We start from the raw sequence: 72,089 nt of genomic DNA, 5'->3' as shown, positions 1-72,089 counted from the left end.
GAAGTTACCTACTGAGTAGGCATGGGATTCTTTTGTATGTTATATACATGCAGTTCATTATTTTGTGGTTATCTTTATTTTGTATTTGTGTTTGTTAAAACAAGTGACTGTTTCTGGCTTCTAAACACATTGAATGCGCTTAACTGCCAATGGGATATTTGGTGTACAAGATATCCTCCCAGAAATGAAATATAAATAAAAATATGAATATATATGTATATTTGTTTTCATTCTTTATTGTCCGACTTTTGTGTTTCCACATATAGAGGCGTCTCCATAACATTACATCCCACCCTTCATTTCATCATGTACATCCTTCATACATGACCGTAATATATTCCATCATCTTATATGTTAATTGTATGGAGATTATTAGCAGATACGTACAACGACTTCACATCACAGAGCGCCAGCCTTTGACTTGAGAAAAAATCTACACAGCTTGATCTTATAGAAACTCTCCGTTTCAATCGCTGTTCTCCAATTGAACCCTGTATTAGTGATAACACTAACGCATGACTCCCATGCCTATAAACACTGAAGATGAGGAATTCTTATCGAGATCCAACGTGCTCTTGAAGATATTAAGCTTATCTAAATTCCCATTTCATTTTAGATTTTGTGATACACACTGGTCCTCACTGTTGAGCACACAGACTTCCAGCAATTTGATCTTCAGGCAGAATTACAAAAAAACATTTCTTTCCCCTTCTGTGTGCTGTTAGAGGAATGATTTTTCTTTCCTTTTTTTTTCTTTTGGAGAGCGATATTTTGAAACTGACTGTGCTTAGACATGCACAGGGCTTATTTTCACAGAGTGCAGGTGAAATCCATCACATGATAATTACCTTCCTTTCCGCAAAATGTGGTTGGCGAGATGCTGTCACCTCATACTGAATGAGCTGTAACACACAATTGGGCAATAACCGTGTAGGTTAGACCGAATTGTTGCACGGGTGCAGCTGAACAGACTGGCCCTGAAGGTTTAACCGCTGTTTCTTTTGGTTTTTCAAGCAGAATATAATAACAGCCTCGTTGCACCGTCATTATTCATCTGCCACTGTTCTTGAGGCGAAGGGATTCTTGCTACATGTTTGAGTATGAAAATAAAACAGCTTGGTTTTTTTAGCCTGTGTAGACATGAAGCCTCCTAAGTTTTTTTTCTCTGAGCTTTGGAGTAATTTTGTGTTGTGAAATGCACTAACCAAAATACTCACAAATGCAAACACAGCTAAAATAGAAAGCAGGAAAACAAGTAGAAGAGAGTGATGGAGGGAAAAGGGAAAATAATTAAGATAATTGGTCTCCTGATCCCAAATTGACTTTCTAAATTGGGTCTGTTGAGTTGTGTGTGTTTGTATCGGTTTGTGTGTGCGCGCATGTATGCAGGCATTTGTGTGTGATACACACAGTGGCTGTGTATAGTCTCTGAATAATGTAGCTGTTTCCTGCTGTGTGTCTGCATGCTGCTGCCGTGATGTGTAAGTGTGTAATTGTGTGAAATTTGCTGTGTTAGCAGCCGTTGTTCTGCCCTGCGTTTCCTTGGTTAAAGCTCAGTATCCCCATGAAACACATCCACCTGGACACCACCCTCGCATCTGCTGACACAGTTCACGTGTGTGTGTAAGTCTGCTTGATTATGTGTAAACACTCCCAAATGATACAGCAAAAGGCAGCAAAAAATAGCAACAGAACGCAACAATGGTCCATTTTCTTGTATGAAATCTGCAACACTGCTACAATTGAATAAATAAATGAAATACACACAGATAAGAGGATAGACGACATCGAGTCACGCAAACACAAATCAGCACTGTTGTTGATCTCTATGCTGACTTAAATCATCTTGATTTTTAAACAAAGATGTTCGCTGCTCCAGCTTTTTGGGGCAAATCTCAAGCCTCCTTGTGTGGCTTAAAATCCTGAAATCTGTCATTTCCTGTCATTGTTTACAGCATTATTTTGGTCTCTGGCTCCAAATCAAGAGCCATTCAGCAGCTTTTGCATCACAACTTTCTCATACAACCATGCTTTTAGGAAACTCTTTAACTCAATGTGAAAACCACAGACTGTGCTTCTCCCAGCCCTTTCTCATGTGGAGAGACAGTATTTCAACCAGTCTTGTCACAGTCCATAACTGAAATGCTGGAGAGACAGACAGCCGATATCCCTCAGAGTATGAGGAGATTGTGTAGCCCATATTATCCTCTTGCTCTGATTTAAGGCTCTTCCTCGCAAATCAAAGCTCACGTGCTGGGCCCGATCTGTTTAGGGAGGTGTGAGAGGAGCGCAAGAGTGCAGTTGCGTCGTGGCTTCACTCTGTTGTAACCCACAACGGAGCCACCTCACGCCCCCAACGGGCTTTCACTTCAAGAGCCCTGCCTTTGTTCAAAAATGTATTTGTTCTCCTATTCTTTTTGGGAACTGCGTAAAACAAAAAAGGACGAATGGCGAAAAGAACGTCTCTTTCTCCCTCCCTAACCACCCTCCAACCCAATCCCACTGCCACCTCTCTCCCTCTCTCTCCCGCTCTGTCTCTACCTCTCTCGCCCCTCTCTGGCAGTGCATATTTTGCTGCAGATGCTAATGATCTCCCCCCCTCTGTATTCTGATGCAAGGTCTGTCTACACTTTTCCCTTTCATCCACATACAAATGTGCTCTTATTGCCTCTTCGCCCTCGGGCCTTTTAAGATGCCTTTTTGAAATATGCTGTTTGATAAGCACATCATTGGCCAAGTCCCCGCAGTGATTAGAGCTCTCTTTAATGTGAGCAAGTTAGAGAGTGAATGAGGGGCTCCGGGGCCAGCAGCTATCCGTTCTCCTCTGCCCTCAACCCTTGACATCTCCCGGGCCAGTCTGGAGGGACCGATAGGATGACCTAGAGTCCAGTTTAGTACGTAGGCACCGCTCGCCTTCCACGATCCTTCATCTCCACATGGAGATTAAACATGGAAGGAAAGACACTGGAGAATCGCTTTCATACAGACACGGTACTGTATGCTGGAAGGCTAGATTCCTGTACTTTATCACAGAGATATGACAGGAGGACTGCTCTCTAATGTCTTTTAAATATGCTCCATTGATCTCATGTTCAGAACCTCGCTGGGATATGGCTTTTTCTGATCTCGCCAATAGGGAACGCTGATACAGTCGTCAGGTGCTTTCTCCTGTTCTGCCTCTTACACTCGACACCTGTTGAGCCTTTTGGGAAAAGTAGGTTATATTTAAACTGCTTGATTTCCAGCCTCCTCACAGTCGCATTTCAGGTAGATTGCAACATTTACAGACGCAGCGTTCGAGAAACGTGCTTGGCATATCGCAGTTTGAAACAAACATCAGTCAGAAAGTGTAAGTATGACAAACCTGGGCAAAATGTGGCAGTCCATTTATATTTAATCTCACTCTCATGCTGTACATGAAACACACACAGACCAGTCTGAACCAACAGACGCTCTGCTTTGCACATCAAGGCAAAGAAGCGCATAATAGATAATCAAAATGTCACAAATTTGCTCTGCATTTCTGGGTTAAGATGTGTGAATGTTTTGCATGTTTGTTGGCTCCGTATGTGTTCAAAACCCATGAGATGTAAGAGCAGCACAACTCACAAGCATCTTTGAAATTATTTGTGGCACACAAAAGAGATTTTTGACGTATCACTTCCACAATAATCTACAGGTGTCCTGGCAACTTTAGCTCTACTTAATAAGCCATGCTTGTTTGAAGTACATGGCTTTGAACAGACAACAAAACAGTGCATGCTTAAGTACCTCCAAATGTGACACCTCTTCAACTCGGCATCAAGTACACTACAGCTTCACAAAAGGCACCTGGGTGGCTCTGAAATGCAAACAGGCCCTCATAAGTCTTTATGTGTTAAGGCTAGTGAGTGGGCTCGAGTTGTTTTCTTTTCTGTCTGTGAGTCTGACTATCATATGCAGTCCCTGAGCGGGGTCTCTGAGGCTGGGTAAATAAATGCAGTCATGCCTCTCAGAGACCTGTCTGTTTTTATCAGAGGGATACATGTTCAGCAGCAGATGGCTTCCTGCTGCAAATGAGAGGCTTCTGACGGCACCGTGCAAGACGTCAATTCCTAAATAACGACAGTTCAAACAAAATAAATAATGTGGTTATTTATATTGGAGACTTGTGTAAATCATCATGCCTTAATTTGGGAACATCTGTAGAGCTGTAGTAGATTAATAGAGCACTATGCTGTGCTAATTTTGCAACAAAATTATCATCAATACCTCACCCTGCTGTTTTCCCTCACAATTCTGCCTGTTTCCATGACCCATTTTATTCCACATGAAGCAGTAGGGATGCATTTCAGGGTCACTGGATTTGCTTGAGCTGTGGTTCAAGAGTTCAGAACAACCACAAAGTTGTCACAACAGCCCAAATTAGAGGTGAGAGCTGCAGCACTGTGAGTATGTGTGAGTATATTTGAGTTTTTGTGACTGAATATGTGCTGGTGACAATTTTGTGCTTTTTGTGTAGCGTTATTTCATTTGTTTTCTTATCTTTTCTTTCGTTTTCAAACATTATTTCTGTGTTTGGCTTGTTCTGCATTTGCTTGTCTTGTCTTTTCTTGTCTTGTGGAAGCTACTGGGGATCCCAGTAGGGAACGAACAGAGCCCCACCACATACGGCTGGTGCCCTTTTTATTTTTTACGCCCCTGCCCCTCAAACATACTCAGTCCGCCACTGGTTTTGGCATTTGTAAGTGTCAAAATACTGAAATTTTAGACGAGGGACCACGGCATTTTAACATTTGTAAGCGTGACACCACTTGATATTCTTAAGGAGTAGTCTTAATAATTTTCAACCTTCTTTTGTGACGACAAAACCAGGTGTTTTTAAGGAGACCTCGGGACATTGCCAGCCATTACAAAACATGTATTTTGAGCCAAACCATGATATTTTCCTAACCATAACCAAGTGGTGTTTGTGCTTAAAGCTAACCAGAGCTTAAGCACAGGGTTGTTACAAGAGAGAAAAAGAAAATGACACCACCAAAAACGATAAGTTGCAACATAAATGAATGTAAAGTTTTAACTTATCTGTGGTTGGGTTGAGAAAGAAAGAACACAACTCCCACCAAATTTACCTCATAGAGTTTGGATTTTAATTACACGTCCCTGGTTATCAAGTAATTCTCATATTTTCATGAGGAGCACTGCTAAAACAATTACAAAATGAGATTAGAATAATCAAGTTAATACAAAACCAACTAAGCACCTCCTGTGATCAGATCAGAGCATCCTGTGTCTCACTCTCATACATCAAAAGCTCAGAGAGAGAGAGATGGAGACCTCATAGAGAATCTCTGTCTCTCTCCCCACCCTCCAGATGTGCCCTGCAGTGACTTCACCACCTGTCATTCAAAAGGCGGAGGCCAGGTGTCTGATCCGACACCGCAGCCACCTGTTCTGAGATGCACCACACATACACACACACACACACGATCCTGTAAGTGCACTGCTTTTCCACAGTACATCAGCTCTGACCATAACTTAATCTCGGCCAGTGTATTTTGTCCATGCACTGCCAAAAATAATCCCTAACCCACTTATTAGGTAATACCTGTGGAGTGAGTCGATAACAAATACTGTAATCTGCCACAGATATGAAGCTTTAGTCACTGAAAGAAGAAAAAACAATATCACTGGTTCAGGGCCAAGGATAATAGAATCAGGACTAACAGCGGTGGCAGGAGACATCCTTTGTCTTGGTGCTTTATAGTTTTGACTTACACTGACAATGCTACTGTGTGCTGCTGCTGCTCTGCTTTCATAATACAGCACCAGGTATTACAAAAGCAGCGCTTGTCATCTGGCTGCTGCTAAGCCTCATTTAAAGGCTGAAACACAATCACATAAAAAATTGGTCATGCCGTGTGGAAATGTTGTTGAATTGGGTAAGCAGGTGTCTGTATACTGTACATACATGTAGATATACATTTCTCTATATATACTCAGCCATAAGGTGTTATCAGTCTCTGGGGTGACAGCATGATCACTAGGGAGTGTTAGAAATGAGAATTGGGTAGGAGGAGGGATACAGTGAATGTGTATCATCATCTGGCCAGGTTTCCTTTCCCACCCCCTCACTACAGCTGTCCTCCACGTCTGATGAAAGCCTTGTGCTGCTATATTTGTCCCACAGTGATGAGGTGGAACTAATGGCCACTTTCACACCAGCTGATGTCATCAGTGTGCTGCGCCTGGGGAGCAGGAGGGTGGGAGAGGCCGGGATACCTGCTGGGAGCTTCTGTTGTCCACTAGTGCAAATGCACAATGTATAAATGTTTTACATTAACTCATTAACTTGCTTGTTTTCATACCTGATGTTCTCAGGGGAAGCTCTTAGGTCAGCCAAGGGTCTGCTAGTGTTTAAAGAAATAGTCCAACATTTTGGGGAAATAAGCTTTGAGATGGATGAGATTGGCATGTCACTGCCACCCTTTATGTGTGCAACAGCTTAGCTTAGCATGAAGACTGAAAAACAGGGGGAAACAGCTAGAGCTCTGCTCAAAGGTAACCTCAAAGGTAAAGTGACCTGCACCACTCCAGAAACATAACTACACATTGCAGCAACACGGACAGCAACTACTGTGATTGCATTTCCAGCTTCTCCTCTGGTGCTGAGCTATGGTGCTAATACAGGGGATTTTGACCTATAGTTTCCCCAATAAACACACGACCCTCTTTGACTGTTGCAGTTCTTCCTGACCAGCCAGCTGCTGCTCTTCTTGTTATACTTCTCCAGAGCCACTCTTCAATGTCAGATGTCCACGAGCAGCCTGGTGGCAAACGCCACCTTGCTTAAATGTGAGTGCCCAAAATGTTGCACTAGTCCTTTAATGTTATCTAATTTTCCACTTATTTATATAGACATAAATCCATCTTCTTTTCCTCTCTCTGCCGCTGTCTGTCTCTCCTTGTCTGCCTCCCTAACAGCTAGTTAACAATAGGCAGTGTGTGCTGTGGCAAGCTGAGCCACAGCCACATCTCTGTCACATCCACACCGTTAGGTCCTCATTTAGGTCCTGTGACTGCATGCAGTGGCATGTCAGCATCTGTCAGCTCTGTCAAGTGTGTATGTAGGCTTTTACACCTCTTAATGTGAAACAGTTGACAGGTTATTACTGCAAAAGTGAAGTCATGAGCCTTGACCACAGCTATAACCCAACTTTAACCTGGGAAAATTTGGGCTCAGCACTGAAATGCTTTGACAAGGTGAGACAAGCAAAGTTTTCTATATAGTAGACTCAAACATCCAGCCTAGTGTTGGCTGTGCATTACTGTATCCTGGCTATCCTGTTACCATTAGGATACAGCTGTGATCAGATCATGAACTCGTGTACGCTTTCAACGCTTCAATCGTTTGTCTATAAATACCTCAGATGCCCCCTCGGTGAAATTACCCCTTCAGCGGTCCTTTCTCCTCCTGCCCTCCATCATTTTCATCATCTAATGTACGTGAAGCCGGCAGTAATGGTGCTAGATTACAAAGAGTGCACGTAGCTCGTGTGCGTGTGGTTTTTTTACAGCTCGGAAATATCCCTGCAGTTAAGTATAATTCACACACGGAGGGCCACACATTTGACCCATGCACATATGCACACACACACACACACACACACACACACACACACACACACACACACACACACACACACACACACACTTCAGCGTGCTCTATCTACACCTCAGGGTGTGAGTGCATGTGCTTGTATGTGTGTGCGTACATTTAGCTCTGTACACTGCGGCTTAATAGAGTCCTCCATTGTGAGTAATGACCCCAGCCTTATTCTGTTATTCTATCCAGACCAGCGGGCTAAAAGTTGCTGTGAGGATGAGAATGAGGGTGTCTCTCTTTCTCTAAAGCAGGAAAATGAGGAGAAATTGCAGTTAAATTAGTGGTTGTTTACTCACTGCATCCCACATTCACCTCATCCATCTCCCTCTGTTGATGTGTGCACTTTGACATCCCACCACTTGACTTTTACCATTAACATTCATTATTGCCTTTATTTGTCGCTGCTTTTTTCTTGCCAAACATGTTCATTAAGGCTTAATACACACTTTTTCACACATCCACACATGCTAAACAGTGTTCTGCCTCTACCGCTCTGCTCATGACTTCAGGCTTGAACACGTCCACACACATACGCATTGTCCTTGGCAACCACAAACACCATCATCACCACTCCAGCCATGCAAGTGATGCTATGAAGCAGCAGGGGCTCTGTGCACAGGAGTGGAAGAAAGAGATTACATTTACCCTATTTATGGTGACAAAGTTGCTTTTTTGTGTTTGTGTTTTCTCTTTTTCAGGTATTATACTTTTTACATTTGAACAGAGTAAGCGAGTAAAAGCACACAGTCACATGAAATGGTCCTGATAAACTGTGACAACGGAACAAAAGAAAAGAAATCAGCGACTGCAGCAGAAAAGAAGCTGCTGGTGTGTCAGCGGCTGTGGGAGAGCAGAGCTCCAGAGATGAAACACTCTGCACTCAGCTGACCATCGTCTACAGGTGGACCTTCACCAGTGTGTTGGGGCGTAAGAGCAATTTGGTTGCTCATGGGTCAGACTTTACCATTTCTGAAGGGAACAACGAAATGCACAATGCATCAAAATCAAGGCTGGCATCATTATGGGATATGGTTTCATGGTTAAAAGAAAAATGTAACATCTACCTTAATTAATCGCTGATTTAAAGATATAATATGAAACATTTCTGTATTCAATAGTCTCAGAATGACTAGACCTTTGTTATATATTTTGTTGAGATGTATACTTACATTATCGCAAATGTTTTCAACAATGTTAAAACCCTTAAGCTTGCTTGGTTGTCTCTATAACTTCCAGGAGAGAGAGTGAGGCTAACATGACTAAACATAACATAATAAAATCTTTATAACATTACCTCGTATGTGAACATTTCTACCCGAGTCATGCAAATAGATTTTCATCAGCATTACTGGTCATTTGACAATGAAGACAACGACTCCCATGATCCCACCCTCCTTGCATCTTTTTTGTTTTTATAGCGACACCGCTGGCAGCTGAAATGACAGACTACTGTGTGTTAAATGCACCACTCAGTGACACAGTGGATGTGACACCTGAAATGTTGCGTGCCAACAGGTGAATGCTGGGTCTGGATTAAATGTTCATGAGCTTTGAGAATGAACGAACACAGCAGATGAACCTAGAGAAGACTGTGAAGGACTTTGCAGTGCACAAGACTTGCAGAGTGCTGTTCAGACGGGTGAGTTCAATCGAGGGCGTAGCATCCAATCTTGGACCCTGTACGTGGGGATTTTCTAGGGACATTTCTCTGTATACCTACAGATATACTCAGTCCTCTTTTCCCCCCAGTCCCACACCCCTGAGTACAACAAACTCACTGAGGGATATAACTCTCTCCAGAGGAGAACGTCAACAACCGCTCTGTTGCCTAGCAATACAGCGTTTCGAATGTGTGTGTGTGTGTGTGTGTGTGCAAACTGTGCAGCTCTTTTTGCTGTTATATGCACGCGTGTGGCCGCAGCCACTGTGGAGTTCATATTGTTTATACATCCCTGTGTTGTCTGCCGTAGCTGTTATTTCTATAAGAAGTGGCAGGTTATTTAATTTCTGTAGTGTAGTAATGCTTGTTGCACCCATTGTGCCATAGCCCATTTCATTTATTGTTGGTTATTTTTTGGTTTGTTTGTCTGAGTTTTATCCTCTTCTCTAAATAATGTGTTTGCTCTTCGAACCGATAATTGGTTGTACGCAGGCTTCAAAGTGCCCGTCTGTAGAGACAGCTCAGTGGCGTAATGTTAATGCACTTCATGCAGCCTAGAGGTGACTGTTGGTTTAATAGTTATATCACATAACGTCATCATTTAATATCCAAGTATTTCTTACCTTTAACTGAGTAAAATCTCTCGAAAGTAAAGAGTACAATTTTCTACAACACTTTCCACTGGCTGTGCATTATGAGGTAATCATCCAGAGAGACATGACAGTAGGAAAAACATGAGTGTGTGTGCCTCAGGTTGCAAACGTCAGTGTGTGAGGATGTGTGTGTGTGTATTTTTTATTTGTGATTGTTTGTGTCTAGGACTGTATTTCACACCCTGCTGCCTGTCTACAGTCCATCCTCTCTCTCTCTCTTTCTCTCTCCTAATTCCTTTTTCTCAGTCTACTGCCTGAGTGTGTGTGTGTGTGTGTGTGTGTGTGAGAGAGAGAGAGAGAGAGAGAGAGAGCAGGTGCAGGACTTAACTTGACACTTTACAGATTTATGTCTGATTGGAGCACTTGCTGTTTACCAGGAAACATCTGTCTGTCTATCTGTCTGTCTGTTTGCCTGTCTGTCTGGGAGCAGTTTAAGTTTATTGCCAACACAAATGCACAGATGGCCGATCAATAAGCAATGAAGCATGAGCCCACAACACGGTTTCAGGCGTGGACGGAAAAGCGCCTGGGTTTTGAGTTTTTGGTACCCTTTTTCACAGCTTCATAGAAGGTGGGTGAGCAAACAGGTCAGCAGCATCACAAAAGACAGACGATGAGAGAAAAGCTCGAACACAACAAGCAGACGTGACGCTCGACTTAACTGGAAATTAAATGGAAACAGAATGTGCTTTGAATGTCAGAGCTCAAAATATATTACCGTAGCAATCACTTGAGAGGGAAAGAATTTAAATAAAATTGCATTACATCAAGTTTTCTTTATTGGATACATAATAGAAAAGTATAACTACAAGAAAAAAACAAATTCACCAATCAAAAGTCAAAAATGAGCTCACAGCTTGTGGCATCAAGTCAGGCTGCCATAATGCCGTTGTTACATGAGAGACAAATAAAAAAACTTGGCAGTGTGTTGTTAGGACAACACTAGTGTCTAATGGAACCAAAGTGATTCTTGCAGGTACGTTTAGATGCCGTTTAATGTACTGCAGCTGAGCAGCTAATTAGCTATCTAGCTTACGAACTGACATTAGCAGCGCACTTCTCTCGAATGAACGTTTGCTCACTCATTTGTAAGCCGGCGTGCAGGACAAGACGTGTGTTTGTAAGTTAGATAAGAAAGAGACTTTTGTGACCATCTGCTCTGTCTATGATAGAACATTGATGTGACTGCTTGATGTAAGGTTTGATTGGCTGTACTGGAATAAGGTCTCCATCTACGTAGAAGGATAGTGGAACTGTTACTCTTGGTGTTAATGCAAAATTAGGGGACGCTATTGTGAAACCATAAAGTATTGAATCTAAATTTCTCCGTCTCTGAAGAGAGCACAGAGCTCATTATTTACAAAGCAGATATATCGGCTAGCAAACAAAAACTGTAATTTAATTTGAGGTTTTGGTTGGCTAAAGCAACACAGTGTAACTGAGTGCTGAGTAGGACTAATTTTGATTTAATCCCATTCAGGTGCCTGCGATCGATATGAGACGATGTCATTTCACAGAATCAGTATGGAGCAAGCTGCTGCCTCATTCTTTTCTGCTTTTGGCATAAAAGATAAACAAAAACACAACAAACAAATAAAAAGTTAAGTGCAGTGAAGTTAAATTTAAACTGACTCCATTAACACATAAAGCATCGCTTCACGAGAACAACTTTTGACAAAACTATCTCAGCTCTTTTTGCTAACGTTGGTCACCATTATTAGCTTAAGCCTTTAGCATTTGATGTTGCGTAAGTTAGCCTAGCAGCTAGCGGACGTATTATACTGTATATTTTGACTTTTTCTGGCTCACCGCTGGTTTAAGTCACTGCATCTCCCGATCACCAGCCTGCATGCACATTTTGTAGCCTAACATTGTTGAAACAGATCAGCTGATATCACTGTAATGACAGCAAAAAGTTAGCTGACTGCTGAGAGAGATGTCCTGTTTGTCTGTTGACTCATCTTTTCTCCAAAATCCAAAAAATTTCCACGCTGCTGATTTACTCCTGAGAGTGGAGTAAATATCCTCATTGTCTCTTTCTGCTATTTGCCATTAACTACGTGGTGTTAGAGCTGTTTAGAGATGTTAAGAAGGAGGTGCGCTTACGTGGAAAAGGTGATGGAGGGTGGATTTCAAAATAAAGGTGTAACCTAAAGATGATGATTGGATTGATATCTTCACTTTGCATCGATAATATTAGATCGTTAAACATTTGATTTATCGATTGTTATGCTCCTATTAGCAATTTGAGTTTAATGTGTAAGCATGCTAACATTTACCAAGTAGCACTAAACACAAAGTAGGCTACAGCTGAAACTCATGGGAACGATGAAAGTTTTGCAGGTAGCCTACTGTATTTGGTCGTAAACCAAAGTACGGACAAATAAACATTTTGACCTCTGGAACCATAAACATCTGTATCAAAATTTAAAGCAATCCGTCCAATGGTGTTGAGCTATTATCTGTCATGCTGCTACTGTCGTTCAAAAGTCTTAATTGACTGAGGCAGTCTGAAACCTGAATAACATGAAAGTCGTCGTAAAAGCAAACAGGTTGCCACAACTGTCACAGTAATGCATATTTATAGTTATGAGCAGATGCAACCCACGCACACATTCATCATGGTGTCTCCACCCCCATATATGATCTATATAGTAAATGCATCTCTATGCTAATAGAGCAACATGTGCCATATTACATTACAGACTGCACAGTGGTAGACCGTATGTCATTATGCAGAGAATGAACGCTGGCCTGTGAAGTGTCTGCCACAGCAACGAGCCACTAGCTGCAGGCTGTACAGAGAGCGGAGCACAGACAGAGGTGGAGGGAGGGAGCGCTGGAGCTGAAACCAGAGAGCGGGCCTGGCCCAGCCCGGCTGGCGGCCCACCACCACCTCTGCAGCCTCCCTCCAGCCTTCATGTGATCCCCTCTCCAGAAGCCAGCCAGTAGAGGAAATGTCAGTCTTCTAGCCAGCCAGGAAACCTCCATGCCCAAACAAGGAGCTTCCTGCCCTGACACAGCTCTTCCTGTGGGCTATGTAAGGACTTTCCTGCCCTCTCTCCCTCTCTTCCCCTTGTTCTCTCTCTCTCTCGCTCTGTGTGTGTCTCTCTCTCCCACTCTTTTGGCAGACTGCCCTTCGGCAAGCTGCTTCAGTGCAATCCTTTTTTTCCTTGCCCTCTTGCTAGGTGTGTGAGTGTGTGTGTGCATGTATGTGTGTTTCTATCATTTCTGCTGTTACCGCAACTTGCAAACCCTATCTACAGTATGTTGTAGGTGATGCCAAAGTTTGTGTGTCCTGTGTGTCTGTAGAGAAAATCTCAGGAGGGCCTGTTGTGTTGATGGAGCAATTAACCTCACCCTGCTCCCTCCGAACGTCTGCTGGCCTGTTTTACAGACTAGTAAATGCTTTTAACACCACAGCTCAGGGTGGAACATGTATGCAAACTGTCTATAACATAACCATAATATTAGTCTTAGACACTTGTTTTGGGTAAGCTGCCGCCCACTTGTGGATCTGTCTGGCAAGACTTGTTTTGAGAAACACCTCTGAAGTCCATGAGAGGGTTACGCTGTGCTTTGGTTAAGAGATATGTTCATGACTCATACATTTAAGACAATGTGCTAGATAAGGATATGAAGAAACATCTGTCACCTTGAGGGAGGAACCTCTTCTAGTGTTTTTTTATAGATAGAAAAGTTTTTCAAACTGCTCTCTACAGTTGGAGGCCTGTGATTGGCCAAGTTTTCATATTTTTAACACCAGCCAGGTCCATCATCTTCTCTTAATAAGAGCCGATGTCACTCCTGCGTTGGCATCAATAGTTCTTGCTCATTGGCCGAGAGAAATTGTCAGAGGACATTGACTTTTTAGCCATGCCAGCCAGTCCAGAGATGGCAACTTTCAGTTCTTTTACTCAACTGGATCACCACCACTGAAATATCTCAACAGCTACTTGATGGATGAAGATAACATTTTGAACAATGATTCATGGTCCCCAGAGAAGTCCAACTTTATCTCCACACCATCATGACACTTTGACATTTGTGGTTCAGCCCAGTCACCAGGATATGATGTTGGCAGTTAACCACACATCCGTCCAAGGTTGACATTTGTAGCAAATGTGGTATATCACATTCACATTATTTGCTTATTAGCTTACTTTCGCTTCAGGAGGTGGACGGGATGGTGGTCAACAAGGTTGCCGAGTGGGCAACCACAATTCTACTCTGTGGGAGATTTCCTGCTGTTTTTGTGGCAACCAAAGCCGGCTAAGGTGGACCATCCCCAGCCATTTTAGCGTTGATAACAAAACACTTAATAACGAAACATTTCAGCTGTTTTGGTGGCAAAAAAGTCTTATTTTAAGCCTAACCAAGTGTTTTTTGTGCCTTAACCTAAGCAGACCATACGCACAGTGTTGTGATGAGAGAGAAATAGAATAGAAGTAGTTCCTCTGGCACCTAAACTTCAATTTCTCCATTACAGGTTTATGACCAAGTCTCTGTAAAACATCTCTGACATTCTCATCAGTGTCCGCTGTAGTTTGCGCTGAGTGCTAATAACAGCCTGCTAAACTAAAAGCACTACTCTGCCCAAGGTCCTGTTGACATGACAACTAAGAACATAAAAGTTTTTCCTTTGCATTTTAAAAAAGTTCCACATTCATGCGATGATGTTATGAAAACAATCCTCGAGCACATGGATAGGCACTAGGCCTGCACGATATGAGGAAAATCTGCGATGTGCGATAACACTGTTCAATATTGCGATGACGATATAACTTGCGATAAATAAACAAATATTGAAGTTTGCATATTATTAACTATACAGTTAATAATAGTGTTTCCGCATTAATAGGTACACTGCTAACATAGACCCCAAACATTGAATAGCCAATGTCCACTGAATAAAGAATGAAATAAATTATTTCGAACATGCTTTTATTGAACAAACTGCACATGAATACCCAACCAATTAAGCAGAACATTAATTTAAATAAGACATTATAACTATATGAAATTAAAGTTTAATTTCCCCTGCTCCCTTTAAACTATTTTCTTGTAAACTCAACCAAAACATCTCTTACCATGCAGAGTTGAAATAAATAAAAAATCCAGGGGGAAACAACTTAAATAATTAAATAAATATAAATTAAACATGGCACTTTAAATTAACTGTAATGTCTCTCATCACAATCATCAAGGCCCTTGACTCTGCCTAACAAGGTGCAGAGATCTATAGTATGAGGGACAAAACTGAAATAGAGAAGGGCCAGCTCACTAAATCAAGAGAAAATAAAATCAGGAAAAAATATCTACCCGTTAGGGCAAGTTACAACCTTAGTTATTCCCTTAACACAAGTTCTTGGCCAAGAAAACCAGCATGTTAACTTTGTTAGGTTGTTACCACATTCCCAGATGTGCTGATGTGCTCACACAGTACCTGTCATTGTAACACGCTGTAACAGTCAGTTATTTAATGTAGCGCCACTAGGTGGCGCCTCCTTTTGTTTAGTGGGTAATGTAACCTGTACGATGAAGAAGAGCAGGTGTACTTCCGCTCCTCATGAGAAAGGATACCGCTAACAGAGCGAAGACTTCCCTTTTTATTTTGTCTTTATTTGTTGGTAGTGTTGGTAGAAGAACCTCGGCCTGTGTTCATTTGCATGTATGCCTGTAACATTAGTGCCGTAGAGACCTGGCATGGTGCGGTCAGTGTTATGAATAAAAACCCCCACATGTTGCCTGCCGTCTCTTGAGTAACCGGAGCAACCGCACTAAAGTGGACCATCACCTTCCCCTTCACCAGCTCACGTTACAACGTCGTCTCTCCTGAATCCAAAATAAGTTCATATAGCAGAAGTGCTGTTTCTTTTCACCACAAGGCCTTCGGCGACCATTTTCATCGCTTTTTTCTCCTCCCTCAGCCATCATAACCTGGCAATCACCACCAAACTGATGCCGATTAATTTTGTCAGGGTAGCTAACGGCTAGCTGGGGCTTCATCTGATTGGCCTTTGTAAACAGGGCTCCGTCTGATAGGCTAAATGTTAGCATGCTCACGGCGCATGTAAACAAAATGATTTTTCTTATTCATCGCGTGTCAGGCAGTCTTTTGCGATGTGTTCATCGCACATGTTCATATCGCGATGACGATGAAAATTCGATTTATCGTGCAGCCCTAATAGGCACAAACAACTGAAAACAAAAGGCAAAACCGCAATAAAAGTTTAGTTTTATTCAAACACCATGATCGTGTTGGCAGCCTCACAGAGCTCCGAGCACGGCTGTAGACTTGTTTACCTGATAACATGACAGATTTCGCTCCGTGTCCATTGTAAATATCTCATTTATCTCGTAGTAGATAAAGAGACAGGTGGAGCACTTACCTTAAGTACTGTATTGAAATTGTTTTATTGCTACAAAGAAGGAACACAACATTTGCATAGTGTCACAGAAGGAACAACCAGGTACTCTTAATCCTCTACCAGCTCCTCTGCTGCTTATATTCCTAATCATATGCATGTAAATGATGGTTCACACACACACAGAGACACGCAGTTGTGTGTGCGTTTGATAGCGTGGACTATCACACGGAGACAAATCCCCGTCTGCAGCCACAGCAGTATGTGGCACAGTATTTATCTTACAGCTGCAGTTAGCCCCGAGTGCTACATTTCATCTGTACCACTTTCAATTGTATTCAGACGTGGGAGTGGGAGCACAGGGTTGCCTCGCTGTATCTGGATCTCTCACAAAGCACAGCGGCGTGCTACTGTTACATTATCTGATTTATGGCAAAGGGGGGCGAGTGAGAGGCTTTGCAGCTCGGAGCAGGTTGGCAGCGTATATCAGCTGGGTCTTTTGTAGCGAACAGTGGGCTTTTTTCCTTCTGAAATACATCACTGCAAAGAGTATTGAATCAGTGATTGAAAAGGAATAGATAGACTGATGGATGGACTAGATAGATAGATAGATAGATAGATAGATAGATAGATAGATAGATTTTAATTTAAGAAAGTTAGTCATTTTATTTGCCAGTGATTGTATCAACAGTATTACATAAGATGTCAATCCTGCCAAGGTCTTTTGTATCTTTTCCAAAATTCGCTTTTTAGTCACATTTTTAATGCTCAAATCAGAAACTAAATATGAATTTGATTCCTGCCCTTTCCTCTGCAGTAAATAAATGTTGCAGATGACTTATCTGTAGACATGTGGGCAGAATGACCATCTATAATACAGATGAGAGCTATAAATTCCAGGTAAGTCCAAGTGCAGGAAATAGAAAGTCTGTGATGACAGAGGGGAATCATTATATTCAGCGATGACATGATTGTGAAGGCAATTCATCCACTTCTCTTCCCACTGCTTTCATTGCAGTGTGTGCTTGCATTATACCTCGAGTAGCATCTCAATAATCAGGCTGTTTACAGTTAAGTGCTCATGTACTTACTGTGGGTCTGCTTTCACGGCTGAGATGTTGATCACAGCTATAATGCAACTTCTCCTTGCGTTCCCTCCTTGCCAAGTGATGCCCCGTAAAGGCGTGCTAACACTCGGAACAGTGCCTCGCCTGGATAGTTTGTGGGAACACGCCCGACATGACAAAAGGAAACGAGGCAAACTTAGTATGTTTCAGTCTAAGGCGAGGAATGAAACCTATAAAGAGGGACTTTACGCGGCCTTTGAAGAGACACGACGAGACTCTCGCCACAAAGCGACACAAAGCTCCACTGACCTCGAAACATTTATGAGCAGCGGGGCTGGATGTAAACAGGCCGTGGACGTCTCCTCATGAAACCACAGCAATGGCACTGTGTGAGAATAAACAGATTAATTGAATTCCGAAGGGGGAGAATTTCTTTTGATGCGTTCAAATTGATTTCAACAAAGTGGTAAGTAGTCATTTTACAAAATGCAGCTGTTTGTAGCATCAAAGCTGTGAAGATTTTATCCTGAAGGTGTTGTGGTTTGACGGGACGTTACTTGACATGCTGTTACAACACCTCTGAAGGCATCATCAGACTCTTTCTTTCTTATTCTCACTCACACACACACGCACGCACGCTGTCGACGTGTACTCACCCACCCTGATGCACACATACAGTAACATGAGTTCCCTCATATGGCTGCCTGTCTTGCAGCAATTACATGATGTGCGGTAATTGCCAGTCTCTGAAGCGGGCTCTTCAGACACACTTCAAAGGGAGCGGAGCGCGTCCACGGACGCAATTAACAAGATCAACGGAGCCCAGATGAGCTGGCGGGCCCCGCGCTCCTCTCCCCATTGTTCTCATTTTCACTCTCATTAACGAGTGCGCGGTGGGTGGGTGGGAGGGGCGGGGGTGGGATGGGTTGGACACCTGCGGAAAAGCGGGGCGCACCACGCAGGGAGAGAGTGACACGGAGGAGCTCGCACGGGCGCAGCGCAGGGACGCTGGTGTTAATGATGGTTGTCTAAGCTACTGGAGAGAGGGGCACAAACAGCCAGCTGTGGGTGTCGAGGCATGTGAGGAAGTGCAGCCGACTCCTCGGAGACGGAGGTGTGTGTCCCTTTGTGTGTGTGTGTGTGTGTGTGTGTGTGTGTGTGTGTGTGTGTGTGTGTGTGTGTGACTGATGCACCTGGGAGAGGATATCACCACGGCAACTGGATTGAGGCTGTCAGGGCACAGGAGAAACTGCACGCACAGACACACGCGCGCGCGCACACACACACGCACGCACGCACGCACACACACGGACACACACTCCAGAGAAGTCTCAGCTTCATCTGGTCCATGAACATCTCTGGTGACACCTAGAGGACAGCGGGCGGAAACAGACAGACAGACGGACAGATGGAGCGACACCTCTGGATGCTGCTGATTTACCGTCCAACACTAATGTCATTTCTAAACCTGAAACCAGTGAGGAATTTCATATTTTCCCACATTTCCCTGGTGGAATTTGTCACCGCTCCAGTTTGGGATAACTGGAGTTGATCCCGAGTGTTGGCGACAGTTAAAGTATGTGATGATACATCGCCGTTCATCAAGCGCTCCACTAACTCTCCATCCTTCACTCAGCTGTCTTTATGGCCAACCAGCCACTCTCCACCAGCCCCCTTAAGATCTGAATATTACATCTCTGTGGCACCAATTCAATTTCTGCAAGCAATAAACCAAATGAGTATATATACGGTACACTACAATGCATCCACCACCACCAAAGGGGAAAACGTTTAACTTCAGTTGTTGTATTCTTTCAAAGTTGGATTTCCTGCTGTCTAGACCACTTTAGTCTTGGGTTTTATTCGAATGCAGCCTGGTAGGCTTGTAAAAGCCTATTGGTTAGAGCTTTTAAGAGAGCCTTTCATTTGTTTCTCCTGAATGTTTAATGCTACGAGGCCCAGTGGTGCATATGAAGACTTAGAAATGTGGGCCGATGAATACTCAAGTGTGGCACATGAAGCAGCAGCCAGTCAACTTTTATCATGTAGAGGTGCATTAAAATACATTACCGGCCTTCTGCTTCGGAGTACCTCTGAGATAAATGGAGCAGAGAGATGAGGGGAAAGTAATCACACTGACCTGACGCTTTTCAGCAATTTCCATCCTTGCCCACTGCGGGGGGGGGGGAGAACTCATCCAACTCTCAAACATTCAGTGTGCAAGAATCTTGAACGTGTGAGTAGGAATGTGTGACATTTTTCACACAATAGCAGAACCGGACCAAGAATTGTATTCACAATGTAGAGTGCAGACAGATGACATTAAAACATCTAACCCTGGCTGGGCTCTATCTCTCCAGCCTAACCCTGCCCAGACCGCACGCTTCCCCTGCCAAACCACAAGAGGACGGAGAGGGTGGGGGAACACAGACCATCGGCCTGCTGCAACAACACCAGCTTTAAGAAGACTTTAGTTTACACCAGAAAAAGGCTGGTTTTCTTGTACATGCTATTGTTATTGTCATTTGGCTTTTATAAGCTGGAGTGAAAAATTGCTTGTGTGAAAACAAGGTATTAAAACTGTTGGATGTGTTTCTTGTCTTGGCAGTTGGCCTGTTGATGGTAATAGACTGAGCTAGCTATAGTTGGCCGCCTGGCTGTAATTTGTACAGCAAGACAAGTGCCTTGGAACAAATTGTACCGTGCGGCAGAGAGTATAGAAATTGCAGCGTTATTCTGGCTGCTTAAAGCAGCTCCGCTCCATGTGTAAGAAAGAAAATCTTGGCTGATGTATGAACACGTTCCTGCTCATGTGCACTCACACACACACAGGTGCACGTTCACACACACACACACACACACACATCATTAAACCACTCTTGGCTGGTACAGATATGCGACATACAGCACAGTTTGGTAAATGTCTGTCTCTGCAGCTTAGCGAGAAAGAGAACACTGTGTGAATGTGTGTTTACATCTCGACTCCAATGCTGTGAACTTCGTTTCACAGCGGCCAGATGGAGATTTAGCATGTGAACATGCGCGCCACAGAGATGAAAATACACATAGCGAAAAGGACTAAAAACAGAGAGTCTCTAATCAGGTCTGACTGAGTGCGGCTTTTGCATTGGGGTGGGGGTGGCAGTGGGGAGTGTTGTTCAATTACAAGGCTTTGGAGACTCTACAGTCATTCAGCAGCTGAACCAACATGTCCACTCAAGACATAAAAACTCAATTTCTCCAACCAACAGATTACAAGCTGAATCAATAACTTCTCTAATCAATCACAAACAGACATATTAGAAAAATGCAGTACAGTGTAGCTATGACACACACACCAGGAGTCTGTACATCTGTGGAGAAAAACAAAAGAAGAAGACGAAAAAGTGTTTTTGTTCAAACACTTAAATTATGTAATAGACTGTCAGCAGTCACAGTAGTTTAAAAGTGCAGACAGATGTAGAAAAACAAAACTTTTGACCCACATCCCATCTGAAAGTGTTTCTGCATGGGTGTTATTGCGTGTGCACGCCCGTGCATGTGTGTGTTTGTATGTGGATGGGAGTGGCAATGACTGGTAAGGGGAGCAGCAGACAGACAGACAGACAGAGAGCGCGCCTCGGCTTTAACAGAGTCTGTGTAATTATGGTCAACCACACTCCCCACCGCCACCTTTATTTATAGGGTTGCAAACACACTGGGGCTTCAGAGTGCTTTTCCCTGCGCATTCCAGCGCACTGGGACTTTTTGGTGGGGGGTGTAAACAAATTATATTTTAAGTAGAGAGTAAGGGGGTTGGGATTGTGTGTATGTTTATTTGGGATTTCTAAGATTCCACAGTTTGTTAAGGAAAAACTTCACCAGATGTTAACACCGAAAGGTCGGTCCGGTGGTTATCACAGGAGCACCTCCTTGTTCCTTTGGGGATAAGTTTGATCGAGACGGAGAGTAAGTCATGCTAACTGATCTGGACAGAAGTCATCAAAGAAACATGCTGCTGAGGTTTGGTCAGAATCAATGGGGAGGGACGGCCTCTGGCCACAGACCTCTATGGAAAGCCGGCCTGTAGCCTTTAGGCCTGATTCTTGGTAGCCCGAGCCAGCCGTCACCTTGAGGATGCAGCAGAGCGGAAGTGAACAGACACACGCGTTAACATGAAGAGAAAAGAGGAAACGCATGGATGTGAACTGGTAGCTGACTAGTTTTTTCTTTTCTTTCATGGGCTGACTGAGAGCATTTCCAGCTCTCCCACATTCTCTCTCTCTCTCACTCCGTCTTTCAGTTTGTGCCAGTCGAGCACATCTGCTGCACAACTGAAGGAAATGTAAAATGTCCAGGATATCCTGTTGTAATGAAACTCCAGGTTGAATGAAAGAGAACGGGGTGGGTGTAGCAGGGGTAGCTCATGTGTAATGCCTGTTGGTGGACACATGACACAGAGTGGTGACGAGGCCCAGGGCCGCTTAGGAACATATGAGCAGGTCCTGCACACTGCATCTGTGTGTGTGTGTGTGTGTGTGTGTGTGTGTGTGTGTGTGTGTGTGTGTGTGTGTGATGTGGTGGGGAGGGCAGGGGGCTCATATTGAGTGCAGGTGCGATGTGAGACTGAGGTGGGGGGCGGGGTTATAAGATGTGAACAGGGAAAATTAGGGGCTTTGATGAAAACCGAGGACATCTGTGATTATGGTGTATGTGAGTGCTCAAGCATGCCTGACATATGCTTGGCTGCAGCAACCTCAGGTGTTCCATCCAACTACCTTTCTATCTATCTATCTATCTATGATCGACTTGTCTCAGAGCACTTCTTCATAATCAGGCAAACCAGGAATTTTTAATCCCAAAGGCAGCTCATATTCAGAGTGGAGTGAAAGAGATGGAGATGGGGTGTCATGAATAAATCACTTAGTATCAGTTCACTCTCCTCAGTGAGGCTCAAACCTCCATGCTCAAGCTGGTGGCATCTCACCTCGGCCAATGAGCTGGATAATTGATGGAACTTGAAATGATTTCATGTAATATCAGACTCCTACGCATGCACGCACGCACATCGCCCCATCCCAGCCCTCTGAGGACTGGCGCTTTCATTCTTGCAATGGTATAATTTTCTCTATAATGCCCTGACAGAGCAGCTGACCCAGCTTCTCTGGATTTAAACCTTGTGTGTCTTGCGCGTCCCTGGGATGTAATGCCTCTGCACAATGCTTACACGGCTTTGTGGCAGATGCGTAAAAAGCGTACACGCTGCGGTCTCTATTGAGCCCTGATGGCTGACAAATAGGGAATCATACAAGCTACAGATAAACAGGATAGAGAGAGAGAGAGAGAGAGAGAGAGAGAGGCAGAAAGGGGAGCGTCTCACAATAACAAGCGGTGTGTCGCGAGCCTTTTCTCAGCGGTTGTGTTTACCCTCGCTCAGTCCTCCTCAGGGGTAATTTGGGGAGAGGAAGAGAGACAGAAAGTTAGACAGAGCACAGAGAGACCAAAACTAGCAAATAACTGTCAGGAGGCAGCCTGTCTCCTTCAATGTTAGGTGTTTGTGCTGACAAACACACAAAGGCAAGAGCACAGCGGCGCACTGATACATCAGTGCACGCACGCACCATACTTTTTACTTTCTCTCTGTCTCCTTCCAGACATGCAAACTCTCAGAACTGGATTCGAGCTTTGACGGTACAGTACATGAGCATGAGGATTTGGCTTTGCTGTAGTCGTTTGGCAAAGAGCGGTTAACGATGCACCTTCAAACTTAAGCATCAGTGACAATATCTCACTCCCATTCATCACCCGCTGCTGGCTCGCACAACTGAGAGCAGATTCACACCCTCTCCTAGCCTGTTCTTAACCAGCAGGAGGATGAGAAAATACTCAGACCAGGGTCAGCGGTTGGGTCAAGCCTCTGCCGGCAACTTGGTCCTATCTGTGTGTGAGGGAGTCAAGGTGACACAGAGGGAGGGTTTGGGGTTTATGCCTCGTTTCCAGAGAGACACATGGAGCCCAGGGTCAATATTGACCGTCAACCATCCGTGAGCTTGGCTGGACACCGCTTGACTCTTCAGACTTCAGTTCATTCTACTCGGACAGGAGAGGGAGGGAAAGTCAGGGGGGGTGGGAGACTCCAGCATGAAATAAAAACCAGGCTTAACAGCTCGTGCACGCACCTGCGCGAACACTCATACGTGCGCATGCGCCAGCGCCGATCTGCCATCTGGAGAAGACAGGCAGGTATGAGGAGGCTTTACAGTGAACTGTGTGGGAGTTGCAGCGGTTTGGGCAGAGTGACAGAAAAGGTGACAGAGAGAGGGAGAGAAAGTGAGAGGAAAAAAGAGAGAGTGTTGGAGGAGGAGGGGGAGGGGGAGGAGGAGGGGGAGGGGCGCAGAGAAATGGGATTATAACAGCATCACTGAGGCCTCTTATATTTGTTTTAACTGGACACGGTCAAACCATCTCGGCTGCCCGTTTGTCTTTTGGAGCGCCATTCAAGCCTGACCTGGAAAGCCCCTCACCCACCTTTCCTGCACACACACACACACACACACACAATCCCCGTCCGTCCTGAACACTTTCACCACAGTGTTGTAGCCAGAGCTATGGCCCATAATGCTCTCACCAGCAGAAAGTCAGAAGGAGCAGTTGTGGGCCAACAACAATACTGCATGAAAACACTTGAGACACCACCACAAACCAACGCCACTCAGGGGGAACTATGCTATGGCTATACTGGGAAATAACAGTCCAGATTAAGGCTTCAGTTTAAACATGAACATTGTCCGAGCAGACTCAGGGATTCAAAATAAAAAACTGACATGCTGACTGGACACCCGCTGCTCCGATCTGTAGCCTTTTCATAAAAGTTGTTCAAGTCTCGCCCAGCGAGGGAGGGCAGCTTAGACTAAACAAGTGGTCTGCCTGCAGCCCCACGGGACGCTGCCCACAATACACAGATGAGGCGCGTAAAGAAGAAACAGATGCTACCAGATTTTGCCCTTCAAGGGCCAGAATAGCCGGTGACAAGCCTTTCTCCACCGCATGATCAACTCCTGTCAATGCTCTCATGTCTTGTTCATGTCTTCAGTGGAGAAAAACAGAGGAAGATGGAAAGATGAGAGCAGGCAGAGGAGTGGGGAGAGTAAGTGGATGATGGAGGAAGAGGAGTTGCGATCATCTTGGAGAGACTGCTCCTTTGTTCTGTTGCATTAATCTGCTTTTTTTCCCCCGTTCCCCTGCTCGTTCTTTTGATCCGCTGTTGGATCATCCCCTTGATGATTCACTAACAGCAAAAGAAATTAAATACATCGGATTGACGACCCACTCCCCCCTTCCCTCCGTCGCCCTCCCCTCCCTCTCCCCGCTCTTCGCCGCCACTGCCTCCCTCCTCATCTCCTTCCTCCCCTCTTCTCCCCGAGGCCTCCATTTCTTCAATAGATAAGCAGCGGATCTGTTCTTTATCGCTCCACTCTCCATCTCTATCCTTTTCCCCTTCTTCCCCTTCTTCCTTTTTTTCTCTCTCTCTCTCTCTGCGCTGGGTTTAATCCCAGCCTCGCGGTGGATGCATGTCAGAGATGTAATTCCATTGTTTAACATGCTCTTCTGAGCCCCCACCCCACACCAAACTCAGTCACTCCCGGGGCCACATGCATATTCATCAGCTATCAAAAACAAAAGGCAGATCACACTGTTTGTCATGTACCACAACCAGCACTATTCAATTCTCTCCCTTCTCTGCTGCTTCTGGCGGATTAGTGCATGTTAAACATATCTCAGACACACAAATCCTAAGTACTAACATATAGACATTCAGTCAGAGAAAGACAGTCTGTAGTTTTCTTGCAGGCGAAAAGCTCCTTATACTTTCTGTTGTTGTTTGGATACCGGGAAGTCTGGGGAGAGTGTGGAGCACAGCGATAGTTGGAGGCAGTAAACGACACGATTTAAGAGCAATGCAAGAAAAAGGGGTCAGTTATGCAAAGGGACATGCGTGGCTCTGTGAGACTGTGGGCCATTCAACAGTGGCTGAGAGTCGGTCCCCAGGTCCTGCTACAGTCTTCTGGGAGATGTCCAGGATGCACCGGCACACTGCTCCAGGTTCCAGGCTCCAGGGCCAGACAGATGTAAACACGGCCTGACCGCACACAGAGGCGCAGTGCCAGCATGCCTTCACCTCACACAAACAGCCAAGGAGGCCACACTGAGGGCCAGGGGACAGACAGCGCTGGAGTTGGCTGGAGGAAAGAGGGAGGAGAGGGTGAGGGGAATGGAGCAGGGAAGGAATGAGTGCACTAGGCAATGATTTTATGCTTGTTAGAGCAGTTCACATTTCTGGAAAAAAAAAACTGTGGCATCAAGGCTTACTTGCCTTAACATTGTATATATTCTATTCTTATTATTTGCAGTTCCTAATTGCGGTTCATGCCACCAGCGGTGTGTGCATTCGGGTGGATCTGCTTAGATATTTTCTCCAACGCCCTGTCGTGACAGATGCGCTGGGCTCCTCAGCGCCTGTTTGATTTATGCGTCAGGACAAATATGGGTCAAAATGAAACATCCAACACGGTGGCTTCTTCTTGCTTGTTCTTCTTTCTTCTTTTTCATTCCCTTTGCACTTTCTTCTTTTCAAAGCTCAGCTCAGCGGGACTGTGTCTCTGCTGCACCACAGCCAGGTTGTGTGTGTGTGTGTGTGTGTGTGTGCGTGTGTGTACGTTTGTGTGATGAGACGTGACAAGCGCCTTCATCCTCCCCTCAGACGCCGCATTCCACAACGCTCCGCCACTCGCTCCGTGTGGCGCGCGTTTCATCTTTCCTCTCCCCGTTCCTTCCTCATTCTTCTTCTTCTCTTCTTCTTTCTCCGTGCTCTTCTTCTTCTCGCTCTCACAGGTGTAAGAAAGGCGCACGGAGGAATGAAAGGGACAAGATTCTAATTAGAGGAGGAGGCTGAGACAAAAGCAGGGGGGGATAACGAAGGGAAGCAACGATAACACATGTAAAACACAAAGCCTTAATCTTAGAGAGCGTTTGGAGGGATCTCTCATTTCTCTCCCTCCACAGTGAAGCGGGGCAGGGGGGGTGAGTGTGTGTACGGGAACACGAGGGGATAGGATGTGATTATGAGCACAGAGCTGACAGACAGAGAGATTGGCGTGTGTGTGTCTGAGGATATGTGTGTGTATCCCCACAGGGCCTTCGGCTCCCTCTGTTCATAGGGACCAACTTAAAAAACACAGCCATGTAACAACACGCAGGCAGATGTACTTTTAGCATTGTTTACTTATTTGGGAAAAAGTGCAACAAAGCACCAATTTATTTAAGTTACTACATCTTAATTCAACACCTGTGAAGAAGTTTCATGCGCAAGTTTTCGTTGCTCTGCTTTTATCTACAGTAAGCTTTTTAAGAAAGAGAAGCAGAGACCAAATAAGTCCCCAATTTTGGATATGATTTTGTTTTGGCCAAAAGAAACAGCTGGCTGCATCTCAAACTCTCTCCATCCTTCCCTCCAGTTTTTTTTTTTTGCATGTGGATTCTGTCTGTTTACTTATTTGTGTCTCCTCCGAGCGTCTCTGACATGCTGCTGCACCTCCAGAGTCCTCGGGTGATGTGATAGGGCTCGGGGACTTTGGTTTCCTTGCCACTGCTGTGAAACTCCATTCAGATGATGAAACTGCGGTGCAGCTGTGTCGCGGCTCACGGTGGGACGCTGGAGTCTTTGTGGCTTTCTGCGAGGCTGAGGCGAATTCTCACTGATGAAAGAGCCTGCAAATGTGCCTCTTTAGCCCGGGCCCATACATCTTCTCACTGAGAAGCCATTGTGACTGTCATCTGCCTGTGCATGTGTGTGTCTTTGTGCTTGCATCTTTGTGTGGACAAATTTTGACTTTAAACCAGCACTGTGAGGACATTTTGGTCAGTGTTTAAGGGTTAAGACTTGGTTTTAGAGTTAAGGTTAGAATTAGGTTTAGGTTAGGATTGGATGAGGTTCCTCACAGGTAATGCAAGACAAACGTGTGTGTGGGTATGACCTAGGCCACTGTTGGGCAGAGGTGGCAAAAGTACACACATTCTTTACTCAAGTAGAAGTACAGATACTTGCAAGTAAAAGTAATAAAGTACAGGCTCTGAAATGTACTCAAAGTATAAAAGTAAAAAGTCTTCCTCTGAAGGACATTTCTACCAGCCATTTCTGTGCAAAGCTAACTGAATGTTGGGTAATTCAAAGACTATTACTCTTAAAGGTAGAATCAGTAGGATTGGTCCAAGCTGTTTGTAAACGCAAAACAAAGATAGCTGATTGTCAAGTCTCATTTCCAGGATGTCAAATACTGACATTTTGTGTTGGTAAAGCGTCCAGAGCACAGTAACAAAATGAGAAAATAAGAAAAGCAGAGGGGCTGCAGTGTCTCTGCAGATACAACACACTAACACGCCTTTCCTCTCCATCGAGTATCCCTCTCTGTCTGTTTCCGTCTTGTTACGTCTTTTACGTTGTTTTGTTTGAAAATAAAAATTACCGATAATTCCCCTCAAATGCATTAAAACTAAAGTAAAGAGCCTGTTTTGAAACTGTATGGAGTAGAACGTACAGAAATTTGTGTTCTAATGCAGGGAAGAAAAGTAAAGTTGTCAGAAAATCAATACTCAAGTAAAGTACAGATTCCTGAAAAATCTACTTAAGTACAGCAACAAAGTATTTGTACTTTTTAACTTCCCTCCTCTGCTTTTATGGATGCATTTCAGACTCAACACCAGTTAACTGAGGGCAGCTGGACGCTTTTGTCCCCAATCGGAAAACAGCTGATTTTTGGGTCTGTGGTCAAGATTAGGTTACAGTCAGGGTAAGTGTTTGGTAAATAGTGGTTAGGGTTGGGGTAAGTCTCCATGAATAGAATACAAGTCTATGGCATTTCCTTAGTCCAAGTGACTAAAGTAAATGTGTATGTCTGTTTTTGGCTTAAAAGGTCCAATTTGTAAGACAGTTCATTGTTGAGTATCATTGCCAGCCTCGTTAAATACAGACCCTTTGGGCTGGTGGCAGTACAAGTACACTAACCACTGAAATATTACTCAATTTCTGCCAATAAAAGTAAAAACTACTGGTATCAAAATAATACTTAAGTAGAAGTACAAAGTATTCTTCTCAAACGCCACTCAGAGAGTTAGTTACTTTTTAACTGCTGATGTTTGATGCATTATCAACGGCAGCGTTAACTCAAAGGCGTTTCTGTTCCCAGCTCCTGCTGTGTTCTGCTCAGTGGTCAACTCTCCAAACCTGAGCCTGCTGCAGAGTTTTGTTTTTTATCCGTATGTCAGGGGTTTTCATCAGCCCGTTTGTGATCAGATAACCTTACTGGCTACAAAATTGTAGATGAAAGGTTTAGATGTTAATTCAAATTGTACTCAGTACTCAATTAGGATTTTAAAAGTAACTGAGTAGATTACATGGTGTAATGCATACTGAAGTACAAGTCAAATTACAGACTTGAAAAAATACAAGTACCCAAAATATTGACTTAATTATAGTAATTTGAGTAGATGAAATTAGTTATTTCCACCCCTGGTATTTGACGAGCTGGGTATGGGACTCATCAACTATCTTACAAACTGGACCTTTAAACAGTCGACACTATTATGGTCTTCTATACCTGCCTCTTGTCAGAGTAGCTATGTGTGTCTATATGTTTAGGTTAGGACCTCACAGTGAAGAAACAGGTGAGACAGTGTGTCAAATTATGTCTCAGTGTATGTGGCACAAATGACAGACAGGTGTCAAAAGCATCGTTATTTATTTTTATTTCTTTTATTTTTTTTGCACAAATCTTGCCATGAAGTTTGGCTCCTGTGAGTCACAGGGAGACTGAAAATAACAGCAAAGATAACCTGGCAAAGCACATTTCCACAGAGTCTTCCCTGAGGTGATGCAAGACTTTAGACAAATGTCTTGTTTGTTCACCACTGAATGGCCATCTTTCAAGGGGTGGCATGCCAGCACAAACACACTCACACACACACACAGATTTGCACACGGGAGCAGATCATTTTTCTCCCTCATGAAGTAGGTAGCGAGGAATATTACAAACCAAAATCATAACGCATTGCCGTAGGCCAGAGGTCGGCCGAGGAGAGGAGACGAGAGACAGATGTAATTGAATTACTGAGTAGAGACAAGGAGATAGATAGATGGATGGATGGATAGATAGATAGATAGATAGATAGATAGATAGATAGATAGATAGATAGATAGATAGATAGATAGATAGATAGATAGATAGATAGATAGATAGATGTGTGTATGTGTGTGCATGTGAGAGAGAGTGACAGCAAAGAGCCTTATCCTCCATTAATAACAGCCACTAATCCCCTGATGTGATTACCTCTTCCTCCCCCCCTCCCTCCATCTCCATCCTTCCACACTCGTTCTCCCATTCAACAGCGCCAGCCACTTGTCTTCCATGGCAGAGCTCAGCTGGTCCAATCCCCCTGAACAGATCCAAGACTTCCACTGTGTTCAGCTGCCAGGACGATGGAGGTCTTCCAATTCGACGCCTCTCCTTACTAGAACTCGCCTCTGGGCAGGTGTATAAAAAAGCACAAGTCAGTGGTGTTAGCGTCGAGAAGGAAGCACATTTAAACAGATTAAGACCCATGCTTCTGTTCAAAGCTCTGACACTTAATGCTGCCTGAATGAGAGGTGACGTGTGATATGAATCGTACAAGATATGGTTTTGGATGTTCAAACGTTTATGGAAATATCTGCGAGCATTAAGGATTATGGGTGTGCAAAGGGAGGCAACAAGCATGTCAGTATAGCTATTTCTGTCCTCAATGACTGGCTGCCAAATACATTTTTTTCAGCATTTGATAAACTCGCTACATCAATATAAAGTCTTGTGTGTTTCTATGGAAACTTAGACCTCCGAGAAGGTTGAAATTTGCCACTTAGCTCAAGATATGCTCAGTAATAACATACTATGATAATCTGCACAAGGTATTTTGTTTACATACGCATCATTGAGACAAAGTCTGCACAACTGTATGCATCCACACGTACGTTTTAACACAAAGGCTTTTAGTTTAAGGGATAAAAGCATTCAGCTACAGTTATTAAATCATTTTTTAATCTGTGTTATCACAAGTAAAAATACCCGTCAGTTGGATTTTGTCTAAAAACTTTAAAACATAGTTTGTTCACAGATTTTCAAAGTTGCCTCATGCTGTGATTTATTATTAGCTTATGAATAATTTGTCCAGTTATAGGATTGAGGAGCAGTAAGAAATTAAATGAAAATGAATCTTAATGCCTTTTTAGATGCAAAATAAGCAGGTTGAGTGATGACTGAAACCTCCTGACAAATGCTCTTACACTATACTCACATGCACAATCATGCAGACACGCACCGATATGCACAAACACACACGCGGGCTGATGCAGGTCCCCCGGGGAAGCGACAGTGCGGTGCAGCGTTTTACTTGCTTTATTTGGTCTACTCGGTGATGTCTCCATGGAAACTGTTATGTCTGACCTTCAAACATGTGCGCTGCCTTCCATCTGGCTCAGGTTGGCTAATCAGATCACATCAACACACACACAAATGAACCGTCACATCTCATCACGAATGAGTAGAATTTTTGGGATCGTTTTTAGATCATCATCATTCTCAACAAGTTTGATATCAGCACAGGAGTATCAGATTTTGTTCTCCCCCAGCTCACACAAAAGTCCTGGATCTGATTTTAGGATTGCTACTCTGCGTTGTTTTCAGGCATGCTATAGCTCTGACGAGATGAAAAGGTCCGGTGTCAGGGGGTTTTGATAAAGACTTCAATTAGTGCTTCTTTCATCAGCCACCAAACTGCTTCAATGTCCCCCCCGTCTTTGTTCCACCTCAACTCCCTGCTCCTTTCATTCTGGTCTGTTCAATACTCGCATCTGCTCTGCTGTTCCCAAATTCATAAGGCGCTCCAGAAGGGCCAACATCTGGCAGCTCCTTAGGCCCAGGGCCGTGCATCCGTTGTGGGGCAACAAGGCCTGGAGACCAGCCCCTCCTGCGGAGCTCAGCCTTTGGTGTGTGTGGTACCGTTCACAGTCTCCATTTCCTGAGTGCTGGTGCCTTGATGTGGCCAGAACCAAAGTGCATGATTTATTACAGTACTAACTCTGTCCCCACTGCTAATACTGCCATTATTATGACCATACACTCCCCCCTCCTTCCTTAAATCTCCCACCTGCAGTCTCAAACTGAAGCCTTTACCAGATACAGCTGACACAGCTCTGCAAGGCTTACATGAGGCGCGTTGTGTTGTTGCCTTAATGGATGTTTGGTCTCAGTAGAAGATGTTTAAAAAGGGCGGGGGAGCCCTGATGTGAGTGAGGTGACAAAACTGTTGGGGCGATGACACATCGTTGATCAACTGCAGGTCAGCCAGATCAGCTGTTTCCATTTGTGTCCCAACTCCTTGTCTTGTTGTATTGACTTCTGGTTTGGTTGCCTTGTGTGGTTTACCGGTGGCAAGCTTGGTCCAAGGGGAACCAAACGAGTGGGGGTGGAGGTGGCTGGGGGGTAAATTGTTTTTTGGCTGTGTGGCAAATCAAAGCGACCTCATCAAAGTCGTCCAACCAGTGCTTCCCACAACCTTCCTTGCCGCTTTTCTTCTGTTTATGTACGCGGTGTAATCAGCAGTTCTTGAACTGAGAGGAAGACGAATGAAGGGAGAAGAGGACGGAGAGGTGTAGAGATGGAGGAAAGCACCGCGACAGGAAGGCTCCGGTGTTTGTGTAAGCAAAGCAGAGTGAGGAGGCAGAGGAAAGAGGGAGAATGGCGACGGAAGTGAGGGGTCCAGAGATGAGAGGAAGTCCAGAGAGGAGGGATGTGGTGGGGATGTGTTTACAGGCCGCAGACGCACAGCGCACTGTGGCTTTGTGTGTCAGCAGCTCAAAGTTTGCGAGTTACCACTGCAAACCAATAATCAAGCAATATTTACACCACTGTGGACAATTAGTCCGCTTCTCAGGAAGTGTAATATTCTAGCATGTGAATACAGGAACAACAAAAACAACACTTCCTTCATCAGTGGCTTAGAAGTAGGCGTTCTTTAGAAAACAGTATAAACAAGCAGAAAAGGAAGTGGAAGCCATTTTTAAACACCCATTCATACACATACAAACATCGATCCGTATTGTGGTCCCCCGACGAGACACGAGCCTGGGTATCCCCTTCCTGTGATCGCCCATTAGTAGGAGACTCCCAGCTGCCTCAAAGCTCCTCAGAGGTATCAGATCTCCTCCTCTCCCCCATCTCCTTAATTAGCACAATTAAGAGATTTACAGGACAGATGGATGGAAATCCAGCTGGCTGCAGTGCCTGCCCCAGAGGACGGCTTCGTGGATGATGAAGTGAGATCTTAGGAAGTAGTACATGAACTCACTGATGGGACTCTGGTGCCCTCTTGTGGTTGTGAGAGTTGTGGAAATTAAATGTCATTTTTTTCCCTCAATTTTTAAAATCATAGACACTTGTTGAGTGCAGACTAAACTTTTCAGTGATGAATCAAACTTTTTCCATTAAAATGATTTTAGTCAGAGGAGCCATTTTCAGAAATGTTGCCATAATTTAAACATGAGCACGGGATATTTTAAATAAAACTTGAATTTGCAATAATTTCACAAAAACATTTTTTATTTTTTATTTACCAGCTTATTTGTTTTGGCATATTATCAAACAGTCACATCTGGTACAGCATGTGGCTGATAACCAATTAGTAAATCCCTTGTGTTCATTTTCTTTTTGGTGGTTTAACCAAAATGTTTTACAATAAAATAAGAGGACATGTCGATAAACAAACACTGTTAAACTTTATTACCATAAAGAAAAACAGCAAAGATTTGGTACCATTTCATTACAGAGAAATAAACAAAAGTTATTGTTTTATTGATGCTGTTATATTGTTAATGTAATGAAACAGACTAAATAAAAGATATACATGAGAAAACACCAAAAAAGACAAATGAACAATATTGAAAAAGAAAATATTGAAAAGGCTTTTAAAAAAACACAACAGCTGTCAGACGTTTCTCTCAGATGATTTGTTCCTTTGGTTAGTTTGAATCAGCTCAAGATGCAGGTTGTTTCCTTCCTCGACGACATAATAAAACAGAAATATACAATCTTCCTTGGCACATTTAATAAAATGTAAAACTACTGCGTAATTGACTTTTTAGGCTATGGAGTAACTGAGAGTTTCACAGCTCTTGTAGTGGCTCAGAGCCTCTGTAATGTAGCGCTCCACCAGACAGCCATCTGCAGACAAGAAAAAGTCAGTCCAGCACAGGTGAAGTGTTTGTGTGGCTTACTTCTCTACAAATGTGGTAAATACCAGAACCACTCACATGCTCAGGCTGCCCTTTTTCTGCTTTATTCCTATGAACAGAAAGTGTGAGGATCAAAATACAAATATGCCCCGACAGTAATAATAATAATAATAATAATAATAATAGGATCATGAATCAGACTTGTTACTCACGTCGAACTTGCCATGTTGTTACTACGGCAACAATCAGCACCACCAGCACCACTGGCACCACGATGGCAGCCAGGTGACCACTTTGACTCTCCTCGACGCTCGCCTAGCAGAGAGAGTTCAACAACAGTTCAAGAGACAAAGCTCTATTTTTCTTGCGAACATTAACAGGAAGAACATTAAAACAAGCTGACAGACACGCAGCCTCTGAGTCACCAGGTTATCGAGTCATTTCTTTGGCTAACAAGTTAACTGACAACAGTGTACTTTCACGTCCTGTGGATACAGAGAAACATTAGCATTCACTTGGAGTCGTGTTACAGGCCAGCTCATGAATGTAAGTCCAATTCACTTCCCTTTTAGGGTTGTTATGGCCTCTGCTGACGCCTAAGAGAAACAGCTTCACTTATTTTAGCTTGCTCGATGCTAATCTTGGCCCATGTTCAGCAGCTAGCTAGCTGCTAATGTTGCTTTGTTTTTTGCTGACCTTTTTCACAGAAGTCATTTGACATGAAGCAGTATGTTAACACAGGTGTTACTGATGACATGAATGGAGCTTTTGTTCTGTTTAAGTACAGTGCCTTAATTCATGTTATTAGTAACACCTGAGTTAACTTAGCCTGCGGTTTTAATGTCAAAATGGCTGCTGTGAAAACAGGTCTGGTGTATATAATAATGAGCTACAAGCAGCTCTGTAGATTGAACTTGTCAGTATAAGCAAACATACCCATAGCCATGTGGTTCATTGTTAATATTCATATTGTTTGTCAGTTAGTCATGGACTAAGTAGGCCTGCTTTAGTACAAACTTGAGGTTGTCTGCTAGCTTTGCAAAACCCAGCCTACAAGAGCTCACAAAATATGTTTTGTTTACCCATACAGCTGAAATGACAAGTTGAGAGAAAATTGATATTTTGATTATTCTTTTAACTACAGTATTTGTTTAACAAAACTAGCATTGTGAAGACGTAACTTTGGGCTCTGAGCCGCTATTGAGAGATATTTCTCATTAGGCCTACTATTTAAATTTTCACATAACAAACCAAACAATCAATCGGTTAATCAAAAACATATACAGCAGATTAATCCATAATGAAAATAATCATTTACAGTCCTAAATTAAAAAAAAAAAAAAGACTATAACAGTAAAAATCCTGCTTTTACATCAATGTCTGAGTAATAATCATAATATATAAAAGAATAACTGGGCCATTTTTCTGCATTGAGTACTTTTTCTACTATTTATATTTTTACTAACAGTATTTTTACAGTGTGGTAGTTTGTACTTACAGCAGCATGATTGTCAGTGGATATGGTGGTAACAAGATCACGCGTCTGATGACCTGACGGGCAACAACAAAAGGAAGTAGCTAAGACGAAGTTTTTAAAGTGTTGCTAAACATGCAAAAACAATAAATGGAAGAAAGAACCAAGCTGAGTAGACACAGAGTGTGATTTCAGCGGTCTGAGGAGCTGTGATTCTGAAAAAAAAATGTGTAAAAAAACAGAAGGGGGTGAGGGGCCGCCATGTGGGGTGTGAATAAGCCCCTCTACTTTTTCTCTTAGAGAAAAAGAGAAGGGACAAATTTAGCAATTGTTAATGAACCACAGCATCAATAAGAGTCGCGTGATGAAAACACCAGTCCTATTGTGCCTGGTGTACCATAGAAACATACAAGAGACGGTGAGAATAGAGACACAACACCTGTTTCTCCAGTGGTGATGGTGAGGATGTTGCTGGCTTTACTGGTGCCCAAACTGTTCTTGGCGAACATACGGACGTTGTATGTTGAGGAATTCATCTCTATTATTGTGGCCTCTGTCTGGTTGGGGCTAAAGTCTACAACTGTCTTTGTGTAATCCCACAAGGCTGCGTAAAAACAAAAAGAAAAAAAGAAAAAGATTATTAAGGAATATTAGGAATAGGAATGTTAAAGAATATTACCAAAGCTTTCATGGTTGAATTTAAGTGAAGTGACAATGATTTAATTACTCTACTGAGATCTTTTCTTACCATTAACTGCTTTATACTCCAGGTAATATCCAGTAATGGGGCTGTCACCTTCAAACCCAGGAGTCCATAAAAGAGTAAATGCATTACCTTTGACCTCCTTTAACTCAACCACTGGGGGATCCGGGGGCACTAGGAGACACACAGTAGAGACATTTAACAAAGAGAAGCAGAGGATATATGTGTATATATATATATGGTGAGGTAGTGTGATGTCACAAAGTCACAGAATTAAAGGCTGGCCTACTGATGAGGCGTTTCAGGAGCAGTGTTTTCTGTGGGAGAGAGGAGCTGCCATTTGGACTTAGGGCTTTTTTACTTTTGAGACCTCTTACATGCTCAAGAACATTAATAAAACACTGAAGGAAAGAAAAAACTCAAAAAAGCATAATAGGTCTTATGTGAGACACAGTAACAGCAATTGGAACAAGTCCTAATCATTCCTTAATGACCACATGGCAAATTTTTGTCATTTGCATGTTTCATGATTTTCATGTTCGGACAAAAATTATTATCATTAGAAATTCTCTCCGGATGGATAATTTTCACCGATTCATGCATGAGAGGCTAAAAACTCCAGATGAAACACATGAAGTACCTGACGTGAAAATTGCAGTGATGTCTTCCCAGTCTGTGGCAGCAGTAACAGACTCATCCGTCGTAGTTATGTGCACTTGGGATAGATTAAAAAAAAAACATTTTCCAGTCATAATCCACATAGTTCTTAAGATGTTTTAAATCTCACCATTCAAATAACACACACCTGAAGTGAAACTTGTAGAGTCTTCTCCCCACACTGTGGCAGCAGTGGAAGCAGACATGCTAGTTGACGGTGTTGTAGTTTTGTAAACTAGAAAAAAAATTAAATACATTTTACCAATCTCTGTAAATTACTCGATATTGAACTGGAATCATAATTAACAATAACAGTGAACTTCCAAACATACCTTCATTTAGAGTGGAGCAGAGAGGTGCAGTTGAGGCAGGTCCTATCCCTGCGTTTGTTTTGGCCTGTATGATCACGCCGTATCTGGTGGAAGGCTTCAGGTTGCTCAGGATGACGCTCTCCACTTCCTGTGTGGCAGACACACTTAGGTGCTGCCACCTTTTAAAGTGTCTGCCTGCGGGGTCATACTCTCTGTAGCTAATGCTGTAGCTGCGAAGAACCCCATTTCTCTGATCAGGCCTCGGAGGCTGGTCAAGAGGAAACAAAGTGTTAGCACTCTTATTCTTTAGATATATCACTTAAAGCTGGAGTATGGACCTTTTGTCTCCCCCTTGTGGCACTTAGGTTTGCCTGCTATAAGCGCTACATAGTTGCTGTAGCAACTCCTCTCTTCACTTCTACAATTCGGTTGAAAAATGCAGCCACAGGTGTTTCAGTGCAGGCTGTCTCCACAGACACAACATATGAAAAACCTGGTATACTGCAAAATACAGAGAGATTTATTTGGAGGGTAAAGGCCTAATCAGGAATTTGTGAACTCATTTGGCAATGACATGAATATAAAAGACAGTCATTTGTATGTAAAAGTTCCATATTTCAGCTTTAATATAAACTATTTCCAGCCACTCAAAGTCTAAATTAAAAGGATGACATGTCGGGCCACTGATCTGAGAAGAATTTTGCTTTTTATTTGACGTTTTATCACAAAAAAAGTTTGAAATGTACGACCAAAATATTCATGCATTCTGTTGTCGTGTTACGTATCAATGGTATTATAGTGAGTGTAAATTACTCCCCATTTTGTTCCCCCTGGAGGCGCCTGAATGACCCTTGACCCCAGCCTTTTTTTAAAAAAAATATCAGAAATATGCAAATTCTCATTATACAATTGTGGCTTTACCTTCCACGTGGCTTTGATGCTGTGAGGAGAGAGGCCCACCAGCTCCATATCCAGGGGAGGACCGTCTGGTGCTGAAGGGAAAAGAAACTCTGAAGGGGCCATCCATCAAAAAATCATTTCTTGAACACAAAAACACTGAGTGACTGTACCTGCTTCTTTAGTTGTAACTGTCAGAACGTTACTGGCCTCGCTTATGCCCACACTGTTGGTAGCAAACATGCGAAGGTTGTAGGTCTTGGCCGGTCGCAGGTCCACCAGAGTCGTCTGAGTCAGTTCAGGATTTGCGAATTCAGTACTTGCTGCAGTATCCCAGGAAGCTGTGCAACAGCAATGTATGATTACGATATAATTAGCCACAGAATGTTAAAATTCGATTAAAATTACTGGGATAGATTTCCGGCGATTACCCTGTTTGTTTTTGATATCGACCCTGTAGGATGTGATGGGCCTGCCGCCATCAAACGCAGGAGTCCAGCGAACAGTGAAGGCTCTCTCCTTCACTTCTCTTGTCTCCACTTTCATGGGATTAGGACGCACTAAAAAGAGAGAAAAACTAAAGACAATGCTACACTGGTGGAAGAAGTACTGACATATTGTAATTAAGTAAAAGTAGTAATACTAGGGTGTAGAAATACTCTGTTACAAGTATAAGACCTGCATTCAAATTCTTTACAAAAGCATTCATCAAAGTACACATTAAAATACACTTAAAGCACCAAAAGCAGAAGTATTCATTATGCAGAATAGGACATTTTAAAAGAATGTGTATTATGTTTTTGGCTTATTATATCAATATTGATTAGTTATTGAAATGTTGCAGCTGTTAAAGCATGGGTTAATTTTTCCACATCTTTTCCAACTTTACACTTGTTTGAGTGATCTAAAAACCTGGCTGGATCTGAACTTTCTCTGTTTAAATGAAAATAAAACTGAAATTGTTGTCTTTGGTCATTCTGACCGGCTGGATGGCTGTGCTGGCACTTTTGGCCCTCTGTGGTCATACGTTCAAACATTTACTAAAAATGTGGGTGTGATTATTGATAATGCTTTGAAGCTCGACAAACAAATTAGTTCTGTTGTCAAAAACAGCTTTTTCCAGCTCAGACTATTAGCCAAGGTTAAGCTGTATTTGCCCCACAAAGATTTTGTCATACATGCGTTTGTAAGAACTCGGCTTGATTACTGCAGCTCTCTGTATGTGGGTCTGAATCAATCATCTCTTCATAGATTACAGCTAGTGCAAAATTCTGCTGCTCAGCTTTTAACCAAGACCAGAAAACATGAGCACATCACTCCAGTTTTAGCCTCACTCCACTGGCTTCCTGTCCGCTTCAGGAATGATTTTAAGATTATATTGTTTGTTTTTAAGGTTCTTCTACATATTTACTCTCTGGTTAAAACTTAAAAGTAGAGGTGACCGAGCACTTTCAGTGGCATGTGACATCTTGCCTCCACATACTGTTGTTTTGTGTGCCCTGTTTGTTTGATGTTTTATTTGTATTGTTGATTCTTGAGCCTGGTTGTTTTTAAATGTGCTATAGAAATAAACTTGAACGTACACACTTTATCTTCTATCTTAGCTTGTTTCATATCCGTGCTTGGCCTGTTTCATATCCTGTATGAATGGGATTTCAGAGTATTTATAGAGCTTAATGCTAGCCAGTGTCCCCTGAATAAACGATGGTTGATGTTAATGAATAGTATCACATCATAAGTAACTTAAGTTATCAAATACATGTTGTGGAGTAAAAAGTACAATATCTTTGAAATGTAAAAAGTAGAAGTATAGATTAGCAGAAAATGGAAATATTCAAGTAAAGTACAAGTACCTCAATATTGTACTTAAGTTTTTTGTTACTTTCCACCAATGTAATGCTATAGTGCTGAAACAATTAGTTGATTAATCAACTGACAGATAAAAACACAATTACCAACAATGTTTCTATCGATTAATCATGTAAGTCATTCATGAGCTAAATGAATCAAACGTGCCTCAATTTTTCCTGTAACTAAACACATATTTCACAATATTAATTTACTTTTTTCCTTCCCAGCAGAGATTATAATTCATCCCTGTGGGTCTCACCTGCCATCACCGTCAGAGTCTGCTGGTGCTTGTGATCATTGAACCAGCCTGGTATTTCCACCCTGCAGCCGTACATCCCCGAGTCGCGTTCCTCAACCTGCCTGATGGTCAGCGACACATCACCTGTACTGAGATCACCCATGAACAGGTAACGCTCTGACAGTCTGCTGGTCACTGACGTCCCGTCTGACTTGATCACCTCGTTGTCGCAGCCACTGTTGGGGATGGGTCCTCGACCCCAGCATGCAGAAAGCTTGCCGTAGTACTTAGCATTATAGTTGCATGGCAGAGTGACATCTGTTCCCACTGTGGCTATGATGCCTCCCGCAGACACACCACCTGAAAAAGTAGAAAGTCCTGCTGGCAAAAAGGAATATTAGGTAAAGATGAATGAAATAAAATTGTTTAATCATCACTGAATTAAAATTACATACCAAGGAGTAGACAAAGGAAGAGACTGAAACACAAAGGGAGGTGTCTTCTTACTAAACAGATCATTTTACTTTCTCGTCTTAGACTCAGTCGAAGGATTTAGTACACCTGCTAAACGGCACTAAACCCAACCACAGTGTGGCTTCAGCTTTGAAATCTTTCCAGATCACATGATGCTGACCTTGATATGCTCACACAAACAACTTCTGCTGGCAGAAGAGGAATGTAGAAAAGAGCTGTTTCCTTTTCTGTGGTTTTGGTTCCCCAAATCTTGAAATGGTACTCAGTTTCATTTTGATGATTAGACAGAGACAGACTTAAGGTTATCAACACACTGCCTTCACCCCTGTTGCTTGTTCTTAATACATGTAGTGCAATTTTAAAAAGTCACACCGTAATCTTCTCCCATGGATGAGCAGCTTTGCATCCACATAAATTTAACTGAGCAGACATTTGAAAATATTTTGTTCCAGTAGAAAATAACCAAAATAACTCAAAAGACTCTAAACACTCTGACTATAAATTCAAAACAGTCAGCATGTAAACAAGACAGAATTGTTTTGGATACATAATCCTTTTCATTTCCAGAAACATGAACTCATTAAGTCCTGAGATAGAATACTGACCAAAATAGACAGTCTGGTTCACTAAAGGGCCATGGACTTTTGTATGTGTCTTAGACTGCTGAGTAAACATGTGGGTCTGCTGGATGTTTGGTAACTCAGAACAGAACTTCCTCTTTGATCACTCCCATAAACCCATAGTTAGGACGACAGATGGTACAAGATTTAAAAAATGGAAATAAATAGTTTTGTGATTCCCTCCTTAAAGTTTCATAAACTTTCCTCAGTAGAAAAATTCTATTGTTTTAGTAACATTCAGACCAGAGCAGGGGAGCCCAAACCTTTTTCCTTTGAGAGTCAGACCTAAAACTTTAGGTTTTTCATGGGACTAGAATCCCAAGTCCGTTTAAGTGGCCGTCTTCCTGTGCAAAGTGTCACTCTGGAAACTGATTTCTAATTAGGGATCCTACATATTTAAAGATCATTTTGCCTCAAAAAATAAAACAGTATAAACATAACTATATATTCTTTCAGTAGAAACATCTGGCGGGCCAAATTGAACCTTACAGCGGACCAACTTTGGCCCATGGGTGGTTGTGGACTAGAGAGTCTAATAGAGATTTTACCAAGGTGCTCTGGAGCACAGCAATAAAAGGGGAAATAATATAAAATAAAAGGGAAAGTTACATACAACAGCAATTATTTAAAAAGCACACAGTCGAGCCGTAGTTAACAGGATATTCTCACATCAGCCATTAAATTTGGAATTCCTGTAAACAGCATCACAGCCACATTAAGGGCATTTCCCTCTCTTATTCAGAAAAGACGCCTCACCCCTGATTTCTTGGATTTTGCTTACACTGCTACACTAATTCAAAAGGAAAGAAATATATACAGCCAAAACAGGAACAGAATCAATAGACTTAGTGAATTTGTGTTTCTTAAGAATCCCATGAAAACCAGAACAGAAACAGAGAAGGAGCAACTTTTTCTCACTGAAATGTGAGAACATGTTGTAAAATATAGTGTAACAGCTTTCACCGTGAATTCTTGGCAGAACAAAGCCCAAAATGGAAAATTATGTCAGTGTTTAAATTAAGTAAAGTGATATTAAACAAAAATGTGTTGATAATGTGATTTAAATTGAGCACAGCAATTCATCCTTTTGACAGAAAAACACAGACAGACTGTGGACATTCATGACAGTGTACATTGTACTCTCATTGAGGAAATTGTCTCCTCTGATATTTTGATTATGATGTTTCATGTCCAGAAGGTGGCATTGTGTCCACAGGTATAAACCATCCACAAGATTTTTCATGCTGTGACATTAAATTCACCAATTAAAAAAAAAGAAAAACAAGAAAAGGGAATTAATTAATCTCCAGGATATTTTTGCATCTTCTGAGCCACGTGTGACACACATTTCACTATAGTCTGAGAATAGCATGTCCCAATAAGCTGCTCCTTCAGAGGACTCAGTGCATGTTGTTCCATACTGATGAACGGATAAGAGTTCAAAAGATTTCCTTTTTAAGGCTGAACAAATAAATAAAATCAACAAACGTCAGGAAAGGCACTGCTTCACACAGAAGTTCCTCAGACAAAGCTGCAGACTCTGTTGTTCCTGTAATGCTGACTGTCACTCAAGCTTTTGGGCACTGTTGTAAATGTTCTCAGCATGTTGAGATAAATTCTTCAACAGAAATCTAGTCCCTGGTTTAAAAAAATAAAGAGATTAAGTGATAATCTGAGTGTAAAGATCCAGACAAAACCATAATGTGAGACTATTCTTATGTTCATTGAATGTAATGTTCATTGCCAACTGTTTATTTATCTCTCCAATATCTACATATAATGTAGTTAAAGATATATGTGACATTAAAACATCTAAAAATAGCTAAACCTATTAGAGAGACCTATTATTATTCTTTTTTGTTTCTTTCCTTTCCTTCAGTGTTTTTGTGCATGTGAAATTTGTGAAAGTCTGCACCAACAGAAGCTCCTCTCTCCCACAGAAAACACTGCTCCTGAAATGCCTCGTCAGTAGTCCTGCCTTAAATTCTGTGACTTTGTGACATCACACTATGTCACAGAGTCACACATTTGCATAATGAATGCCTAGCAGCTGGTTTGACACATGAGAATTGATTTAACACAGCTGCTCTGTTGTTGTTAGCTGTGCTGGGTCAGGTGTGTGTGAGCTGACCAATCAGAGCAGATTGGGTATTCAGGAGGGCGGGCCTTAAAGAGACAGGAGCTAAAACAGAGCGTTTCAGACAGAGGGGGAATACAGTGCTGCAGCACTGGACAGTACGAGAAAACTGAGTAACCCAAAATAAAATTATGAACCTGAAAATGAGCAGAATATGTCTCCCTTAAGTTCTTACATTATCCCGAATGTTTCCAACAGTGTTCAAACCCAGAGAAATCTGCCATTTCACTCCAGTTAACGGTGCACTTGATTTGGTCACCTATCGCTATGACTTCTGGGGAAACAACAGACGATATGTCAGAGTGAGGAAGGAAGTCGGCGAACGTGACTAAATGTAACATGAATAAAACTTTAATACATGAACATTGCTGTCATTTTGGCCATGTCAGGTAGATTTTCATCAGCATTGGTAGTTGTTTAACAATAAATTGATTTGATTGAGAGACCCCTAGCTGCAGAAACTACACCCTGTGTGTTTAAGTGCAGTGTGTTGTTAATGTTGGGGAAAGATTTTAGTTACGGTAAATAAATTAATGTTGGTCTGTCGTTTAGGATATGTAACTAAAACACTTGGTTCAGTTAATGGGAAGGTTGTTGTTGTGGTAAAACTGGTTGAAAAATACGTTAAGCGCTACAGTCTGATGAAATTAAATGCTGCCCATCCAACCATCCACTCCAACTAAATGAAGCCCACTGCACTTCCTGTACTGGTACTTAATATTGGCATTGGATTTCTCTGCAAAATCATCACATATGATCTGTATTCCAAGGATGGGTAAAATGAATCTGAATGGTACACGAGTCACACACTATAATCCATTCCACACTTACAGAAAATAAATTATGAGGATTATGATTATGGTGAGGAAGAAAATTGCTGCCATCCCACAAATGTTCCCCACTCCCTGGAAGGCTTTGAATTCTTCCTGCAGCGAAAATGACCTTTATCGTGAGGGACTGGATTAAATGTTATTGGAACATAATCTTATACACAATATAAATATGCAGTATATTCAAAGTAATATAGTATGTTGAAAACTGTTATATTGCTTTGTCCACTATCTTACCTCCAGCCTTAATCCACTCCCACATAAGTGCAAAATGACATTAATTTGGATTGTTATTATAGCAATAAGCCCCAAGAGGCTGTGGTTTACAGTGATTTTAAAACAGCTAAGGGGTGATGTTAGGCACGACACAAAGACTAGTTTTTCTTATGTAGTGACTGAGATAGGAGGACAATTCTGACGTTTTAACCATTCTTAAATTCTTCCTTTGGTAAAGAGCTTCAAATCAGTGGACATTTTGCAGTAAAATGCTGAAAATCTTTTTTTACTTCTGCCAAAGAGGTTATTGTATTGTATATGGTTGCTTGCTTGCTTGCTTTTTTCATATTTTCATTAATTTCTCAGGGAATAATGTATGGATCTTGATGAAAAAAAATGGGCACATTTAGGTGGCTGGTATCTATGAGTGAGTACAGAAGGGGACTGTTGGGCCTTGGCGGAGGTATGCAGTCTACTGAGTGTCTTCAAAATTACTAGTAAGAAATATTAAAAAAACTTCAATCCTAACTCTTGTTGTCAGCATGTGAGCACGAACACAAAACAGTTTTGGCTTCATAATCTTCTTCCTTTTCCAAAACGTATACTCATTAGGTCCTGAAATATAACACTTATGAAAACAGACAGTCCGGTTCACTGAAGGGCCATGGACTTTTGTATGTTTCTTAGACTGATGAGTAAACATTGCGCTGGATGTTTGGTAACCCAGAGCAGAACTTCCTCTTTGATCACGCCTACAAACATGTGGCTGGTACAACTAACTGCTGCAATATTTCAAAATACAAATAAGTTGCTATCTTGATTCCCCCCTTAAAGTTTGATCGACTTTCCTCAACAGAAAAATGTAATTGATGTATTAATATTCATAGAAGTATATATCTATCTATAGATATAGAGGTAGACATTGTTACATGAGCTCAGACAGGTTTATTTAAGTATTAACTTGGGTTCACAGGTGTGCAATGGTATAGTCACAAGAAATAGACACCTGTAAAGGTGAGAGTTGCATACAGCAGCAACAATTTAAAGGTCCAGTATGTAGGATTTAGTGTCACCTAGCAGTGAGGTTTCAGATTGCAAACAACTGAATACATTCACCCTCCACCACAATGGCCACTAAAAACATGAAATACAGAGCCAGTATTTGGTTTCACTGTTATGGACTAAACCTGAAGGTGCAACATGGCAGACTCAGAGGAAGAGGACTCTCTCCCTCTGGAGGCTCATTCTAAGGTAATGAAATCAAAAGTATTCTTAATTTCAGATGATTGTAAATGTATGAAAACTTAATTATGATGTTAATATTCAACTTACACCAATAGATACACCTTTAATCATACACACTGGACCTTTAAAAAAACATGCAAGGTTCACAGATTTCAGCTGATTTTCCCTCATCAGTCATGAAATACAAAGGTGCTGCAAACCAGAGGGTCACCGCCTGTCATGATGTTGGCATCCAGTTTTATTGTGTCCTGTGTTATTTCGTAAGGTTAATCCTCATGTGCCATGGTGTGTTACTTCCCGTCACTGTCTTGTTTTCCCTCCCTTGTGATTGTCTGGATCAGTTTCACCTGTCCCTGATTAGCCTCCTATGTATTTAGTCCAAGTCTTTCTGTTGTCAGCTTGTCTGTGTTTGCTCCTCGTGTTTCATCTGCTTTCTTGCCATTATTCCCCTTGCTTTATTCAGTTTGCGCTTGGTTTTGTTTTTGAGTGGTTTGTTTTCATAGTTTTTGCCGCCTGCCTGTTTTTTGATCAGTTTTTCATTAAAGCTTGCTTTTGTTCCACCATTTGCCTGCCAGGAGTCGGCAATTGCTACACCTTAACAGCCTCACTCAGAGCATTTATCTCACTGATTCAGAAGTTATTTTGTCACCTCTGATTTCCCTGATAACAAGAGGGAGCAGAAAGAGAAACACCAAATTTCTTTCATCTCACCGAGAGAATTGTAATAGTGTTTCACTGCTAAATTCAGCCATTAATCAATTTAATCATAAACTGGAAATATGGCATGAAAGTTAGGATTGAATGTGGAGTGTGGATTTAGTATTTCATAAACGAAACACTGAGTTTGTCTATAATGTGTTTTATTGAAGCATTGAAGTTTTAGTGAGCAGAATTTTTCCATATACACTTCAGATGTTACTTTCTTCAAAACAAATGGTGGGAATACACATTTCTCCCACAGTGTCCTCCCTCTCGCTCTCCCATCTCCCCTCCCAAACAATGTGTGTGCAGCGTTTTCAGAGTGGAATCTTCTTTAGTTTTTTTAATAATGTATCCAGAAGGTGGCATCGTGTCCACAAGTATAAACCATCCACAAGCTTTTAAGGTCTTAGAGATCAATTTGGCTACTAAAGCAGACAGACAGAAAATAAAAGCAAATTAATTAACCTGCAGGGTATTTTTGCATCTACTCAGCCACATGTGACTCACACTTGCCTGTCAATGCAATCTATAAATAGAGGGACACTGTAAGCTGCTTTACTGGGGAAATGGTTTATATTTCTGCTCTCTTATTGATTCTTATTTATTAAAAGATAATCGTTTAAAACGTGGATAGATTCAGAGCATGACAAGCAGACACATTTAGCTATCAGAAATCAGCAGACTCCTTTGTTCTCATGTTGACCATCAGTCAAACACTGGGACACTTTCATAGATGTTCTCAGCAGCTGAGGTGTTGAGCTGTTGAAGCTTCCTCCCCGGCAGAAATCCTCTCCCTGGTTTGAGGAAATGCAAACATTTAATGATATTCTCAGTCTATAAGAGGAAGAAGCACTCGGTGACTTCAGATGTTCAATAGACACCCACTTTAAATGTGTAAAATTAATCTGAATGGCACATGAGTCACAAAGCATAAGCCCTTCCACACTTACGGAAAATAAAGACGAGGATTACGATTATGGTGAGGAGGAAAATAGCTGCCGCCCTGCCAATGTTTCCGACTCTCAGGAAGGCTTCGAATTTTTCCTGCAATGAAAATAAACCTTATCGTGAGGGACTAGGTCAATTATAATTGGCACATTGTTTGAAATATGTGCCATAAATACATGGTATATTGAAAACTGTAATTTAGTTCTGTACTCTCCATTTCTCACTTCCAGCCTAAACTTACACCTACACATGTGCAGTATCACATACAGTTGAATTCATATATGTTGTTGATTATAGAAAAGCTGCACACTTATAATTTCAGAAGCATGTTTCTAATTAGGATTCAACTTTTGTCTCCTGAAGAAGACCAGATGTGCCCAAACATTGGTTATAAATAAATTAAACAGACTGCATCAAAACTGTGGGCTCTTTTTTAAGTCTAATTGAAACAACACCCTAGACGAGCTGTGCATTTTCCTTCAGTTTTATATAATTTCTCATTTAAAAACATTACCTCAAACATAAAGACACTGTAGGTTTTCACTTCATTCACTCGTGGGGCCTCCTGTGCAGTAAAAAGTATAAGTATTTGTATACATTTTCTCATGTGAATATTTGTTTTAACCAATAAATTAATTTCCTAATTTAAGAAATAAATACTACCATACCTCAGTTGTTTCATCCAATGGGTTTCCAATTAAGTCAAATATTGGGTCACCAACTTCTTCATTTTGAGGTGCAGATGTCGTCAGTATTTCTGTAACCAGTTGAAATGGTGAGTTACACCCGCGTAAAAAATAAAGTTTATTTAAAATGTTGTGCAATGATTTACAGTATGTTTTGTCCCTAAAACAAAACATTGAAAAAAAAAAGATTCTTAAAGACATTTAGAGATTTGCAGAAAAAGAGAAAGGGATCATCACCACATTTTAACATCATTTATTCAATCATTCACACATGTGAGTGCTCACCTTGTGTTCCAAGTGTCCAGTCCTCGGTGACGGGATGTTCTGTAGGAGCTGGAATAAAAGAAATAACTTAAAGTTAACTTAAATACTGATGCTTTTGGATTGTAGGTCGGGTCGGTTGCCATCCCAAAGCATCAGTATGTGACAAGATGGGAGTGAGACTCAAAAATCAACCTTCTTACAAAGTGGACCTTTAACGCTGGATAACAGAGTTCACCGTGGATGATTTTCATGAGCATTACCTTCCTCGATGACCAGGTGCACGTTGGCCTTATGGTCATTGAACCACCCTGGGATCTCCACCCTGCAGCCGTACACCCCAGCATCAGTCCACTGAGCATTCACGATGGTCAGGGACACGTCTCCGTCTGCCAACCTGCCCAGCAGCTTGTACCTGGGGGACTGCCTGTAACTCACAGCCCCTTCCTCGAAGGAGAGGATGGTCTTGGAGCATTTGGATATGGGCACCTTCCCTCGTCCCCAACAGAAACGCAGGAACAGGACGCTGTGAGTTTGGGTGTCATGGCTACAGGACAAAGTCACATTGTCTCCATAGAAGCCAGTGACCTTAAGGGTGCTGGAAGACACTGTGAAAGACATCAAAGACTTTAATCGAACTAGATTTCGATGTAATTCTGAAATGTCAAGCCCACAAATGCACCCACCCTCCTGCACACACACCGTCACTTTTACACCCACAAGCACTTTACAAATACAAGCAAACACAAAAGCAGAGAATATCGACTCACCCTGGGTCAGGATTGAGAGGAAAAAATAACAAAGACCACGCATGTGTGTAGGATATTGTATAACCATGTCCTGAAGTGAGGAAAAGATGTTCTCCCCCCACACACACTTCGAGACGGATGGTATCATGCACTGAAGGTTTAACTTCCCTTTTTTGAAAATCAGGAAGGAAATCAATACTAGTCTTGTCTACATTTGGACTTGGATTCTTGTGATAAACAATGAGCTCACTGAGAAATAGGTCCATGTAATCTGCTGTTATTAACCACATCTGAGTTAAACACCAGCTTGTCACCTGTAATGGGATAACAAAATGCCAAATGCAACACGCAATCCCACATTTACTCAGTGTAGGAAGTTAAAAGGAACCGGACATAACATGACACACACTTTTATTTTTTTTTAAACATCATGGTTAAATTAGTGTCATAAATTGACACAAGCAGTTTTCAAGAAGCCTACTTTTTGGGTCTGTTTACAGCTTGTGTGATGTCTAAAAATTAAGAAAATCAATTATGTCACTCTAGACTTTTAAATAATTCTGCACTGTTCACAGGGCTGAAGCATTTTAAATTAGTCCCTTATTTTCCACAGGGATCATAAAAGTTTCAACTTATCTTCATTAGTAGCATCACTCAACTGTGATGAGTTGTTTTCATGGCATTTCTCAAAAAGACAAAAAGTCCTCAGCCTGCCTCTTTATTACAGTTACAGGCTGCATCAGTTTTATCAACAGCTGTCTGATTACTAGAGTTATTCCTCTAGTTTCCATCACAAAATGGCTTAACCGTTACTTCATCATCTGACTTCCAGCCACAAGCTCTTTTATCCGCTGTTTAACTTTCTCTACCCATTTGCTATCCTTTATGAGTGAAAACAATACCCATTCACCAAATCCTGTTAGGCTTACAAGACTCCTCAGAGTGACTAATATACTTGGGAACAATCTTTAGAAGTTAGAAAACAAATAACCTCCTGGAAACGTTCCCTGAAGGTTACACAAAAATATCCTTCAGATAACTTTCAGAGAACGTTCCCTAAGGGTTCTAGAAACACTACAATCACTACAAAACCCACAAAGAAAGGTACATGAATGTGTCTTTTTAGCTAACTTATTGGCCGGTCAAACATTAGCTACAAAGCTAACGTTAAATTTCGCATGACTTGACTTGCATTGCTTTACTTATAGCAGGGACTCAACTTGACTTGTGCTATTTGTTACAACAGTAACTTGAGAATTGCTCGAGACTTGAAGGTTAAAACCAGAGTTCTGCATCTGTTGTTCCTGACTTGCTTTTGACAGACTTGCTCTCACTTCTGCCGCTCAGTTTCTTTAATTGAAGAATTTGAATGAACAGTCTGTGGTCAGGTGCTGCTTCCTCCTCAGTTCTCTTGAAAGTTTTCATTTCTGTCTTATTCTACTTACGTAATCCTTGATTTGTTCAGTTGGAATTAATCATTTGGCCACAATTTTTCTATGTCATGTGACTTCAACGTGTTCCTGTGCGTATATGCATATGCAAATGCATGTGCGTGTGTTCAAAGGTCATTGCTATTTGACTATTACTAATGGAAAGGAAGGGTCAGTTTGTGTATATGAGGACAGCAGCCAAAGAGAAACATTTTGTCTTTGCCGGCTTTTATCTGCCCTTCGCTCACCTCTGACAGGCCCATCTCCACCTCCACTTGTCAACACTGTCAGCCACCACTGAGCTGCTGTAGTGCTCCATAGATCACTGTCCTCCCACACTGATGTCCTGGGTTTCATCATTTCTCTTAGCTGTGAATCTGTTCTGAGATGTCCCACACCAACAACAAACATCATGAAAGTGAAACCCTGAAATGAAAGTGGTGAGAGAATATTACTTGTCAAGAGTTGAATTCTGTTTGTTTTATAGGTTTTCTTATTTTAAATCGAACTGTAGATATGAAAGAAAGCTGTTTACTGAAATCATAAAAACAATTATGTTTGAGCAGGCTTAAGTTGCATGCAGGTGAGCAACAGTCAGAAGGCGTTTCAAGTCAATCGAAATGTGTTTGAAATGCAATCTCAAAACACATTGGCTGTTGTCTGGCAAGGTTTTAACCTTTTTCATCTTAATTTATTGTTTTGAGATAAGTCGAACTCATTTCTCGTGTCAAGTTGCCAATCGGACTTTAAACAATGACTGGCACACGGAAGAGGAAGTCTTGGCCCGGATATCTGTTATCCGGATATCGGCTAGCTACCCCTGAAGTCCCCAGAGGCAAAATCATTTCAGATTAAAGTCAATGGGTTCCAAGACTGCATAAAAAAATAAATGCCAATCTGCCTGCACTACAACAGGGACTACAAGATTTAATAGTTACTTGCTCAAATTTTACAACAGGAGTTTTGTTTACCCTCTGTTTCCTGTTTGGGCTCAAATTGGAGCCATTGTCAATCTGCTGTAGAGATAAAGGTTTAAAAATGGCATTTGGAGCAGAATAACTGGTCTGGTCCTAGGCCAAATTGCTAGCGCTAACAAAACTGTGGCTGGGCGACTTTTGCTGATGTCTGATAAAAAAGCGGAGCAAACAGAGAAGGAGAAGTGAGACGACAGAGGTCACAATCTGTGTCATTTTTAGAAGTCGTGAAGGAGGTGGGTAATTGCTGCCTGATGGCTGCTGCCAGTGGTGGAGGAACTGGAGCGCAGACAGACTGACAGACTCTTCAGTTTTTATCCATCAGATTTAAGATCAAGTCAAGAATGATGTGTATGCTTAAACAATACATAACATAACAGCTTCATTCTTTGTCACTTTGAGGTCCCCTAAAGTGATCCATCACTGCAGGCGGACAAGAGAAAAACATCGATTTGCAATATTGCTGACACTAAAGGATCCAGTGTTACCTCTGAAGTAAACATGCTGAGTTGGTAATCAGTTCCTCGGTCCATAAGATGACCTCGATGACCTCGACTCCCTAAATGTGTGTCCCTGATGGGACACAAACCATCTGCTGGAGGGGGATATGGAACCGCAGCATTTTTGAAGACACGCACCCCCCCACCCCCTTTACTGCATTACTCCCCCTAAAGCACATTTAAAACGTTTGTTTACCGCTCCACATGTCAAGGTGACTTATACAAACTTCAAAAGGGAAAAGGTGGTTTGGTGTAATTCTTCAGGTGTACCTGTCATGGTCTTTGTCACATGAACATTACTACTATGGAAAACAAACTGTATGTGAGAAAATAGAAACATTTTGACTCAAAACAACAGACAGCTAGGGATGGCACTGTTAAATAATTGTGAGGTGCAAGTCAAATACCAGTGTGATGAAGACCTTGTGGTCGCAATGTTGAACAAATATTTTGGTTTGACAGGTTTCATCTGCCCTCTGCTCACCTCCGATGACAGGTTGTTTTTGCTCCACTTGTCAACACTATCAGTTAAATCAGATAAAATGGGCACACAAAGTGAATGGCTAACTAAATATTGTGGTCTTCTTGAAGTTGAGCTGAGGACCAGTCATCACGTGGTACATTCATACATTCATAGTTGTGCGTTACGGGGTTACAGCGTAGCTTCGAAGCCTACACAAGTTCCCCTCTTGTGGTCTTAGTTATTATGACAGGAGCAAAGGAGGAAGTCAAATCAAAGTGTTAAAGACCACCAAAGTCCATGTTGGGAGGAGATTGCAGTGGATTAATCAGACACAAAATGTCAGGTTCGGTTCCCTAACCTTAACCATGTGTTCATTATTGTAACCAACTGTAAACCCCCTATGACGTCACCCACTGATTTGGGGTTCTGATGCCTCAAGTTTGGCATCACAGCTGTCGCCATCTTGTTGGTGCCAGAAGTGACCATATTTGGACTGGAGGGAGGAGCTGGGGAGGTTATTGTGATGTCCGTTTTCAGGTGTTTATGTTCTGTAATGTTGACTGCTGACTACTTCATGAAGACATTACAGAGATGAGAGAGAGAGAAGCAGAGTCTCTGGTCAGTACCAGAATTCACAGAGAGTTGTATTGAATTTAAGCACACAGACACACACACACACGGTGTGTGCCACTGTGCACTAACAGCTTATGGCTAGTGTACAGTAAAATGGACTGGCTGTTTGGGGCAGATAAACACTGCATGAGTAACGCAAATAAACACAAAGGTTCCTGCCGTCAAACTCAATTCACTGTTGATGTATACACCATTAGAACAGCCACCACTACTGATGGCTCAGGCACAAATGTTCACAGATGAGGTCATGTTTTAAAGTTTTATCACCTTAAATTTAGTCTTGTTTCCCTTTCTCGAAAGTGGTGACAGTGACCTAATGAAACGCACATTGAGTAAACTTGTTGATTTCTCTGGGAAAACATTTGGGATAATGAAAGTACACAACTCAACAAAATATATAACAAAGGTCTAGTCATTTTTAGACATTTTAATGCCGAATTCATACATATCATAACTGTAAAGTATAAATCCAGCTTTAAGCCAAATGAAACCAAACATATGGGTTTTCCATGGGTTCACTTTATCTGTGAAGTTAATAAACAGAGTAAGTGTGACAGTATATTTTATTATTCTTGGTTTTGTCACTTTTTTCAACAATGAAAAAGATTCTGTTCAGAGATTTTCTGCACTCAAAAGAGATGACTGCAGATTTTTATGGACTTTCTGTGGGAGAATCAAGTGGCTTAAATAGTGTTTAGATGTAATATTACGTAGGTTTCTTTGTGTATTTTAATCTCTGTCTCTCTGTTGTTTTATTTCATATTTCCTCTACAAGTCCATACTCTAATCTGCTTGCATATGTCTGCGTGTGTGTGTGCAATTCATACATGATGGATTTATGGCCGCTGCTCCCGGCAACTGTGGAGCCCCGGCCCTTTCCCCACTTCTTACTTCCCACCCTCGTCTCTCCTGGGAGTGTGTTTCAATGTCCCCCCCTCCTCTCTCCTATTAATATCCCACTAGGGAGAACAGAGCTCATGGGGATGTTTGGGAGCGGAAACGCCTCCAAGCACTCCTGGAAGACACAGAGCTGGGTGAGGGCAAGGATAAGAAAAGAGGGACAACTATTGAGGCGAGTGAAGAGAGATTTTCAGTCTGAATGTGTGAAAGAGGATTAGAAAGGGTGAGTAAGGAGAGTGAAAAAGGGTGGAAGTGAAAGGAGACAAAGTTATAATGAGAAGTTGGAGATCTGTCCCGGACAGAAATACACCTTACGCTCAGCAGTGCAGCTGTCTGCAGGAGGGTCAGGGAAAGACAAAGTGTTCACGTTGTTTTCTTTTAAAGGATGCAATCATTGTAATTTAACTCTGAACATTCCGAGTGTTTGTTTTCTTCTTTTTTTTTAATCCCGTCACGGTTACTCATTGCAGCATCATTATGGTAGAAACAGTTGCAAATAGTGTTTTCCCACAAACGATCTTTTCTGGATCAGTGACTTACCACTTGACGATGTCTGTGCTGTGTATTTTGTGCCAGATTGCGGCCTAAAAATGGGCATGAGAAAGGTAGGATGCTGAGACTGTGCCTCCATGCCTACACAGCGTGCTGAAGAGAGGCACTGCATGATACAAGGAGACTTAACCAACAGCATTCTCATGAGTTCAGCCCCCTTCAGCACAATCGAGGGGGAAAAATGTGCAAACATAAACATGCCCTTAAAGGAAAGATGATTAGGGGTGTACAAAAGAGAAGTTCTCCTGACCCGAGGCTGGTCCAGGTCCAACTGTTTCTCTCCACTGGGAAACAAAGTCCTCTTTTCATTTCTCACATGGCCCGGCCACCCGTGCTACTAACACAGGAGAGAGAGATGCTGAGAAAACTATGCAAGGACATGAGCAGGGGATCAGTATGGGAAAGATTATCCTGAGCAGTCCCCTAGTGGCAGTGAACTAAACTGATTTTTAGTTTTTTACAGGTTTGGCATAGCTGTGCTCACAAATTGAAGTTTTATAGAAAATCCATTCAGTCAAGTCAACTGTGAGCTTATATAACAGGGATGCAAACTCACATAATCAGGGGCAAACAATTTGAGCAAGTGTAGGTTACAAGTTTAAGTCCTTTTGTTGGTTAAAACCCCCACGGCTTCTATCAGAGTGTTTTTTCCTGTTGGTGTGTCCGAGCAGACGGAGCCTGACTCAGCCACAATTCTGTGAATCAACCCAAGGCCACGAGTCCTCAGCGCTAAACACAGCAAGAGTCAAAGTTCATGAGAAAATTTGTGTTCAATCTGTGTGCAAGTGGTCATACACACACACACACACACACACACACACACACATGCTTCCACGCCGTTGTAATGCATATGGTGCATATTTTATACGTTTACTAAATAAACACCACAACATGAAAATGTAAACATCCGAGTCTGAGGAGAATTTGACTTATCTTGGCATTAACAAGACACGACAGGCAAAATTGTATCCATTAATTATGAACCTGTCATGGAGTCTGCTACACAATCTATAGACTGATGGATGTCCTTACTTTCTTATTGGGAGGATTATTTTTTGAAAAATTAACATATTACCAAAATCTATTTAAGGAAGCTGGTTGTTTTCCACCATGTTGCACCGCCATGTTTCTATAGTAGCCCAAAGTGAACAAACCAAACTGGTTCTTGAGAAGGCTTTGCATGTTTGTTATTTTGATGCCCACATACTCAAGAACTGGAAGATAATGATTAGTTACTCAAGGAACAGATTGAGAGATACAATCTTGATTAAATATTAGGTAATGCTTAGTACTTTAGTGTCTGTGAATTAAAAATGAATTACACTTGACATGTGGGGATGTCTGTTCTCATCATCAACTATGTAGTCCTTGAATCAGAGTAAAGCTTGATTTATGCTCTGTGTTGAACCTACACCGTACCTACAGCGTAACCTCTCTGTAGGTGCATGCCCTACACCGTAGCCTGATGTTCACTTACCCAGAAACATAACTGCACGTCGCAGCAACATGAACCACAATGACTGTGATCGGTCCGCTTGCTAGAATTGCATTTTCCAGCTTCTCTGCTGTTAATACCAGGGATTGTGATCAGTAGTTTCCCCAGTAAACATATCGCCCCCTTCGTCTGTTGCAGTCCGTTCTGACCAGCCAGCTGCTCCTCTTGGGGCCACACTAACTACTGTGCAGGTCACGTGCTGGCTCTCCAACAAAGAACTGCACGTTTTTGTTGGCTTTCCTTGGCTAATGCCTCCTTGGTTAGATAATTAGCTCATGGCTCAGTTAGCTGAGGAGCTGTGGGCACATAAAGTTTGACAATAGGGGATACAGTACGAACGTAATTCACAGCGACTTTGACAAGACTATGACGTCACAGGCGAGAACACACACCAGGTGGGGACATGAGGGTCATGCAATGGCAGAGGACCAAGAGATCAGTCAAGCATCAGAGCGGGTGAAAGGTGATTGTGGAAAGACAAACCAATATGGTTTTGGTGAGTTTTAATTTGTCCAGTTTAAATGAAATGTGTTTCATGATGAGTTAATGAGGCAATTAAGCTTGTCTAAAAACCTTTTGGCACTGAGCATGGATTTTCATCCAAAAAATTTCCACAGAAATTTCTATAAGCTGATTTTATGTGTTCTTACTAACTGTCCAGGGCTAGCTGGTTATCATGCTAACTTCACGTCTCTGCAACACAGACATCTTTGTCATAACGTCAGTGCTGTTGTTCATTCACATTCTGTTGAGAATGTTAGTTCATTTATTCTACGTAGTTATTTACTCACTCGTTCCTCAGTAAATACTCACCTCATCTTTGTGTAGTGTGTTGTGAAATGTCAGAATCAGCACTAAACATCATGCCATGCCATGAGAAGCATGATATGGTTTCCACATCATGGTGTTCAAGCATGAATCATAATTCATGCATAATTCTGCCAAAGGTATACACTGTAAATTTTTTTCTGACTTCTGCAATCCAATTCTGTTCTTTGTCACATGCAGGCGAAGCTCTTGTCTTAAACAGGAGCAGAAAACAACAGTACAATCGATCGATGCATGACTGAGCAAGTTAGCTTCTCTTTTACCAGGCAGTTCTCAATCAATCAGTTCAGACTGGTGGAAGTAACACCAATCCAACGGCCTCTGATTGAGTCATTGCTAGAGACAGTGGGCGGGTTGATTTATTGAAACTCCTTTCAAGTCAGACATATGGATAGACACTACTGCAAATACCTGCCTGCAACATAAATCAGCAGGGTAAACTAACACGTCCAACATTACGGTGGGAGGCTAAAAGAGCTATAGGACACAATTTACTGCCTCTTGTCAAAGGTTAAATCCATGCTCGTTGGAAAAGGTATTTGAACATAAAGTGATGTTTTTGTGTGGTTTTGTGTCGGAGTAAATATGAGGATGATTTAAAGTGCCTCTCAAACATTGCCACTGTTGAATGTTATGTCAGTTTTCACATCACAGCTTGTGTTCCTGCTGCGCTCAGACTATTTTACCTACTCGAGGTATTTCAGGAATTTTCACAAACATATTTCTTCTTCCTCAAGCCGTCTCCTCTACAGGGTACATCATCCATCTTCGGCCAGTGATCCCTGTTTATTTGCTTCATATGGGGAGCCTTCACAAAGGCAGGAAGGAAACACACTGTCTGCATGGCGACACAATGGGGAGCTGGAGAGAAGGCTGGAGTCAGGGGAAAGAAATCTCACCTGGGAGGGCAAAGGTCACATACCAGAGATCAAAGAGAATAGACGTTTTTTATATTTTTGTTTAAAGTACATTTCAGGTTAATTTATTGTAAGTTTCCAATAACATTTTACTCATTTTACTTTAACTTTTACACGCTGTACAGTGTGGAGTCTTTTAGGGCAAGAAAAACAAGCGTCCAGATGATCAGAGACAATTTCAACAATCCCCAGTTAATGCAGTTATATAAGCCACATATTTGCAAATGAAAACAGCAATTAACCTATCCAAAATGTCCTTTACAAAGATTCACTGCATCATAAACCGGTGCAACAACAGTACGGTACTGTGCTTCAACCAGAGAGGCAGGATCTAAAGAATATTTACTGTGAACATTTGGGCTAGTAATTGTTTCATTTATCTTTTTGAGTTTTAGAGTTCATTCTTGACCTTTGAAACAGCAGCTGACAAAACAATCTCGAAGCTGTTGCGGAAGTGTAGATTTTCAAATTTCTATGTTGGTAACATGGTCATGAACAAGACAATAAGTCCTTAAAGTGCCAAGTATAAATGAAGTTAACATTTACGTTTCCTTGATAACAAGGAAAACTATCTGGTGATGAAGATCATGTGATATGATGCCACTAAATGGACATTGAGTTGGGATTATTTTGTCAATTTCTAAGTTTTTGTTTTAAAGGCAACCTATTATGCTGCTTCATTTTTTCCTTTCCTTCAGTGTTTTATATTTGTTCTTGTGCATGTAAACGCTCCTTAAACGTAAAACGATCCAAGTCCACACCAACAGAAGCTCCTCTCTCCTCCAGAAAACACTTCTCCTGAATGTCTCGTCAGCAGTCTCGCCTTTAATTCTGTGACTTTGTGACATCACACTATATCACCATGTCATACATTAGATAATGTTTGCCCAGCAGCTAGTTTGGCACATAAGAATTAATTACAACTGTTGTTGTTAGCGGTGTTGGGTCAGGCATGTGTGGGCTGGAGACTGGAGCTAAAACAGAGCACTTCAGACAGAGGATGTATGCAGTCCTGCAGGACTGGACAGTATGAGAAAACTGATGTTTTTTGAGCGTTAAAGCATGTAAACCTATTCAATTAGAAACCCAAAATATTATTATGAATATGGAGAAAAAAAAGCATCATACATTTCCTTTATAGTATTCAAACAAGACGTGTGGATTTTTTTAAGCATGCCATGTGGTGTAAACAAACAAATCTTTTGTTTACATTCAGTGTTACTCACCAAACCTCAGTGTGTGTATCCTTGAGTCCTACAAAAGTGTTGAATACATTTCCTGTATTTTTTAAAACCCTTTCACTTGTAGGAGTTTTTGCACACAGTCAAACAATGGGAGTGTGCGTGTGCTGTAGTCTAAATTCTCTATAACCTTGGAGTACCCAAGTGAAGCTGTTTCGGGATCAGGGATCAAAGTAAATAGACTACCATTGAAATATGAGACACAAAAAATTCTGAAGTTTTGGACATGTCCATAAATGGTGAGCAAGACGGCCCTCTGCACCCTTTCACTTACCGCATAAAGGCGAGAGATCAGGCATGTACAGTTTAGCCTCAGGGTCTGTGAATTACTTTGAACTGAATGAGTTGGAGCTCTGCATTGATAGAGCAGGATTTCCTCCAATATATCATCCACAATTTCAGTGTGCGACGCTACATCACATGTTTGTTTCATTTTGGAAGTGGAGCTGTCTCGTCTGTTTGCGAGGATGTCAACAAACTTTGGCAATCAATTTCTTGCCTCTGGCGAGCCAAACAGAGCACCCGCTGTGAACAGAATTTTGACCAGTAACTCTGATTCAAAAAAAGTTGGGACGCTGTGTAAAACATCGATAAAAACAGACTACAGTCATTTACATTTACCGAAAATGTTTTACCCAAGGCCCTGCAGTAATGTCCTTTATACGGTTATGAGATTCACAATGTGGTGAACCTTGCTCCATTCTTTTTTATTACCTTCTACAGTTCTTACTACTACTACTAATACTAATAATACTAATACTCTTTGGCGTATCGTTACTGATTCTTGCGTACCGGCACTTCTCACAAGCAGCTGGTACTCTTGTTTGCCCTCTTCATATCATGACAGGAAGACATAGGAGGCAGAGGAGCAGCAAAGCTTCCTTTTGGTGCCCACGTTAACCAGTTCGGCTGGTCAGACGGAGTCCCCTGCGATGCACAGCTCAGAGGCTGGCTCGCAATCTGAAATGATTCTTCCCATATCTATTTTATTTTTTCTGCATGCCAATCTGGCAAGAAAACACACAGATAATAGATAAGAAATGGTGTCGCTGCTGTTTGTGATTGTGTTTTTATGTATTTACACACTTGCTGCAGGCAGGAGAGCCCTATGGCTCTTTATACTTTATTGTTGCTGAAGAAACAACATCCTGCTTATCTAGGAACACGGTAAAGGATATTCGTTATAAATTCATGAGGGCAATATAAAGATAAGCTCTAGGCTTATGTGTGATCAGAGACGATACACGGTACATGCCACTTTTACATTTCATTATTTGGCGTACTTTGAGCGTATGAGCAATTCTAACAAGCTCTCTGTGTTCCTCAAGCAAAGCTGGCAAGAAACCGCACTGATAAGCTATTAGAAATAGCGTCAGTAGGGAGCCTCAGTTGGTATAGCATGCATCACACGTACAGAGGCCGTGTCCTCGTCACAGTGGCCCAGGGTTCAAACTCGACCTGTGGCCCTTTACTGCATGTTATCCCCCCTTCCATAATACAGGCACACAAAGCCTGTATTATAAAAAAAAGAAAGAAAGAAAGAGTGTCAATATTGTTTGTGAAGGTGTGTTTAAGTATTCAATCAGAAGAGATGAGCAACAGACAGGAGAGAACCTCCCCGCAGATCATTACACAAGTCTATTTTCCTTTTAACTTCATTGTTGCAGAAGAGGCAACGTCCTGTTTATCCAGGAACACATAAAAGGCTCTGCGTTATAAATTAATGTAGTGGAGAAATACACTTCAGAACAGCCAGACCCCCCACAGATACAAACGTGAATGAGAGGAGTATCTGCACTTATTGTTTCCACTTCAAGCGCTGCTCGTACGCATGAGTGAAGCAGACACACTGATTAAAACTTCACACTGCAGTCATCACAGACTGTCTGACTGCTGGTGTTTTCTCCGATAGACTGTAGTTGCAAAGTTTGGGACTAAAATATAATCAAGATAAATTGGTTTGACTGTCGTATTTAGGTCTTTTAAAATGACTGTATAAGGTTATGTTTTTTACAGTAAAAAAATTGCAGACACATCCCTGTGTCACTACAAAACTTCAAAATACGTCCCAAATATATTCAATGACACAAAGTGATTTAAAACTTGTCTTTCAGCCAAGAGTAAAGGCTACTTTGATAAGACTTTCTAACAAGCCATCTGTGCACGGTGGGTTTCTTCCTTTCTCCGTCCTCCCCCCTCTCGCTTTCTGCTTCATGGGTTCCTGGTGAAGTCTGTCAGCGCGGGACAAGGCGTGAATGAAATTACTCCCAGGTTACACAATCAGCTTGCATTGTGCTGCGCTCTGTAGACAGGGCAGAAACATGGAGGCGCTTCTTTAGAATCACGCTGCAATCTCCTTGGAGACGCTGTAGCTGCAACTGTGCAGCTCGCTTGGCTCCGGCTCTGGAGGGCTGGCCTCAGTTTCTCACAGACGCCTGTGGCATTTCAATTAGGCAAGGAAAAATACTTCCACTTAACTGGCAACTATTTGAAAGAACAAAACAACTTAGTTTCCTGTTCGAGTTTCCTGTTCGAGACAGGAAACTGCGATGTTTTCTGAACTGACATAAGTGGATATATTTTTTTCCAACACATGATGTAAACCAGAGAGGATTTCACTCCACACAGAACGATTTAAATGATGTATCCTCCCGTCATGTGTAGCATCCAGGTTTACTCCACGTTTTCTGCATATGGCTTCAGACATTATCAGGTCATTAGAGGAAAAGAGATTTGGACAAGTTGCTGGCTGTTCCTTTAACAACAATTAAATTTCTCTTCCAAGCACAAAGTCCCAGGAGACGTTCACATCTTGTGCTCTCGATTTCTTACATCTGTCAAAACTGCACTTTGCTATGTTTTTTTTCACCTCTCATAATAAACACTGCTGCCAATAAGAGCAGAGAGGGAGCGACGGTGAATGAGGGATGATATTGTACGAGCTTCCATTGAATCGCTGTTTATTCTGGCTGAGGACTGTGGATTTCAAAAGAGCAGTGTTTGTACTGAGAGGCTGCAGCAAGCCTTGTCTTCACACATAAGGGACTATAAACAGGTCTGATGGTTACATGGTGTGTTTCTGTTCAGAGCATTTTGGATTACAGAGTTAAACAAGAAGCTCACGAAACGCTCTCATGAATAAAAGATTGCGCAAAAATATTCCTTCACTTCCACTTCAGCTATTGTGTTATTGACAGATGTGGTACCAGAAGGCTTGTTAAACGAGAAAAAGATGCATCATTTTTTCAATCTTCCTCGTTTGGGGTGAAAAATGTTGCAACAATAGGCCTTATTTATATCAAACGTCGACACACGGTGCAGGGGAATGGGGTGTTTGAATGCAGCATCATAAATACCATAAATGAAACAGAAACGTCAGGTGTTGTTGAGAGTTGCTGGAAAACAAATCATGCAAAACTCTGATGAAAGGTCAATTGATTTGCAAATTATTTTATATGCCTATTGATGATTATGATTGTCTGTCTGTAATTATTTGTAATGATGATGATGATTCTAAGTTTGAAATAACCATACCATGCAAAATGCTTAATTAATGTTTAATCGATGCACTGTGCTCATGTTTAAATTATGTCATATGACTCATTAAGGGTTGAATTTGGTTGAGGATTGAATAGTTACTACACATTAATAAAAGTGATTTTAGTCCATTAAAAAGTAATAATGCAACATAAACATATAAAAGCCTCTTTGTCTGCCACCACCTGCAGTAAGTATTGCCTATAATTTGCCCTTTGCCCCCATTCATTTGGTGGCACCCCATGTCCACAACACAGGGCTGTTGAAACCACATGTGAAGCAAATGGAGCTCAAAACCTTTAAATACACAATACAATCATAATTTTATCTCATCAAGAGATTAACAAAGCTGGAGGCCACATTACCCAGGAGGGGATTGATGGGAACGTCCTTGACATTGATGCCCCATGTTTTTTTTATCTTTGGAAAGGTTTTTATTTTCTTTTGTCACAGAGTTCTTTGCAGCTTTAATGAGGATTTCTTTCTTTTTTTTTTGTTTCCAAAAAGACACTGACTTGACTCAGTGGCAGATTTTTAAGTTGAAAAATAAACGTGTCAGTGCTCTCTGGTAATTGATATAAATTATGATAAAGACAGTTAAGCAATGCACAGGAGACACTGTTTCCTTTTTACCTGAAACATGTAACTTGGGTACTGAATTTTCTGTTATTCACTGGCTGACATAAACTCCAGTGATATGGTCCGATTTATCTGTCTCCCTTTAGTCGCCATCCTCAAGGCCACCGTCAAAACAAGTCTTTGCTGGTACAAAATGGCACTTTCTCTACAGTGGGTTTTGAGAAGCCTTATGGGAAATGTGGAAATAATAATCCACGTTGCAGATAATGAAAAGAAAACAATGTGTTTAATGTACAAAACAATCCCAGAACCATTATCAGTGACAGTTTAATGATGTCCCAAATCTTTAAATTGCTGGAAGAGAATTAATTACTTGTCAGTGGTATGCTGGGCGCAATAATTAAACACAACGGGTAAGAGCTCTGCTATCATAATAAAAATGACGGCCTGGTGCCACAGTGATATGACGATGTGCTCCACGTTGTGAGGATAACTGTCAGAAATGACAGAGGATGCCATCAAGGACACATTAAAAACTGTAGCGTCAGTGTTTGTCTGAGCTCAGCTGTCCCATGTGAACCTTAGGTAAAACTAAAAACATTTAACTAAATTAAGGAGCTTGAGGAGCTGTTGTTAAAATAATAAAAAATAATAATAATAATGTGTACACTCACAATAAAGAGGGATGCCAAGAAATGAGAGCTTCCCGATGGGAGCAAGTGATATTTAATGAGCTGTGCTGTTTCCAGGTCTCTCATAACTGAAGTGCCCACTCACCACATGAAAAGTGAGTCAGACTTGTAGCAAGTCAATGGACCTAATTATAACCATTTACTTTCATTGTTTAATCCATGCAGCATCCAAACAGATTTAATTAATGAAAATATCTCAGAGCAACAAGATAGAACGCTGTGTTGGCTCGCCACAGAGGGAAGTGCTCAGTAGGACAAATTAGAAGAAAACACATAATAGTCAGAAAAAACAACATTAGTGGGCAATGAGCTGCTGCAAGTTTTCATTAGATTCATAATTTTTAAACTCATTTCCTGTCAGAGTCTGTGGAGTGTGTGAAAGATTGACAAAGAAACCATTTTGTGTTTGAGATTCCTCTGTTGCCATCCATCCGTCTGACAGTCCTCACACTGCATCCCAAAGCCATTAACACCCCAGGGCTATTACTTTCGTTAGTTAACACGCACACACACGCACTCACACACAAAGGACGTTAAAATGTGCCAGCATGCCATTTGGAAGCAGAGCTGCTATCTTCTCTCTGTTTTAATTACTGTCATTACAGGAAATAGTGCAGACGAGAGTTTGTGTTGTTTTCTCCCACTTTCACCCAGACTCACACGATGTTCAGGGGAGCTGTTCCCAGGCCCGGGCGCCTCGTTAAATCATCTGTCATGTTCAGCTCTGTTGTGCATTGCCTTGACAGCAAGAGCCGCAGATTGTAGCATTACCTTATCACAGTCAGACTATATCTGCTTTAAAAATGAAGGCCTGTCAGCAAGAAAAATATGTCAAACATTGTTGCATTTTGTCATTTCCCAGAATGCGGTGTACATGAGTGAACTTTCAAAAAACTGAACTGCGTTCATTGCACACGCCCGCTTGTCCCATGTTGCAGCCGGCCGGTTAACTTCATGTGCATTTGTTTTTACAACAGCAATAACAGACTGCCAGTGAGATATGATTTTAGACCTTTTTTTCTTACTTGTATTTGACAGTTGATACTAAACGGGTGGGCAGGAAACTGGAAGAGAGCGATGAATGTGACATGCGACAATCAAACCATGGGACGTTATAATGGGACAAGATAATTATATGGTAAACACAACACATCCTCATACCTAAACAACTGAAGGGTTTTATTGTCAGTCTCTCTTGACACAAGATGTGCGTTGATATTTTAGAATAAACTTGCGCCTCGCCTATAATATTGTGCAACACTATTATACAGTAATGTCTGCTAGGAAGTAGTTGAATGCCAATGTTAGCACTAACACGAGCTAACAGGTTATCAAACATGTTGTTTTACCTTGAAATACAGCCCGACATCACTCTGGATTTTCACTATCTATTGTCTTTTCAGTTGCTGATCAGTCATTTAGTTGTGGAATGATCATGACCAGGCAACCTGGAACACAGCATTACGACATTATATCTTCCTGAATCCAGCGTTTGAGCTTGCCCTCATGGTCCCCAGAGGATGAAGCCTGATGACCATGGTGATCCCCTAACTCTTCTTCTAGTACCACTATGTAACGGAGCGACGCCTGCGAGCTAGTTCATGCAGACAACTCGAGCTGCACTGATATGCACATGACATGCCCCACTCTCTACACTCACGTACCAAACGTACCCTGTCAATTTGGCGGTCTATATAAACTGCAAAAATCTCCCATCTCTCCCTCTGCCTGTCAATGCCACCACTGCCCTCCGTTAGTATTACTGCATGTTCTTTGAGCCCCGCCATCATCCCAGCATCCACCTGTAGGCTCTGACTGGGGGGTTCAAGATATGAGGACGCCCAACTCGAACTATGTTTCGCTGCCCTAATAAACATTTCAAACGTGAGTTGTCTGACTGAAATGGTTTAAGTGAAATATATCATGTTTGGTGCTGATTATCAAATGCTAGCATGCTAGCCTCTCTCTCAGCTTGCCAGCCTGAGCGTGACATCGGAGGATAGTGGCCATGCGAATTTGGTCTGTGACAGTGGTTCTCAAGCTTTTCAAGTACTGACCCCCCCCGGGGAAAATCAGATTGGGGTCCTGACCCCCTGGGTTGAGAAACAATGGTGTATCATACATAATGTAGGCGGATAATACATTTTAACACGAACACAAAGATCTGCCATGTTCCTGGATTACACAGCAGTGTGGAGCGAAGGTCATAAATCACACTCTGCATGTGGCTGTGTGCGTGTTTTGCAACTGAACCAACCACCAGCTTTATACATTGAATTCATTTTATGAGTCCCACAGCACATGAAAAACATGATACTGTGTCAGAGTTGTGGCGACCATTAAGGACAGCCAGGTCAAGTGCTCAATATTATTCCTGGCAATTTGGGATTTTAATGACGCGTGAAGGAGTTTATGTTCTACAATTACAGACAATTTACACAATGGTAGTTCTTTAAGGCTTATTCTGGTGTAAGTCCTCACTTTAAATGTGACTGTTTTGAGGGGAGAAATGGTTCCAATAAAAGTTTTAGTCTGGAGGTATAAAAATTGTTAGTATTTACCCACTGGAATTATCCTCATGCTGATGACTATCTGACGTGACTCAGGCACAAATGTTTAAGAGGAGGTAATGTTTTAAAGTTTTATTCGTGTTAAATAGTCTCCTTGGCTGACTCACCTACCCTGGAAGTGGTGACGGGCAAGCTAATGAAACGCACCATTACCTTGATCTCCTTGAGTGAGTCTCTGGGTTTGAATATTGTTGGGAACATTTGGGATAATGTGAATACACAACTCAACAAAATATATAACAAAGGTGTAGGTGTTTTTAGACATTTTAATGCAGAATTCCTACATATTATAGCTTTTATCAACTATTCGACTAATTTCTGGGATTAGTTGACAACTAGTAAAACGCAGTGGTCGTAAATGTCCTAATGTAAATCCACACTTACCTGCCTTATGACCAGAGGAACAGGGTCTAAGTTTAGTTCTCTCCTTTATTATATTTCCTGGAAAAGTCCCTTCTACTTTCCAGTGTCCCAGGAGGAACTATAGGGGCGGAGGCTGCAGTGCTGAAAGTTGGTCAAATACAAACTTTTTGGCTTCAACAACTTCTGCACAGCTTCACTCACACTAATCAAGTACTGGGTGTCCAGGGGAGGACCTATAAAAGCAGATGCTTATGGGAGAAACATCTAAGTTTGTCCTGTGCAGAAAGTTAATACAGCAACAGTTGTGATGAGCAAAGGGAAAGTGTAGCTGCTCTCAACTCTCATAAGCAGAAAATGAAAGAATCAGGCTTGAAACATTTGTTAACAGTATGTCTTTATACACACAGACGCCCTGGTGTTTTTATTATTCTCCTAATGACACACATTATTTCTTGGTTTGCTAATTGTTTTTGTGTATGAAATAACTTTTAAAAGAGCTCAGAGAATGGACTTGACAGAAAATCATTTGTCTATTCAAATGTAATCATGTGCAGCTTGTTTCTTTAGCTTGTATATTAGTATTACTGTCACTGTTGGGTTTATGTAGGGCCAAGCATGGAAATATGAAACATTAACTGTCAAACAGCAGCCTATCATTTTATTTAGAAATGGCTTGCATGTGGAATTTCCCTTTAATTGCTTGTCAACATTGTAGTATCTTCCCTGTGAGGAGTTTATATGGTACATGATAGATGATCTAAGTCTATGACAAGTTTCACTGCCTGCACGCCAAGTTAAACTTAGCCTCCGGTGGGCTTGGATGACCCACGGCTCTTAGCAATCCAAGAAAAAAACTATGAAGCTCGCGTCTTTCTATCTTAAGAGCACCCTTCAGTCCACTGAGTTACTGCCTTAATGTGAAATCTTTTTCCATTATTTATTGGGTGCCTGTGACAGCCTGTTTTGCAAGTTAGAATACTTAAGAAAGAACATTTTAATTCATTTTTGTGTATAACATGTTCCTGCATTGTCCCTTTTATTAGATTTATTTGAATTTATGTAGCACACATAATATTCTAAAAATGCTGAATAGTTTATCAAGTCAATTACAGATGGTGTTTATCTACAACAGTCGTGATTTCAGCATAAACTTGGCAACCCAATCCCCAGAATAAATGTAAATAAATGTAAGTTTCTGCCAAACCACAGATAAGTAAAAAAAAATGTTTATGTTGCAACTTTACGTTTGTTTATTTTGAATTTCGAACAATGCTGTGCTTACGCTCTGGTTAGGTTTATGCATAAAAAACGTAATTAGGGTTGGGAAAATATCATGGTTTGGTTTAAAATACCTGTTCTGGTCCACGGATAGAGATGGTGGGACATCCCGTGGAAAATATCCATTTTTGGTCGCCACAGAAACAGATAGAAATGTCCCCAGGTGTGAATCGAACTGTGGTCGGCTGTTTGGCAGCCTTGCTGTGTAATAATACATACTTCTTGTAAATGCAGAGTATTTTACATTTGATACAATTTCAATTGCTCATATTATAAGCATGATCCACATTTATCATTACATGTCATATCATGTTCATATTATATTTATATGAGCTGATTTTCATGTTGGGAGGTGGAGGAGACGGTGGTAGTGTGACAGCTTGGTGAGAGGACTAGCAAAGAAGAGACGACTGTTTGAGACAGCGGTTCACCATTTGTAAGCAACAAACCACTGGATATGTTAACAAGGTGTCAGGACATTTTCCAGCTCCAGATGAGTCCACGGCTCAAACACTGTGACAAGGATGAGAGACCAGACGAAGTTGCCTTATATGCAGACAAAAGATTTGTTTAACCACTTGCGAGCCCAGGTGTGACTCATAAAGTGTTTTTCAGCCTGAACCTAACTAGACTATAAGCACAGCACAAGTAAACGTATCCGTGATGTGCAGAAACGTACATTACCAACACTCATTCCTGGCGATTGGGTAGGAAAATTTGATCTTGACCTTGAAAAAGAGGTTTAATAAAACTATTCCAATTCAAAGTTCAATAATTGGCTTTTTCCGGAGCTTTCAACCTCAAGAAACGGTCTTTATGGGCAGATGGTGTTTGCCAGGGATGTGGAGACAAGTCTTAAAGGAAGTTATGGAGAAAATCATAACAGCCATAGGCGTGTGTTATACCTGTATCTCGTATGCATGATTCAGTGAGCATAAATAGCATTTTTTAAATTTTTATATTCCTGTAAAAACATTCATAAAAAATGATGAACGGTATCTACCATGCCAGAGTTTTCTGTTTATTTAAATGATTGCTATGGATTATGGGCAGCCATAAAAGATAGTGGAGACAAATTGATGAAGACAGCTGTGGAAAAAATTCACCTCACTGAATGCCAAAATCTAGACTAGAGGCACGTTCTTGTTCAGTATATTTGGGGAGTCAACTCCAAATATAAACCTCTCTTGGGGGGAGAACGTGTACACCCAGTATGCACATACAGTGATCATCTCCCCCTTTCGTACATGACAACCACAACAAAGAAACGTGCAGGATGAGCAAACTTGACTGGATTGTCGTAGTTTGTTTCGGGGGATTATAAAATGATGACATGAAAAACAAATGGAGGAATAAATAGACCACATTCTGTTTGTCTGTGAGGAATGCACACTGCTGAGGCACCGACTTCCTGATCAGAGATGTTATGACGATAAAATCTCCAAAAATGGTTAACCACAACCGTCTCTTACAGTTCAAATACAACTGAACACTTTTTTGCTGTGCATCTTTTGACGTCTTTCCAGAATAACTCAAATCATGTATGTAGACAAAAACAGGAGCTTATGAATGTTCATTTACGAAAAAAATCCAGTACCAGCACGGGCATCACGTCTTTGCCTCAATTACCAATCATTTTTGTTTTCAGGGACATTATTTTACACCAACTCCACTCAAGTATTGCATGACTAAGAGGTCTAATTCTATCAAGTTCTTAGAAAAGAAACAAACTCAGACATCTAAATCATCTTTTAATTTTTCCTTTGATATACGACCACTAACCTGCTAATTTGCCACAGTGTTCCTGCTATGTAGATTCCTGTATTTGTCGCCAGTTTTCACAGACTTTAAGATCTTGTTCCAAAACAAGTGCAATTCCCTTTCCGCCAGTACAAAGTGAAACGGAAACGCTGTATTAGCCAAGTACATTTTACACCCCCCATTGTTTCTCCGTAATTTAGTGTAAGTATTAATAATAGCCGGTGCTTCTCTGGCATCTATAAAACAGATTGAAGTCTGAGGCCTTGGCCAAGAGTGATGTCTGCTGACTATAACAGTGTCCAAAGGAAATTCAGCTCTCACTGGTTGAAATGACAACACTACTGTCCCTGGGCCTACCACCAGGAGACAGTTCTTTAAAATTATTAAACTAAACACACATCTAATGTAACAGCCATGTCCCTGGTCTCAACCGGTTACTCTGCTGAAGTGGTCTCTCGCTTGACAGTCGTTTTGCCACCGCCATTCCCTCCTCTTCCTCCTCCTGACATGAAAGTCATCTCATATGCATGTCACCTAAACATTATATAATACATGTAGAAACATGTTGACATGATTTGTAAGACAGAAGAAATGTTACATATGGTTTTGCTATCAAACCTAACTATCAGCATGGCTAGATAACACTAAAGGTAAATTATTCAGTGAGTCAGAGCCAAGGCAGCAGGTGATTTATTACTCTCTCAGAGGAAGGTATGTAAATGGAGTAATGCTGCATTTGGTTTGAGTTGCTGCATCATGTTTTAAACAGATATGTTGAGATAGATAGCAACATCAACAGTGGAGCCACACACAGCACCAACTGTACGGCTACATTCATCATTATTAGGAGCGTTTTGTTGAATCTGTACCTGAAACTCACTTAGAAAAGGACAGAGACACAGTGGACTGGTGTTATCCTTCAAATCAATAAGATTATCCTACAGAGAAATTGTTCACATACAAAAAACAGCCGCAGATCCTTTTTCTGCAACGTTTTCAAACTCAGCCTCATCGTAACGTCATCACAGTAATATTTGATTATATTTTCTCATCCCGATGAGATGGAGGCCCATCTACACAAGATTCATGCAACAGTGATGTGAAACACTTCCTCCAAGACTCTCAAGAAGTCAGAGTTCGAATTCAAGTGGTATAACACAAAGCTGTCAAAACATGCGTTACTATTTGAGAGTCTGAGCTTTATGGGAGAGTAGGGTCTAATTTGAATTCCAACTTAGCTTTATGGATGCCCCTTTTGTGTCCTCTGGGCAATAAACTCTGAGAAGAAATATTTATTTTGAACATATAAATGATTTAAAGGATTTGTTTACGTGTTATCATAACGCCACTAACAATAAAACTCATCCAGATAAACCAGATTTTTCTTGAGAATCAAAACAATTGTCATTAAACCATGTTTTAAATTCCCTGTGGTCTTATTCTAAACAGACGATTTATCTGAGGCTCTGCTGAACACCACAAAGCACTCAGCTCTCTTCACCATTGGTTATTAAACAGTGTCACAGTTGCTCTCTACGGAAAGTGGAATAAATGAGTGATAAATGACATACCATATGTTATAGTCTTCCCAAACAATTCAGTTTTCCTGCAATATGGAACTGAAGGGTCAGTGCTGTGTTCTCTATTGGCAGGTTGTTTACACAGGCCTGCATGTTAGTGTGGTTTTATGGCCCACATTAATCACAGCCAGGGCCCTCTGTGACCTTACATTGTTGGACTAAATGAGGAGACTACAGGCAAGAAGACATAAAAGCCTCCTGCTGTACTTTGTCCTCATTTCAAACAGCTAATGCCGATGCTCAAAGGGTAATTCCAGTTGGGAGTCAGCGATGGTCAACTCTGAATGCCCCAGTTCACCTTGGACCACAAAACAAAAGCAGAGATTAAAATTTCTATTGTTCTGCCGCCTTCGTTGTGACTAACAGTTTAATGAAGTTATAAGCCATTAATGAGAACACCTTTTCTCCGCTCTTTACTTAATCAAAAGATCCTCCGATGAAAGGTTTGACCACTCAGATTCTAGAAAGAGGATAGTAGATGTTTACCCTATACAGTGACCGCTCACAGATGTAGCCAGATTGTGCGAGCCATATTTAGCTATCTAATTAAAGTAAGCTCCATGCGGTGGTGGAAAATGCTGTAACCAGCTGACTTTTTATTGTTTCCAGCAGACTCATTTTAAAAACAAGAATCTTGCAAAGGGGGCAGGCAAAAGGTCGTCATCCTCACCAGTTGATGACCCACGAAGAGGACATGAAAAACGCACAAGATAAAATGTCAAATCACACTGTTAATTAACTCCATGATAACCTTTGTCTGGCTACTTACAGACAGTGTAAGCAGTAAGTCTAAGTCAGTGTAAACAGAAATTGCTTTCTATATAAGGTCCAACCAATATGTTCAGCAACAAAAACACCATCTTGGGTTAAAGTTCACTGGGATTGATAGAGGGTAACCATCCCTAAACCCAATAAAAAGCAGGAGAGTCGCAAACGTTAGCCTAAACTGTGATAGCATACTGGACTAGCTTACACATTGTGGTAAAATATGCTAATACGTTACTAATGTAACATTGTTAATTATGTGCTCCTTGGCCTTGGAAGTAACAAGTTAACACAATGAGTGGCTGTATTCAAAGCTAGACAGTTAGCAAACAATAAAAACAA

The 72,089-nt window shown here is 41.7% G+C and overlaps 3 protein-coding genes across 4 annotated transcripts in view; 1 reads left to right on the top strand and 2 right to left on the bottom strand.

Annotated features, from left to right (window-relative positions):
* egr1 (early growth response 1) overlaps window positions 1–218 on the top strand; it is a 4,155-nt gene extending 3,937 nt beyond the window's left edge. Inside the window, exon 2 of the mRNA XM_073487589.1 lies at window positions 1–218. This exon is cut by the window's left edge and continues 2,372 nt beyond it. The gene's annotated coding sequence lies outside the window, so the exon portion shown is untranslated.
* Window positions 219–33,211: 32,993 nt separating this feature from the next.
* On the bottom strand, window positions 33,212–40,397 carry LOC141013339 (uncharacterized). Of its 2 annotated transcripts, none has more exons than XM_073487034.1 (14): window positions 40,277–40,397; window positions 39,843–40,199; window positions 38,164–38,292; window positions 37,906–38,073; window positions 37,757–37,827; window positions 36,857–37,103; window positions 36,673–36,759; window positions 36,508–36,582; window positions 35,913–36,041; window positions 35,604–35,768; window positions 35,189–35,241; window positions 33,903–34,005; window positions 33,769–33,799; window positions 33,212–33,679 (listed from the first exon to the last, which is right to left on the bottom strand). In XM_073487034.1, exons 1-14 carry the CDS (start codon window positions 40,338–40,340, stop codon window positions 33,622–33,624), a joined length of 1,737 nt encoding a protein of 578 aa, XP_073343135.1. In that variant the 5' UTR covers window positions 40,341–40,397; the 3' UTR covers window positions 33,212–33,621. The 2 variants fall into 2 exon arrangements, with proteins under 2 accessions (XP_073343135.1, XP_073343133.1); XM_073487032.1 differs by having other exon boundaries at window positions 33,540–33,679; window positions 39,843–40,202; window positions 40,277–40,373.
* Window positions 40,398–46,198: 5,801 nt separating this feature from the next.
* Window positions 46,199–48,789, bottom strand: LOC141013556 (hepatitis A virus cellular receptor 1 homolog). Its single transcript, XM_073487310.1, has 7 exons — window positions 48,711–48,789; window positions 48,204–48,548; window positions 47,965–48,012; window positions 47,662–47,750; window positions 47,508–47,558; window positions 46,996–47,089; window positions 46,199–46,839 (listed from the first exon to the last, which is right to left on the bottom strand). The coding sequence occupies exons 1-7, from the start codon at window positions 48,775–48,777 to the stop codon at window positions 46,751–46,753; spliced, it is 783 nt and encodes a 260-aa protein (XP_073343411.1). The 5' UTR covers window positions 48,778–48,789; the 3' UTR covers window positions 46,199–46,750.
* Between the last annotated feature and the right edge of the window lie 23,300 nt (window positions 48,790–72,089).

Source organism: Pagrus major, chromosome 18 (assembly GCF_040436345.1).
Source record: "Pagrus major chromosome 18, Pma_NU_1.0".
In the NCBI taxonomy this organism is placed as follows: domain Eukaryota; kingdom Metazoa; phylum Chordata; class Actinopteri; order Spariformes; family Sparidae; genus Pagrus; species Pagrus major.
Note: the sequence above shows the minus strand (reverse complement) of the source record. Positions and strands in the feature narration are given on the sequence as shown.

Excerpts from the sequence above, each read along its gene's own strand:
- LOC141013339 (XM_073487032.1), bottom strand. The coding sequence starts at position 40,340 with ATGATCTGTTTAGTAAGAAGACACCTCCCTTTGTGTTTCAGTCTCTTC. Across the intron at positions 40,203-40,276 it reads CTTCCTTTGTCTACTCCTTG|CAGGACTTTCTACTTTTTCA; the intron begins GTATGTAATTTT and ends CCTTTTTGCCAG. Across the intron at positions 33,680-33,768 it reads AAAAAGGGCAGCCTGAGCAT|ATGGCTGTCTGGTGGAGCGC; the intron begins GTGAGTGGTTCT and ends TCTTGTCTGCAG.
- LOC141013556 (XM_073487310.1), bottom strand. The coding sequence starts at position 48,777 with ATGGTTATACAATATCCTACACACATGCGTGGTCTTTGTTATTTTTTC. Across the intron at positions 48,549-48,710 it reads CCTCTCAATCCTGACCCAGG|TGTCTTCCAGCACCCTTAAG; the intron begins GTGAGTCGATAT and ends TGTCTTTCACAG. Across the intron at positions 47,090-47,507 it reads ACAGTGTCTTTATGTTTGAG|GAAAAATTCGAAGCCTTCCT; the intron begins GTAATGTTTTTA and ends TTTTCATTGCAG.